This window comes from Ziziphus jujuba, chromosome 8, assembly GCF_031755915.1.
Source record: "Ziziphus jujuba cultivar Dongzao chromosome 8, ASM3175591v1".
NCBI lineage: Eukaryota > Viridiplantae > Streptophyta > Magnoliopsida > Rosales > Rhamnaceae > Ziziphus > Ziziphus jujuba.
Window position 1 is genome coordinate 14091811 of NC_083386.1, and position 70806 is coordinate 14162616.

At 31.4% G+C, this 70806-nt stretch overlaps 6 protein-coding genes across 21 annotated transcripts; 4 read left to right on the top strand and 2 right to left on the bottom strand.

Annotated features, from left to right (window-relative positions):
• The first annotated feature begins 3385 nt into the window (after positions 1-3385).
• On the top strand, positions 3386-9777 carry LOC107406983 (5'-3' exoribonuclease 3). Its single transcript, XM_048469861.2, has 23 exons — positions 3386-3805; positions 3921-4029; positions 4213-4289; positions 4412-4603; positions 4755-4874; positions 5034-5096; positions 5254-5346; positions 5432-5602; positions 5707-5778; positions 5877-6023; positions 6132-6242; positions 6335-6430; positions 6518-6613; positions 6874-6944; positions 7047-7175; positions 7362-7438; positions 7533-7573; positions 7711-7785; positions 7877-8004; positions 8455-8541; positions 8625-8700; positions 8834-8904; positions 8990-9777. Exons 1-23 carry the CDS (start codon positions 3596-3598, stop codon positions 9489-9491), a joined length of 2814 nt encoding a protein of 937 aa, XP_048325818.2. The 5' UTR covers positions 3386-3595; the 3' UTR covers positions 9492-9777.
• A 198-nt stretch (positions 9778-9975) lies between these two features.
• LOC107406982 (uncharacterized) lies at positions 9976-12591 on the bottom strand. The gene is made up of 2 exons (XM_060819638.1): positions 12020-12591; positions 9976-10531 (listed from the first exon to the last, which is right to left on the bottom strand). Exons 1-2 carry the CDS (start codon positions 12062-12064, stop codon positions 10073-10075), a joined length of 504 nt encoding a protein of 167 aa, XP_060675621.1. The 5' UTR covers positions 12065-12591; the 3' UTR covers positions 9976-10072.
• Positions 12592-30127: 17536 nt separating this feature from the next.
• Positions 30128-36390, top strand: LOC107404147 (5'-3' exoribonuclease 3). 3 transcript variants are annotated; one of them, XM_048469859.2, is made up of 24 exons: positions 30128-30285; positions 30391-30636; positions 30751-30859; positions 31050-31126; positions 31267-31458; positions 31618-31737; positions 31893-31955; positions 32100-32192; positions 32275-32445; positions 32576-32653; positions 32745-32891; positions 33000-33110; positions 33204-33299; positions 33386-33481; positions 33789-33859; positions 33962-34090; positions 34250-34326; positions 34421-34461; positions 34603-34677; positions 34768-34895; positions 34992-35078; positions 35149-35224; positions 35357-35427; positions 35522-36390. In XM_048469859.2, the coding sequence occupies exons 2-24, from the start codon at positions 30427-30429 to the stop codon at positions 36186-36188; spliced, it is 2985 nt and encodes a 994-aa protein (XP_048325816.2). In that variant the 5' UTR covers positions 30128-30285; positions 30391-30426; the 3' UTR covers positions 36189-36390. The 3 variants fall into 3 exon arrangements, with proteins under 3 accessions (XP_048325816.2, XP_048325817.2, XP_060675620.1); XM_048469860.2 differs by having other exon boundaries at positions 30141-30285; positions 30403-30636; XM_060819637.1 differs by having other exon boundaries at positions 30146-30636.
• A 193-nt stretch (positions 36391-36583) lies between these two features.
• LOC107404156 (uncharacterized) lies at positions 36584-41413 on the bottom strand. Of its 2 annotated transcripts, none has more exons than XM_016011108.4 (5): positions 41250-41413; positions 40186-40401; positions 39941-40063; positions 38714-38932; positions 36584-37145 (listed from the first exon to the last, which is right to left on the bottom strand). In XM_016011108.4, the coding sequence occupies exons 2-5, from the start codon at positions 40336-40338 to the stop codon at positions 36687-36689; spliced, it is 954 nt and encodes a 317-aa protein (XP_015866594.3). In that variant the 5' UTR covers positions 40339-40401; positions 41250-41413; the 3' UTR covers positions 36584-36686. The 2 variants fall into 2 exon arrangements, with proteins under 2 accessions (XP_015866594.3, XP_024924304.3); XM_025068536.3 differs by having other exon boundaries at positions 41146-41413.
• A 1943-nt stretch (positions 41414-43356) lies between these two features.
• LOC112490424 (uncharacterized) lies at positions 43357-47286 on the top strand. Of its 6 annotated transcripts, none has more exons than XM_048469384.2 (9): positions 43357-43685; positions 43777-44251; positions 44415-44532; positions 45278-45399; positions 45969-46054; positions 46512-46621; positions 46715-46744; positions 46955-47014; positions 47100-47286. In XM_048469384.2, the coding sequence occupies exons 1-8, from the start codon at positions 43589-43591 to the stop codon at positions 47009-47011; spliced, it is 1095 nt and encodes a 364-aa protein (XP_048325341.2). In that variant the 5' UTR covers positions 43357-43588; the 3' UTR covers positions 47012-47014; positions 47100-47286. The 6 variants fall into 6 exon arrangements, 5 of the variants coding, with proteins under 5 accessions (XP_048325341.2, XP_048325340.2, XP_048325339.2 ...); XM_048469382.2 differs by having other exon boundaries at positions 43359-43685; positions 46712-46744; XM_048469383.2 differs by having other exon boundaries at positions 43358-43685; positions 46955-47286.
• Positions 47287-49465: 2179 nt separating this feature from the next.
• Positions 49466-55722, top strand: LOC107413675 (nuclear transcription factor Y subunit B-1). Of its 8 annotated transcripts, XR_009640403.1 has the most exons (7): positions 49467-49672; positions 49924-50172; positions 50267-50961; positions 51128-51166; positions 52981-53047; positions 53154-53243; positions 55329-55722. XR_009640403.1 is itself a non-coding variant. In XM_060819713.1 (6 exons), exons 2-6 carry the CDS (start codon positions 49931-49933, stop codon positions 55368-55370), a joined length of 543 nt encoding a protein of 180 aa, XP_060675696.1. In that variant the 5' UTR covers positions 49466-49672; positions 49924-49930; the 3' UTR covers positions 55371-55722. The 8 variants fall into 8 exon arrangements, 1 of the variants encoding a protein (XP_060675696.1); XM_060819713.1 differs by lacking the exons at positions 52981-53047; positions 53154-53243 and having other exon boundaries at positions 49466-49672; positions 50267-50402; positions 50878-50961; XR_009640402.1 differs by lacking the exon at positions 53154-53243.
• The last annotated feature ends 15084 nt before the right edge of the window (positions 55723-70806 follow it).

The following is a 70806-nucleotide window of genomic DNA, read 5'->3' on the forward strand; positions in this document are numbered from 1 at the left end:
CATTTAACTTTTTCCCCATTAGCTATCACAACCTACATGTCTCTGCCTCGCTCTACTTGAAGTCCTAATCGTGACACTATACTCTAGTCACTGAAGTTATGAATACTGCCACCATCTATCAATATAGAAATGTTGTAGTTTTGAATCTTGCCTGACACTTGTATTGTTTGAGGTTGTGTTATTCCCGCAATGGCATTTAAAGAGATTTCTAGTAAAGATGTGTTCTTCTGTGGTTCCTGTTAAGTTGGCTCACCAACTTCTTCCAGTGTGATCTCCACTTTATCAATCATAAAGAGTTAGGGTCGACTACAATAATGTCCTGGCATAAATTTTTCATCACAATAATAGCATAGGCCTTTAACTTGCCGTTCACGTGCCTCCTGCCATATAATTTTCTTAAAGGTTAGCACTTGTTGAGGGTTCAATTTCACTAAAATAGGGGATGGCCCAAGGATTCAATGGTGGCTTCCACCACTGCTCATGTGTGTGTTTGTCGTGGAACAACTAAACTCTTTTTCTACAAGATGTTCCATTCCTCCACTAGTCATGCCACCCCAATGGGCTCTGTGAGAGATTGTGGTTGCTTAATTTTAACATCTACTCAAACCTGATCTCGCAATCCCATGATAAAACACCCCACCAGATGAGACTTAAGCAATCCATCTATACATTGAGACAACCTCTCAAACTCTAACTGGTATTAAGAAACCGATGTAACTTGTTTCAGCCGTGTGAATGCTTCAAATGGATCTTCGTACTCAGTAGGACCAAACCGTTAAAGCACTGCTTATATGTACTCTTTCCAAGAAAGTGGTCCCTTGAATTTACCTATCCACTAAAACCACTAAAGTGCCACTCCTTCTAAATGAAAGGAGGCCAATTGAACTTGTTGTGGTGGCTTTACTCCTTAGAATTTAAAGTACTATTCGCATTTAAAGATCCACCCAGTAGGACCTCTACATCAAATTTTGGAAAATGTAGTTTGAGACTAGTTTGATTCCGTCAATTTGCCCAAAAGTTTTGTTCTTCCTATGTGACATTATTGGTCGGCTCCATGTCGTCTCACCTAAAGCAAAGGGGTTCAAATCCCTTTCCACCATGTTCTGCCTTTATTGAAGTTGCAAGGCTTGAAGTTCCGTCAACACCGTCTACATGGAAGCATTCAATTGGTCGAAATTAGCTCCATGCCTGGCAAGGGTCCCTTGAACTTCATTGCAAAACTCAGCGTTAGTTTTTCCACAAATATCCATGGATTAAACGAGCTCTGATACCAAGTTGATGTTTTCCCTATTTTGAGAAATGAGAAACAAAGTAAAATAGAAGAGGAAAGAAGAAAAGTTAGAGAGAGCAAAGAAAATAGTTTTCTCATTCATATTTTCCCATTGCATCTTTTTGTTCATATATCCCATAATTGTCAATAACTTCTCCTACATTAAACGAAAAAATGGAATATGAGTATAAAGAAGGAAATAGTAGGTTCTAGTATACCCCACTCGGGTTTACTGTTAACCCATGCAGCATGTGAGTCTTCATGCAGCACGTGAACTGGTCTCATGCATGGGCAAATGGGGATGTACATGGCATGTAACTAATAAGTCCTCATTAGAGGAGAATCTCTATCTAGGGTGAGAGATGGGCTTTTGGGAAAGGTTTATTCACTGATTTTCACATTTGGAGAGATGGCTTACTTGTGTATGATTTAATGATTGATAGTGATCATCATAGTTGGAATCATGAGGTTTTGAGTGATATTTTTCCACTGCAGGCAAAAATTATGTGTATCTCTTATAAAGTTTAGGAGATGCTCCGGATATATACACTCATTTGGCCACGGAATAAAAATGGGGGAGATTTACAATTGAAATCATATTACCATCAGCTTAATTATGAAGGTATATATGGTGGACTAATGTGGTGACTGGTAATACATATGATGCAGACGCAAACTCTTATAGTAGTGTCTTAGTGAAATATGAAAGCATACATCCAAAAATTCAATCATAAATTTATATGGCAAATTGTGTTTGATATATTGCCGATCAAATGAAACTTAAAATCTAGACATATTTTCACTTGCTATTGATACAAAGTTGCTGACTACATAATGGAGTATCTTTTCAACAGTCAGTTTCTCGACATTTGGCACAAATATCACCAGTTATTGGGAAAATTCTAATCAATGTAATAGACCATGGAAAGAAGGCTGGTCTGGGATATGTGATTAGAAATTAGAATAGGCATTTAGAGTATCACCAAGTGATTCTTGAAAGTGCATATTTTCATTTATAAAAAGTATCTTCTCGGTAAACATTTATTTTTATACTTATATTTCAATTTTATTTTTACATAAGTTATCTTTTAAATATTACATATTGGCATCGAAACTTATATTGTATTGAATTAAGCTAATATAATAGTCAAATAAAAATGAATTTAGCTCTTCACATTTGGAGAATTAAAGCCACTTTTTATATCAAAAAATCAATATAAAAAACTTATTGAAGCTCTGTTTTAAAGATTAATTTTTTAAAATATAGATAATAAAACAAATAGAGAACCCTTTAGAGATATTCTTAGTTTATGGAAGAATGCATGCCTTTATACTTTTCTTGTTTATAGGTGATAGGGAGGAACAAATGGACTTAGGTCTCGTTATTTCACTTTTTTGGAAAAGATTACATAATATAAGCTTCTTATAAATTTCTTATGAAAAAGTTAAAGTTCAGAAATAAAAAATACAAATAAAAATAAAAACTGAAATGAAAATTAACCTAGCTGAACATCTATGCAAATAATTGTTTTGTGGGGACAATTTTAATGATAATATCCTTTTTTTTTTTTTTTTTCACATGTGTAGTCTTGGGTTGAGTAATAATAATAATAATAATAATAATAACATTATTTTTTATATCTGTAATTCTTTACTATTGTTTTAATTATGAAATTGAAAGCAATTCATTTAACACCGTGTCATTTTTTTCGAATTTGATATATACAAATAAATTTTAAAATAAATTTTAGGAAGGACCAAGACTTTTTGTTTTTTTGCGTTGACGAGGGACCGAGACTTAAAGTGCGACTTCTGATCTGGCTCTGCAGCTTTGGCATTGGATACCGCGCTAAAGCAGGTGTTTAACAATCAAAAATAATATAAACCAAAACCCAACTTTGTATTTGTATACATTTATTTATTTTTTTAGACATCAATTAAAATAATTTTTCAAAAAAAAAAAAAAAAAAGTAAAATTTTCAACAACTTCCAGGGGAAGTAAACTCTTCAACTCCGTATTCCTCTTTTAAAACTAATGGTACTAACTCCCTCTACTTAATTGACACGTAAAAAGTTATCAAACTCAAAAGGCCTTTGTTTTCCACATCAAGCATTTGAGCTCAAGCTCGAAGGTTTTTCCACAAAATGCAATCATTAAATCAAAGCAAGGAAAGGACAAACAGATAATTTTGGCCTTTGGAAATTTAGAATATAGCTATTTCGGGATTCGTGTCCAAAATACATTATGTATGCTTTTCTAAGCTAATATATAACATATATGTGTCCTAGTGGGTGAAAAAGGAAGGGAAACAGATCAGATTATAGATGGGCGTTTCATCATTCTATCGTTGGTTGGTGAACAAGTATCCTAAAGTAGTAGAGGACGCCATTGATGAAGCTAACGGAGACTACAGCATTGATTCAAGCTTGCCGAACCCTAATGGGATTGAGTTTGATAACCTTTATCTTGACATGAACTGCATCATCCACCCCTGCTTCCACCCAGATGATGACCATCATCCTAATCATGATGGAGTATGTACTCATTTTGAGTCATGGTGCTTCAAATATAGACGTAAATATGCGTGTGTGTGTGTGTGTATCTTTAAAGATGATGATCTTACTCTTGTTTTGTGTTTTGTGTTTTTAGCTCTCAGCAGCACCGACTACATTTGAAGATGTATTCAATAACATATTTGAATACATTGATCAGCTTTTCAGTATTGTAAGGCCAAGGAAGTTGCTTTACATGGCAATTGGTGTGTACTTTTTATAATCCTAATTTCATTTTTCATTAACATTGATATGTATATTTGTATATATGTAATGCAACTGCAAGCGCACATGATCGGGGGGGAAAAAAAAACACTTAGAGAGTACTATGAATGATATGTTGAATGGTACCTAGCTGGCAATATGAAATTGAACTTTTGTTTTAATAGATGGAGTTGCTCCAAGAGCAAAAATGAACCAACAACGTGCCAGGCGTTTCAGGACGGCCAAGGACAAGGAAATTTATGTTAGTTTTCTTTTCCTCTTTTAATTAATTACATGTATTAATATATATTTATTTATATGGTTATGTATTTACCTGCTTTTTTATTACATATGAATTTATGATTTATATATATATATATGTAGGAAGCAGAGGAAATGAAACTGAGAAAACAGGTTGAAATGGAAGGGAAACAAGTACTTCCAAAGCACGAATCAGAAGTCTCTGACTCTAACATTATCACACCAGGAACTGAGTTTATGCATGAATTATCAAAGGCTCTCCAAAGATTTATCAGTGTACGCCTAAGCACTGATTTGGGCTGGAAAGACATTAAGGTTCTCTTGATTAGTTATCCATATATATATGACACTACAACTTGTTCTTGTTCGATTTGATTTGATAATAGTTTTATTTAGATAAATATATATATATATATATATATATATTTTTTCATTGGGGTACTGAATTGCTTTTATAAATATTTAGGTAATTCTTTCTGATGCCAGTGTTCCTGGTGAAGGAGAGCACAAGATAATGTCTTTCATCCGTCATCAAAGAGAGCTTCCTACATATAACCCAAACACCCACCACTGCTTATATGGCTCGGTACTAGAAAACTCCTCTGGTTTGCATTGTCTTGGTTATTATACAAGATAAAGTTAAAATTCATGTAATATATGAAAATGCTGTATATTAAGATTGATTTAATTTCTTTTAGACCCACTCCTATGTTTTATCATGTTTCTCTTCATTTTTTGAATTCAGGATGCTGATCTTATAATGCTTGCTTTAGCAACTCATGAAATACATTTTTCTATATTGAGAGAGGTAATTAATTGTACAATGTCAATTCAATTTTTATGAAAATTGTTGAAGCTGTTATTAATGATATCAGCAGAGTTTACTGTTTCTTTTTTTTTTCCTTTTTTTTTTTTTTTTCGTTTAAAATCTCTTTTTGATAGATCTTTCTTGTCAAATCATACAGGATTTGCTCAATCATGATCAAATACATTACAGTTCCAAATCAGTTTCAAAAACAAGCTTTTCTTCTGTGGTGAAGTGTAAACAGCCCTATCAGGTATGTCTTAACTAACCCTCTATTGTAGAAGCTGGAAACTGATGTGTAAGTTTCTAACTTATTTTACCAATGAATTCTCTCTCAGTTTCTGCATATTTGGATTCTGAGGGAATATTTGGAGCTTGACATGCAAATCTGTGACCCTCCTAAAGATTTTAAATTGGATTTGGAGCGATTAATCGATGATTTTATCTTCATGTGCTTCTTTGTGGGAAATGATTTTCTTCCCCACATGCCAACTTTGGAAATCAATGAGGTCTATCCTAGCTAGCTTTTATTATATATTAAAGAGAAATTACAAAAGATTTAAATATGTTTGTTAAAACTGTTTTGATCCATATACTAACTACTTTTCTTCAGGGTGCTATTGACTTGTTGATGACTGTTTACAAAAAAGAATTCAAGAATTTTGGTGGATATCTGGTTGATATGGTACGGGTTTAATATAATGCCATAACTATAATTGCTACTTTTCTTTTTGATTAAGTTAGTATATAGATGAGCTCATGATAACTTTACAAAACCTGCAGCTCCTGGACAAAAAGGCAGGTTATATCAAACTATCAAAAGTAGAGAAATTTATACTCTTGGTTGGTGCATATGAGGAGAAAATTTTCATGAAAAGATCAGATTTACAAGAGCGCAAGCTCAGAAATCTTTGCAATAATTCTTATAATGTAAGTGTCCTGAAATTCATATGAGCGCACAAGGACACACACTCACACATATACAATACAATATATATTGAAATTATGTAAGTTGCTTTGAATTTTATGGTTCTCCAGCTTGGGGAAGAGGAGGACAACATTGGTAGTTTAATATCTGCTGCAATTGCATCAGTGGAAAGTGTTCCTTCTACAAACAGAACGCTAAACAATCAATGTTCTTATTCTGAAGTAAGTTTAATTCTTTTTTTTATTTTACAACAAAAGATGTTATGGTTGATTCGTCAGATACTTATTTTACTGCTTTTTAACTTCATTTGCAGATTTTGGATAATACAAAGGAGTTTAAAAGTAAATTAAAAGAAATCCTCAAAAGAAAATCTGATCTGTTTTACAATGGCAGTTTTGGGACTGACAGTGTATGTATATCGCTTCCTTTCTGGAGGATTTGTTTGTACCTTGTCATTGTTTCCTTTCGGAAAGTTCACTGATTCTTAAAAACACAGGTGAAATTGAGTTCTCCTGGATTCAAACAGAGATACTACAAAATAAAATTTTCAGCACAAAGCCCAGAAGAAGTTGAAAGCACAAGGAAAATTTTGGTATGTTTATGAGTTTATCTAATATTTGTATTTTCTAGCTTCCATCGGAATTGCCATTATTCTGATTCTTGAAGTTCTTAAAGGGTGTAAATTTATATGCAACTCTGCAGTAATTTTATGGAAAGTTTTTCAGTCCTTGTTTGGTATTATCTTTCAATATGTAATTATATATCTTAGGCCTTGACGCGAATAACTTAATCAATATATACTGTTTTTTTCTTCTCCTTTGGTATAACTTGCATTCCCTAATTATGTTGCAGGTTAAGAAGTACACAGAAGGTTTACTCTGGGTTCTTTTGTACTACTTCTCAAGTCCACCATCATGGACATGGTAAGCCATTTCCGGCATAAAGCAAAAAATTACCTTTATTGTTTTTTAATACCATCTTCCTAAAACTAATCATGAAGTACGTTTATTTGAACTTCATATCAGGTTCTACCCTTTCCATTATGGACCATTTACATCTGATCTGAAGGGCTTATCACAGGTTAAAATGAAATTTGAAAAAGGTTCACCCTTTAAACCATTTGATCAACTTATGGCTGTCTTACCTCCAAGAAGGTAATTAAGTTATTAATTTTTATGCAGTCTGTACTATCTAATGTAGATTTTAATTTTTATGCAGTCTGTACTATCTAATGTAGATTTTTATTTATTTATTTATTATTTTTTTGGTAAATGGTTATAATAAGTTTATTTTATTTGGTAAATGCTTATAACAAGATCAACGAATTTTCTTTTATGTAGTGCTAATGCATTACCAAAAGCTTATCAGCCACTTCTACTTGAGGACAGTTCCAGTATTATTGATTTCTATCCCAATGGTAATTAAGGTGCAATTATATCTATGTCTGGCTTCCCAATGAAATTCAACTTATGAAGGAATTAACCTAAAGTTTTCATTTGTTCTGCTTATAGATTTTGAAGTTGATGAGGATGGAAAACGTTTTTCATGGCAGGTAGTTGCTTCTTAATTTGGTTTCATTGATCCATTTTTCATTTGAAATTATGTTCCATATTCAATGATTTAAATCAGATTATTATATGTTTGTTGATGCATTTTAACTTTCTTTTTTTCACTTCTGTTGTTAACAAGGGAATATGTAAGCTTCCATTTATAGATGAGGAACGCCTTCTCTCAGAGACTAAAAAATTAGATAAAGAACTAAAGGTGTGGCAGTTCTATTTTTTTCGAAGATTTTGAGCATGAATTTTCTTTTAATGCCTTTTAGTTCATTTACAACTCTTGTTACTTATTTTAGGAAGAAGAAAAAGTGCGAAACACAGAACAATTCGATCGGCTGTTTGTGCGATGCACACATAGGTTGGCATCACAAATTTTGTCACTTCCTGAAAATAGTAGTGAGGGCAAGTTAGACTGCGATTTGAGGTATGTAAAATCAATTATTATATTTCAATGTGTTTTCTTTTTGGGCCTTTATGTGTTTTTTTTAAACTCTGAACTAATTCATTACTTAGAAGTTAAAAGTTCTCTGCCTATTGTCTTTCCTCTCTATCCAATTTGGCCTGGTATCATATATCATCAAAATTGTGATTTGGTAACCTCTTACATATGTTAATTCCATGTTTAAACCAAACAAAGAAGAGATTTAGTTGTTAACAATTTCATTTCATTCCTTAGCTTATTCCATGTACAACCAAATGAACCATTTACTCTTTACTTTCCATATTTGGCATGCAACATGGAATTAAGGGGCTCATTGATTCAGTTAGTTCAATGATAATTTCCCAATTTTGCTGGTTTTACCAAAGTATTCTAGTTTGGAAATCAGTTCTAAGCAGATTTTCTAAATTTTTTTTTTCCCCTTTCCCTTTTCAGGATGGAAATTGGTGGTTATATACATTCTCATCATATCATTATGGATGAGGAAGAGGCACATGATCCAAAACCAGAGCAGAATGTCTTGTAAGGCCCTGGATAAAATTCTCATTTTGGTAACCACTAATATTAATAACCCAAATTGATTCTCATGTTCATACATATTTCAGATGTGTGCTGTACAAGTTGCCTGATTGTGGTTCACATGTTCCTCATCTTCTAGAAGGTGTAAAAATTCCTAACAAGGTACATTTCAGCCATAGATTGAACTTGGAAGCACGCTGCCTAACTTAAAACAGTCTTTGTGCATGTAATATTAATTGGCTGATAGTATCGGTTTTAGTTTGAACAATCTTCATCACATGCATACGTATTGTAGATAATTACCAAAGAAGACCTCAATGACACCCAACTTTGGCATGAATATCAAGGATCTAATCCCCCCAACAGGTGTATACATTGTCTATTGCACCTTCATTTTCTGAGCTCTTTTGGTTCTCTTCGATTGACAAATGTAAGTGATTTATATGGACAGGTCTCTCAACCAGGAAAGGTTTGGAAAAGCTAATATCAATACGTCAAGCTCATCTCAGAATTATGAACTTGCTGGTTATGGATGGGCAAGTGCTGGTAGGGGAAAACCTATCAGCCGTCAAGGTATGTCCATGCACAAAGGCGACAGTTTGGGTCCTGAATGGGGTGCTGGAAGGGGAAGAGGAAAACCAACCCATTCTTCTAGGCAAATGGACTTTAAGGGGTTCAGGGAATTTACAATTTCAGGTCCAAGCCGAAGCTCCTCCAGGTCTGATATTAATGGAAGAGGTCATCCAGTGGATAGCTGTTTCAGGCCATCTAGAATTGGCGCAAATCAAGATGTTAATCATGCTTTGCAGCCGAGTTTTCAAGTCAGGGGAAGTCGGCCTGGTCCAGCCACTTGGAATCCACAAGCGGGCTTAATATGCACCCGGAAACACAGTTCCAGTTCAGAAGCAAACTGGCCTGGTCCTGTCTCTGGGAACCATCGAGCCGGTCGGTAGGGACCAGTGGGTTGGTTCAACATACGCATGGCAACATAGTTCTGGTGCGACAGCACACCATTCAATGGAAGCTAGCGGCAGAGACTGACCTTCTACTAATTGACACTTAGACCTGACCAACTGGTGCTTTGTAATAATTAATTTCTCACTAATCCAAGGTTTTAAAGAACTAACGCCTTGTCACTGACTTGTTTTTGGTAAAATCTTGTTTTTAAAGGATTTTGAGCAAATCAATCGGGTAGAACATAATGCATGCATAAAGTCAGAAACTAGTATTTCCATTTCCTGATGCCCTCTTTCATCATCTGTTTTTTCAATTTGTTGTAATCGTCATTATCTTTTACTAATATTGACACCATGGGCATAAGATTCTCATTAGAATGACCTTTGATGTCAACATTTGAAGCATTATATTAGTTCATGAGATTTTAGGAAACCTGCTTCAATAGCCTTCATCACCAGAACAAAATTTCATGGATGCACAGAGCCACAAGGAGATCACTTAGACTACGAGATAAAATAAAAAAGTACAGCACTAATTAGTTTTGAAAGCATTTAATGACATTCACATAGTAAAGCTTTTATTGTTTTTTTGCCCTCTTTCGTGCCAGGAAGCGTTCTTTTGCTGCAGCCACAGCATCTTCACTTCTTTTATGATGGTGAGTTTTCGGTTGTTCAGCTGGTGCCTGTCCAACTGAAGAATTCTCAGGCACTGTCATGTTTGAAGTTGGCTTCACTTCAGAGGACCCCGCTAGTGTTGTTTTTGAAACTGTCTTCACCTCAGAGGACTCACTTCTTTCAGAAATAGAAGTTTCACCTCGGTGTTCCTCTCTTACCCTTGAAGACTCTGATACTGAATTTGAGGCGTTTGATGACCCTTTCTTGTCTAATGTTGTCGCATGCGTTTCAACACCATGCTTTTCTGCCTTCCTTAACCCGTCCTGCTTTTCTTGTTTCCTTAGCTCAGCATCTCTTGCGCCAAAAGCAACATTTTTTCCAAGGCTGAAGTGAAAATCACTCAAGTCAGTCTTCTTGGTAACCTGTAAGATAATAAACAAAGATAAATTACATAAGCAATTGGGCTAGAGATGCACTACTTAGAAGAACACAGGCATAGCACATTTTTAGACTTTGTTGTATGGGATTCCATTTAATATAGTTGAGACTTTTATTAGTTTATTATTATTTGAACGCGAATTAGAAAATAGTGCATTTTTAGCCATCAAACCTACTGACCAGTACATTCTTAGTTTACGCAAATTTGGGTTGACCTGTCGAATAGAAGACCATCATCACTCAAAACAATATATATTTATCATATATTACGCAACACTAGAAATGACACAATATCTTCTAAGAATATATTTATCATATATCAGCATAAGAATAATATCCATCATTATTGGTTCTCTCAACAAAAAGACAATAACCTTGGACTATTTTCATTCTAGGGCAGCAGTTCTTAATAATTTTGGGGAAATTGAAATTATATAAATTTGGAACTCCCGGCTATATCATGATCAGGAAATGTATTTAAACATTTATCTAGCCATATAGAGAGTGTATTCTGCTCATAGTGATAATTAATCAGCCGTGACTCAAATTGTAGCCACTCTGATATATACCCACCCAATAACTTTTGCACTTCTATATCCCTGTAGACATAATTCCATGTAACATTCCTCTAATCTGAACGGTGCAAGACGGAAACAAGGAATTGATGGAAGACGGAAACAATCTTTGAAACTTATTAAAAAAGAGAAAAACCTGATTCTAAGGCCTAAACTTTGATATGGAATGATCTAGGATGAAAATGGGGTTATCTGAAACCTTTGAGGATCCAAGCAGTTTTAGTTTAGTTCAGTTTCTTTATTTAATTAGGGTTTTTTTTATTATTATTTTAGTTTTTTTATGTTCTTATACGAGGTTTTATTATTTAGTTTTTTATTTAATTAGGACCGCTTATTATTTAAATTTACTTATGTTATTAAGTGGTTTTATTATTAATAATAATTTTTAAAACCCTATGAGACAATGTAATAATAATAACAATATTTTTTTCTGAGAATTTCTTTTCTGGTCTCTTATGATGTAAATCAAAACTAAGTGTGATGTCTAAGAATTTTAGAAGTGATTACTAAATTGTTTAAATGTGATACTAGAATCCTATCTTTAATTTTTTCTGCTGTTTTTTTGTTCTTTCTGTCCTACATCACTGTAGAAGACCTTCCGTTGTGTATCACTAATTTCTTCAATATGATTTACTCAAAATGCAGCATGCCCTAGTTTTTTCCAGTAACATTAATACAATATACCAAAAAATTATATCAACCATAAAATTAGCAAATACATAAGACCATTTGAGTGTCAGGACCTAGCTTTTTAATTTCATTTTTATAAATTATGAACCAAGTGACTTCTACCGAAAAAGAAAACTAATTAGAAATTACAAGTGAAAAAGTTCATCATGGAAGGACCAAAAAAATGAAGAAATCAATAATTAGATATATGAAGACAATTATACATACATCCTCTTTTTCCTCTCGAATTTTGCGCAAACGTTCTTCCTCCATCCATTTTGCTTGCTCTGCAAATTCTTTTTGTAAGCACTTGTGACAAATTTGTCCTTGTCTGCATATAGGTGGTCGTCATTCTTTGTCTCTTTTTCAAGTTTTCTTTCATATATCATATCTTGCTCCCGCCTTCGTTCTTCTGTCGTTTTAAGTAGAGCCATAATATATTTTGGCTGCATCATAAAGAACAATTATACTCAGCAACAAAGCTTCAAAATTCCACTAATTTTTTCACCATGAAAGCTCATCAACACAGAAGACAATATGAAACTAAAAAATTTAAAAGATGAATCGACAAGAGAAGATGTTGATGAAGAAGAAGAAGGGGACGCCATTGGAGTGTGGAATGGTGAAGTGACAGTGAAATGGTGAGGGGTAGGGAGGGGGGTTTTGTTGGGGTTTGATGGGACGCTATTGGCGACGTTTTGAAGATAAAGAGTCTTTGTTTGGGAATGAAACGGGAAAATGTATCGAAAGGGTAAGGTTGTTGCAGAAAAAAAATATTAGGAAGAAAATTTTAATTAAAAATCAGCCCGGCCTCTTTTTTTTTTTTTTTTTTTTTTTCTTCTTCTTCTTCTTCTTAAGGGTTCTCTCTTAGTACTAAGATTTTTCAAATGCCAAGAGTCGGGAACGTTCATGTGACCGTGAGCACTGCCAGAACGACGCCGTAATAGTGTTGGGTCTCCTATAGCAAACTGGCGGGAACAGCCTTTTTTTTTTTTTTTTGAATTCGCCGGAATAGCCATTGGGAATGTTTTTTTTTCGACTTTTGAGGAGAATTTTTTATTTTTTATTTTTTATTTTTTTGGGCTCCATTGTTTGTTGGGCCTGGATTCACCTAAAAATTGGGCCTAAGAAGTTGGTCTTTAGGGCCCCACATTATGAAACGACATCGTAGGGGTGTTGGGTCAGAACTAAGAATGGGATTTCTTGAAACTTTAATCAAAGTGATCCTTTTATCCACTTGCATAGAATTTGTTTCTGCCCATCTAAAAAAAAAAAAAACTTTATAAATAATATTTTTTCATCCCAAAAAGGCTTTATGTCTTGAAAAATTAAATTTCCAAAAGCTTCAAAAATAATTTTAATTTCGTTTAATGGTGTGTGTGGGTAAGGGTGAGGTCAAGGTGTTCTAAGAAAGTCCATAGCATAATGCCCATTGTCTTTACTCAAAAAAAAAAAAAAAAAAAAAAACTCCCATTGTTTTTCTTTTTAATTCATATTTTTTTAGAAAATAATAATAATAATAAAAGAGATAGCATAAAATCGATAATGCTGCTTTTTCTATGTAAAATTTTAGGAAAAAAAAAATGTAGCATAATTTATTATAGCAAACACAAACATTGCTTAACAACAATTACTGGTCAGATGGTATATTAGAGAAGATGAAGCTTAAAATAGTAGATTTGCAAAGTAGTTACTTTAGAAGAGCAGGAAAGGAAATTTCAATTACATCGGTTGAACAAGCAGTTTCTAACTATACTATGTCTACTATTAATTTACCTATTGGTTTCTGTAAAGATACTGCTTCTTATATTAATCGATTTTGGTGGTTTAATGGAGAAAGGAAAGTGTGATGCTACATGGATTCAGAAATATCTACCCAATAAATATAAGCGTGGAAGTGGAATGGGTTTCAAAGATATTAAGATTTTTAATATAACAATGCTTGCAAAATAAGCTTGGCATTTAATAAAACAAAGCTTGCAAAACAATTCCTTCTCCATTAGACACCAAAACAATGCTTGCAAAACAAGCTTGGCCTTTAGAGAAGAATTGATCCTGATGCTGTCCAACATGTAATATTTTTGAATCCTAGATTACAAAGGTAAATTAAGTTCACTTTGTTGGAAAAGTATTTATAAAGCTGAATGGCAAGTGGATATAATAGGTATGAGAATATGGGGTGATAGATGAGTTTTGGGGGAAGGCACTGATTTTCGGATTTGGAAAGATGGCTACATTATGCATGATTTAATGATTAATAGTGATCATCATAGTTGGGATCATCAAGTTTTGAGTGACATTTTTCCACTATCGGTAAAAATAATGTCTATCTCTTCTAAGTTTAGGAGATGATCTAGATAGATAAACACAATTGGCCATGGAATAAAAATGGGGGAGATTTAAAATTGAAATTATATTGTCATCAGCATAATTATGAAGGTATTTGGAATGTGGTGACCGGTAGTACATGTGATGCATAGGCAAACTCTTTTATAATAATGTCTTTAGAAGAATGAAAACACACATCCAAAAATTTAATATAAATTTATGTAGCAAATTGTATTTGATATATTGCCTGTCAAATCAAACTTAAAATCTAAACATATTTTCACTTGCCATTGAGACATAGTTGCTCACTTACATAATAGATTATCCTTTCAGTAATCGGTGTCTTATCATTTGGCATAGATACCTAGGGATGGCAATTGGGTCGAATCAGGTTGGGTTTTTGAAAATTTTGATCCAATTGAGTTGGGTATGGATATTCTTAATCGGGTATCAGATTGAGATTAGGTTTTTAAATTTTATACCCTAATTAGGTTAGATCAGGTTCAAGGAAACCCATTGAGTACCCGAATATGTTTGTAAAAAATACAATAGATTTTTTTTGAGTTTTATGCACATTCAAACCGGATCGAGGTGGGTAACCTTCGGACCAAGTTGAGTAAAACTTGATTAGCAAAGGAACCAAGTTAGATATGATTAAGTTGGGTTTTTATTATGTCAGGTTGGATTTATCTGGGTTTACATACCGCCGAGTAAAACTTGATTAGCAAAGGAACCAAGTTAGATATAATTAAGTTGGGTTTTTATTATGTTGGGTCGGATTTATCTGGGTTTACATACCGCCCCAGTTGCCATTTCTTATCACCACTTGTTGGGAAAATTCAAATCAATGTTGTTGATCATGAAATGAAGGTTGGTTTAGATATGTGACTAGAAATTCGAATAGGCATTAAAGTGCATAATTTCAATTATAAAAAGCGTATTTTAAAATAAATAACAAATTTTAAAAATATGATCTCCAACAACAAACTACATTGAATTAAACTAATATAATATTCAAATAAAGAATCGATTAAACTTTCTATCTTTGAAGAGTCAAAGCCATTTTTTATATTAAAAAGTCAACATAAAAAGCTTACTGGAGCTCTTTTTTAAAAATTAATTTTTTAAAATAGAGAGAATGAGACAAATAGAAAGTCTATTGTAAGATACTCTTAGTTTATGCATAAGGTAGTTCCATGTGATTCAAATACTAAAGTTGAATGCATGCCTCTATATTTTTCTTGTTTATAGATGATGGAGCTAAGGAGGAAAAATGTTATTTTTGAAAATGGTAGTGTTACAGGTATAAAAAAGTTCACTAAATAATTTATCAAATGATGTGGCAAAGATGATGTGTCATAATTGTATTTGTTGGCAAATATAAATAATTTATATATGAATAAGTGAACTATTTAAAAGATAAATATAACTGAATATCAAAACAAACAAGGTAATATCACTTCATTTTGTCACACCATTTAATAAAGTATTTGATGAATTTTTTTATATCACTAGCATTATTATTTTGAAAATGATTTGAAAGAGTTTAGTTATGTTGGAGTATGCCAATTTATTTTGGATACTTGAATGTTGTCTTGGTTGATGTTGCAAAAAAATATAATATGAATATATATATATATATATATATGCAAATACATGTGGATACATCAAACAACATAAATAAAATTATATAAAAACAATTAAAATAAACTAGAACTTGTAGATCCTTGTTAATAGTCTGCTCTTTGTAAAATTGACCGAGGCCTATGTGATACCACAGTGTCTTTAAAATATTTTCACCCACCGGTGCAGGAGTTTTATGACGAACGTCTCCTAGGATACAACGGCTACAAAAGCTTTCAGATCTAGCACCTCCGAAACTTTTCTCTTCGAATTATCAGTGTACTTTTCTTTTACCACAGTCACTAGTTTCCTCTCTAGTTTTTCATGTTAATCTTAAAACCTTTTTTCTGTGTTTTTCTTTTCTCTGTAAAAACCCAACTGACAAGAACGTTGGAGACTATGTCAAAGCATCAACCTCTCAACCACAAAGTTGTATTTCCTCAAAACACTCAACCCCCACGTTCAAAATTATTATTATTTTATTTATTTAATAAAAAATTATTAAAAATCTCATCTTTTCCAACCAACCGTAAGATAGATATATAAAAAGCCCAAAGCCCAAAGAAGGTCCAAAACAAATCATTCACATTTTTAGGCCCAAAACTATAACAATCCCCCACATGAATGATTTGACTTCTAAAACAAAGCATGACTCTTATGGTAAAGCTCTGTAGTCGGAACCTGCATAGGATAAGTAGATGTTACTCTTTGAATCTTCCATTATAAGATTACATCTTCTTTACTAACTAATGGTATATGTGATATCTTTGAACCATTTCATCCTTTGTGCAAATGACAACATAGCTCACACATGATTCCTTCCTAATACACTTCAGTTCTCATTATTGTGTTGATTTTGGCCCTAAACACCTCCTTGATTCTGAGAGAGTTTCTAAAGAATTGCGCCCTTAGCAATTCTCCTTTGAAGCGGCCATTCTTCTCTCTCACATAGGTGATTCCTATTTCCAATATAATCAGCATTACTATGCATTGATTACCACACACAACTTATAGGAATCATTAAAAGCATACTTTATGTTTAACCTCTTTCTATCATTGTTTCATCATAGAAATGGGCAGAGGATTAACCCCCCACAATAATCCTACTAGTCTTTATAATTGTGTTGTCCCATTGAACCTAGATCTTGGGATCTGCAGTCAACTAGGTTGGGTTTCCATCATGTCGACTTTACTCACAGGCTTCAATCCCATTCCCCTCAATGACTTCAACTAATTCTCTATTTAATCTTTTGGTTAACGAATCCGCAATGTTATCTTTTGATTTTACATAGTCTATTGAGATAACTCCAGTTGAAATTAACTGTCTAATGGAATTGTGTCTACGACGAATGTGTCTATACTTTCCATTATGCATAATATTTTATGCCCTGCCAATCGCAGATTGACTATCACAATGTAAACTTATTGCTGAACATGTTTAGGTCACCTAGGAATATCCTCTAAAAATTGGCATAGCCATTCTGCCTATTCACCACATTTATCCAATGCGATAAACTCAAATTCTATTGTGTATCGAGCGATCACAGTTTGTTTTTAGGACTTCCACATCATGGCTATACCCACTAATGCGAACAGATAGTCATTAGTGGACGTTGAATCTTTGATATTTGATATCCAATTTGCATCACTGTATCTTTCTAATACATCTAGATATCTTGTATAATGCAGTCTATATTCACAAGTATACCGCAAGTACCTTAATACTCTAATGATTAATTTCCAATGATCTCATTTGGATTACTCATATATCTACTCAGTCTACTTATTGCATAGGTTAAGTCTGGTCTGATACAACTCATCAAGTACATTAGACTTCCAATCACCCTAGCGTATTCCATTTGAGATACACTTTCTCCTTTATTTTTGGATAAGTGTAAACTCATGTCTATGGGTGTTCTGGCTATACTAGTATCATCATTACTAAACTTATCATCATTACTAAACTTAGCCAGTATTTTATCTAAATAATCCATCTGACTAAGAATGATTTCATTCGAAGTCCTCGTGATTTTCATACCTAAAATCACATTTGCAAACCCCATATCTTTCATGTCAAATTTGAAATTTAATATGATTTTTGTAGTTCGGACCATATTATCATCACTACCTACTATGAATATGTCATCTACATACAAACATAGAATGACATATCCATTCTCTATATCTTTTACATAAATATATTTGTCACACATATTTATCTTAAATTTATCATTTAGTATGGCATTATCAAATTTTTGATGTCATTACTTTAGAGCTTGTTTAAGTCCATATAAGGACTTTACCAATCTAAAGATTTTCTTTTCTTGTCCTGAAGCGGTGAATTCCTCAAGTTGCTCAATGTAGATATTTTCATCTAGATCTCATTCAGAAAGGATGTTTCATATCCATTTGACGTACTTCAAGATCCTTCAATGCAACAATCACCAGTATCATCCTTATGGAATTTATCCTCGTTACTGGAGAATAAGTGTCAAAGAAATCAAGGCCTTCTTTTTGCTTATATCCCTTAATTACAAGTCTTGCCTTTTATTTATCTATTGTTAATCTGCTTTCATCTTCCTTTTAAAGATCCATTTGTAACCTAAAGGTTTATAACCTGGAGAAAGATCTACTAATTCCCAAATATGATTCTGCAAGATGGAATCAATCTCACTTTTTACAGCTTCTTTCCATAAATTCCTTTCAGAAGAATTTACAGCCTCTTAAAAGCTTTGATGTTCACTTTCTAGCATATAAGTAAGAAAATCCAGACCATAGGATTTTTTGGTTCTTACTCTTTTGCTACGTCTAATCTCAACCTCAGTCTCATCATCAAAGTCTTGTTCTCGATCACTATTATTATTATCATCACTAATAGCATCGTAAGTTCGTTTTGATGAACTCGGTCTTTCTTCCACTTTATATGGAAAAATATGCTCAAAAAATGATGCATTTCTCAATTCCATTATTGTGTTCTTGTGTATATCAGAAATTTCTTACCTATACACGAGAAACCGATACACACTACTATTTTGTGCATATCCTATGAAGATGCAATCAACAATTTTAAGACCTATCTTCACCTTCTTATATGTAAATACCACTACTTTGGCTAGACACCCCCGCACTTGTAAATATTTGTAGGAGGGTTATTTTCTCTTCCATAACTCATAGGGTGTCTTTACTTGATCTTTCTAGGGCACTTTATTTCAAAAGTCATTTATCAACAAAATGGCTTGCACCCACAAGTTCTGAGGTAATCCAGAACTTATCAGCATTTTATTCATCATTTATTTCAAAGTTCTATTTTTCCGTTGAGCCACACCACTTGATTGTGGTGAATATGGTAGAGTAACTTCATGTAGTATGCTATATTGAGCACAATACTCTCCAAATGGAGTCACGTACTCCCGACCATAATCACTTCTGATCACTTTAACTTTTCTATTGAGTTGATTCTTAACTTCCGTTTTATAGAGAATAAATTTCTCTATAGCCTTATTCTTGCTCTTAAACAAGTATACATACCAATATTTAGTGCTATCATCAATAAAAGTGATAAAATACTTATGACCACCTATAGTCGGTGCAAATTTTAAATTACATACATCACTATGTATTAAATCCAAAAGTTCATTACTTCTATCAATTATTTGTTATGATAACTTCATTGATTTTGCTTCCACACAAGTTTCACACTTATGATTGGAATCAATTTCAAATATGGAATATGATTTAAGTTAATTAACCTCCACAGAGAATTAAAATTAACATATCCTAGTTTACCATACCACAAAATGGAAGACTCAAGCAAGTAAACAAAAAAAGTACTAACTTTATTCATTTCTTTTAGCTTTATAGTCATTACATTGAGTTTAAATAAATCATTGACTACCTAGCACTTTCCCACAAACATCCCAAATTTGAACAAAATAACTTTATCTGATTCAAACACTAAGCAAAACCATGTTTGCTCAGTAGCAATCCAGATACCAGATTCTTGCGAATGTCTGGAACATACAGTATGTTATTCAGAGTCAGCTCTTTTTCCGAGGTCATCATCAAGATTGCTTTGCCCTCACCTTGGATTTCTGAGATAGCAGAGTTACCTATGAATAACTTCTCCGCATTCTTCTTTGGTTTGAAGGAAGTGAAACATGCTCCTATCCGTACACACATGACGGGTCGCATCAATATCTATCCACCACCCTCTAGGATTAGATCACACTAAGTTCACCTCAGTGATCACAGCATTAAGGCCAATGTCATTAACCTCTCAAGTGATGTCCTTCATCACTTGTGCCTGGTTCCTCTTTCTCTTTGGCAGCCTACATTCCGTAGCTCTATGACCCATCTTGTCACAGTTAAAGTACTTGCCTTGAAACTTGGCCTTCTTGGAGATTTCTCCTTTCCCAACTTGGAAGCTTTTCCAATTTTCTTCTTATTCTTGGAACTCTAGCCATACTCCACTACATTGGCCTTCAACACGGCCTTTGAAGCTCTTTTATCAAACTTCCTGTTATCATCTTCAATGTGAAGCTTGCCAATAAGAGCTTCCATATCCATCTCTTTTCTTTTATGCTTCAGAAAATTCCTAAAGTTACTCCAACTTGGAGGTAGCTTCTCAATCATACAAGCCACTTGTAAGGCTTCATTCATGATCATCCCTTTAGCAAGCATTTCTTGAATCAGTACTTGCAACTTATGTACTTGATTCATTAATGGCTTCGTATGCACCATCATATAGTCCAAGAATCGGTCTGTAATAAACTTTCCGGACCCAGCATTCTTAGTGTTGTACTTCCAGTCCAGTGTTTCCCACAACTCCTTAGCTGACTTCATGCCATAGTATACTTCATACTGGACATCAGAAAGGTCATTCAGGATATAGTGATAATGAGACATTCATGCCAGTGGATGCATGGAATAATTTTAATTACTTAATCGGAATTATTCCATGCATCCACCGCCATAAGTGTCTCTTTATCACTCTCTTCATTACTAGATGGTGTGGTCAAGTAAAATAACATCTTCTGCTGCCACCTCTTGAAGTTTGCTCCATTGAACTTCACAAGTTTTTTCTGCGTGACTAGTAGAAGGAGGCATCTAAATCCCAAAAGTCTGAGTAGGCACAATCTTATTGTCTCCACTTACCATTTCTATAGAATCACAAAAACAGAAATCATTTAGTTGTTATTTTATATCTCAATAAACTAATTATAAGAATTTCCAACAGGAAAACATAAAAAATGCTATTTTTAAGGCTTCTGTATATACCATAAAAATTACTATATACACCCACAAAAATTGTATATACATCTACAAAATTGCTTTATACACCCACCGACTGATATCATCAATTACACAATGATGACATCATTGCTGATGTTACTGCCATGTGTCACTATATTGACGTGGCACTCTACCACATCATCACCATGCTGATATGGCACACCACCATGTCATCATCACGATGACGTGCACCACCACGTGGCACACTACCACATCATCAACATGCTCACTTGGCATCAACACATGGCACCTACCGATGATGTGGCATAATGTCACATCATCACCACATGCCATCACTACTGAGGTGGCATCCACCGTATGGCACGTCACTTCCCACTATTATCCAACACGTGGCATATCTAGAAGGCGACATGTGGCGCTTACAGAGACTGACATGTGTCACCTGTAACAGGTCGACACATGTCTCCATACATTACGCAACACGTGGCTTCACGCCTAGTTGACACGTGGCCTCGTGACTGCCACGATACACCACTTGTCAGAGTTTTGTCTTAACACATGGCGCTGTCATTGCGACACATGGCGAGCCCATTTTCAATCGGGCTGTTTCTCCTAGGCCTGGGTCTAAATCGAGCATGGGTTTGGGATTGAACAGTAGCCTATTCTAACCATGGATTGGGCTTTGAAACTAGGTCAGGTCCAACAGAATTTTAAAATCAAACCCACTGACCTAGAAACCTACCCAAACCCCTTTTTTTGACTCATCTTCAACCTCTAACAGGTAGGAGTGGGCAAAAACCGACCTGACCCGACAAAACCGACCAAACCGAAGAATTTGGGTCGGTTTGGGTTGGTTTTTATTGTTTAGTCGGTTTGGATCGGGTTATACATATAAAAATGTTAGATTTTCGGTTCGGGTTACGGGTTGGAAGGAATTTTAACCCACCCAACCCGAACCGAACCGTTTCATACCCAAAGAGCCATTTTGCAAAAATTATTTTCATTAAATTATTTCTATGAAATTTTGTAAGCCATTGATCTCTCACCATCTAATTACCACCGTTGGATTTCAAGATGAAAACACAATACACAACAGTGACAGCACTCAACAGTCAACACAATCTCAGATTCTCACAAAACGAAATTGAAGCCCTAGCATTCGCGTCGCCAGTCGCCACTCGCAGGCAGCATCCTCCGGCCAGCCACCACCCGATTGAACTCCCAAGCAACGCCACCACTTGAACAACCGCCGGCACCGGACCCAGTCCACTCGTCGCCCTCTCGCCGATCGCCATTCGCCACCACTCGTCGCCCTCCCAAGTCCCAAGCTCTGCAGGTAAAAATCATTATATTTCTTATTATTATTATAGTGATTATTGATTGATTGAAATTGAAAGGAAATCTTTCATAATTTTATTTTATTTCGAGTTAGCAACTTCTATTTTATTTTATTTTTTCGTTCCTTTCTTCTTCCCTTCGGATTGGAAAATTAAATAGATCTTTGCATCTCACAATTCATGCTAAGGAGGCAATTCATAAAATCTTTTGTCCCAGTTAAAACTTAAAACTTGGTCTACACGATTTCACACATGGTCCCAGTTAAAAATCATGCTAAGGATCTTGTTTTTCTTTCATGATTTTAGCTTTTTGTGAATTAGCTATTTCAAGTCTGACTTCTCACTTTAAGTTTAAGATGCATGGACGTTCACCTACATCAGCAGGACAAATAATTTAGAAACCTTTTTTTATTTTTATTTTTTTGTTTCTTTTTCTTTCTTGTGTTGGTTAATCACTCAAAATCATTGCAAGCAAATACTGCAACCAAGCTAACCTAAGAGATGGGAATGTAAGTCTCCATTGGCCATGTACTCGTATATGAGCCCTGTATGAGGTCCATCATTGCAGTATCCAACCAGTTTTGTTAAGTTTACATGATGGACTCTCATCAAAACTTTTACCTGGATTTTAAAAAAATATATAGGATGTGTGACTCTAATTGCTATATGTAAAATTATGGGTGTTCCTGTTGAAAAATTATATTTATATGTATGTAGATAATTAATTTCCCAGGTGCGTGCTGCTTTGTGTGTGCATATATTTTTAAGAGTTAAACACATTTAGCCCCACTGAACTATTATAGGTTTTGCACTTTACCCTGCAAACTTCATTAAGTATTACACTGCCTCTGAACTTTTTTTTAAAAATATATATATATATATATATATATATATATATATATATATATATATTTTGTCACTTTCCAATTCTTCTATTTTGTCTAATAAATTTGGCAAAATTAGATATGCAAACCAATTCAAAAATGAAACAAAATAGAATAAAATAGTTTTCCAACAGTGTGACATTAGTTGTGTATGACAAATTTTATTAAATTCAACTGTTGAAAATGCATAATAGGATTAAAGTGACAAAAAACTATAGTTCAGGGGGCAATATGATACTTTTTGTAGTTTGAGGGTTAGAGTGGAAAATGGGTAATAGTTTAGGGGGGCTAAGTGTATTTAACCCTGTTTTTAACTGCCTAAGTATTTGGTGCTGGAATGCTTAGGAATGTTCCATTATTTAATAAAGTACTTAGGACCATGTTTTTGCTTACTTTGAAAACGATTTAGACTGGTGGTTTTTGAATTTTGAATGGTGTTTACTAGGAAGCAGTAACGAAGATTCTTTTTTATTAATATTAAAAGGATTAGCATCTTCCACCTGTAGTCTTTTAGCTAGTTCCTCTTATGTTTACATATATCAATAATTATCAATTGGTGGCATTTACCAGGAAAGCATATACAACTTTTTAAATGTTGTATTTATCCTATCTTTCAAATTAAGCAAAAAATATACATTAACCTGTAATGAAGCCTTTTTAAAGCTGACAAAAGGATGCTGGGGGTATTAATTATAACAGTTAAAAGGACATTTATCGCATTTGTAGACAGTGTACATTTGAACAACTCTGAATTCTCTCTATTGATTGCCAGAATTTGCAACAGCAACAGCTGTATGAGGTCCATCATTGCAGTATCCAACCAGTTTTGTTAAGTTTACATGATGGACTCTCATCAAAACTTTTACCTGGATTTTAAAAAAATATATAGGATGTGTGACTCTAATTGCTATATGTAAATAGATATTGTATGAATTACTTATAATTAATCGCATACCTCGGCAAGAAATTGTTGATGTCCTTGGGCGGTTTGAGTCTTACCTATTTGGCCATAGTAAACTTTTCCAAATCCCCCTTCACCAAGAATGGTTGCAAATTTGTTGGTTATTCTTTGTAACTCAGAGTGTTTATATTGTTGTTTGTTTGATTCAAATGGCTTATTTTGTTGAATGGTGGACTTGGCAGTATCTGTCCAATTATTATATAAATTCATCATAATAATGTTCATAATTATGTACAAGCTAAACTTAAAGTACAAGCTGCATATATATATATATATATATATATATTTATATAATTATATATGAGGTTCTTTTCCTCAAGTCACTCAAAATTATTTATGCATAACTAAAACTTTTTGTCTTGATAAATATGAATAAAAACCTTAACCTGCATTTTTTGTTCACAATCGCAGAATATATTGGAAGAAAGCTACTTCTTCAGTCACCTTCAAGGACCAAACAGCTTGCCTGAATCACCTGTTGGACAGGCTTCTCAAACTCTCAGCAGTCAGCACTAATTTGGGCAGTGAATCTAATTCCTCTCCAAATGGTAGAACAGATGTGGCAGGTTTGATAAGCTTCTAATTCTCTGGAATTTATTCTCTTTTAATTTCCTTTGGTGGTTGTTTCCCATTACTTAAAGAATCTATGCTATTTTAAATACATAAAATATTATACATGGAAACTATGGAATGCTGTTTTTTCTAATCAGTCTTAACACCAGGAGTTTGGATGGAAGAAGTGTATAGCAAACTTTTTTTTTTTCTATTTTTTCTAATTAGTATTGCAATTTTATTTTTTTTATTTTGCTTTGTGGTCTAATATATTTTTTTCCCCTGTTTTGTAGATAAAATCAAACAGCCTATCATGACTTGCATAAATCGAATAGCATTCCTTTTCTTCGTTTAATTCCAAGATCACAAACAATTGTGTGATTGTCTATTATTTGGAGGTAAGTTACTTAGCCTTTTTCTCGTTATTTTTGCATGTGGGAAGGCCAAAAATTGCTTTTGGAAAGTGTAGTGAAGCATAGGCTGTGAAATTGTTTGCTGTGAAGTTTGGAAATTGTGAAGTGATGTGTGACTTGATTGCTGTGAAGTTGTTAATATAACCTGGCCTGCTGATTTTGACAGCTATATGTATATATATTTGTATATATATATATAATACATATATTATATCTATAGCTTTGTATTTTAATGATAAAAAGCAAACTTAATTAAAAGATCCTGATGGGCATTTTCAGTAGGGCCCAACTCTACCAATTCCTGTCTGTTCAACCAATTTTTCCTTTCTTGTTTCTCTTTATATTAAATTAATCTAGGCAAGAACTAGCTGGTCACAAACCAACCAGCAAAATCTTCTTCCATGAAGTGCATCTATATGTTTGTTTCAAAAAATGAAACAGAATTATGAATTATTCTCAACAATTTTCTGTATATGAAAAAGGTAACACCATGATTTTTCACTCTTTTTTTGGACTGGATAAGCGAGACATTGAATCCGAGCTACAAAAGCTAGCTATTCCCAATACTCATTATTTATCAAAAATTCTCTTTATAAGCAAACTCTCAATGTTCATAATTTGTGGACCAAATTTCAACCAAATTTTTTTTTTCAACCATATACATGATAAAGATCTTTGCTATTATTGTCTGCTTAGTTGTCTAGAAAATAACATGGCCAAAAAACGTTTTATGGGGTCTCAAAATAATGGCAGAAGAAGAAAAGTTTCCATGAACATATCAGCTGCAATTGTTTCTTAGACTTTCCCTGTTTTGGGTACAAAATAAAAAAAAAAAAAAAGGACTAAAATTTTCTTTACTAGTACCATTAATGAATCCATTTTCATTACTACCAGTTCTGGGAAAATTTTCAATTGGTATTAAATATTTCTATCTGACTTTCTTCACTAGCGGTACTTCATTCATATTTCACAAATGGCATTGATTTCATCATATCCATTTTCTTCTAATTAGTATTGTTGACAAATAGGCATGGCCTACATTTTATTACTTATATATAATATACATATCCATTAAATATTCTCAGACAATTGTAGACATAGAAAATGGGTGAGAACTTGTTATGAAAATCTATTTGTGACATTTTCATAATTTTTATGTGGAATTGTGCATGAAATTTGATTATGCTGCTGTTTTTTTTTGTATATATGTTTTTCAATATGTTTATTTTGTTTTTAATATGTTCTAGATGGATGAGGGCCACAATGATTTGTATGATATTAATGAATTGGAAGAGTATTTAAATGAATCAGATAAAACTGAATCTCAACCTTCACAGTTGGATAAACCTTATAAAACGCAAAAGAGAAAACCTTCTAGGGCTCCATCTTGGGTTTGGGAACATTTTGAAAAAATTTCAGATAATGATCCAAATAATCCATGTGAGGATGTGGAGAGTGAGAAATTTGATATTTTGGCTTGGTGGAAAAATAATTGGACAAAATATCGAATTTTATCTCAAATTGCAAGAGATGTATACGCCATTCCAGTTTCTACAGTAGCATCCGAATCTGCTTTTAGTACCGGAGGGCGTATTCTTGATGCATTCCGAAGTTCATTGGGTCCAAAAATGGTGGAGGCTTTGATTTGTTCTCAAAATTGGTTGCAATCAAAGCCTATGACGTATGATTATAGAGTTGAAATACCAATAGAAGATGTCGCATATTATGATTCTATTGAATCGGGTAAGAATTTTTTTTATTATTATTATTTGTAATTTTATTTTTATTATCTATTTTAGAGTTTTTAGAATTTTTTAGTAATATTTACAACTTCTTTTAGCTTACTAATTAATCTAATATCATATTTTAATTTGTTTAGGAGCATCTTGGGTTACAAAACAAAGTTTACCTCCACCTAATTGATATATGATTACTTGGTAAGTTTGTTGTTAATTCCAAATCATCAATTATCTTTTAAGTTAGATAATATTTTAGTAATACACTTAATGTTTATTGATTGCTAATTCTTTACATTTAATGCTTAATGTTTAATGTTTATTTATAATTTTAATGTTTGTTGAAGGATGAATGGAATTTGGTTTATTGAGGTAGTGAGCTTGTGGTTGCTGCTGCTGGTGGCTTTTCATGCAATGGAGAATGTGGAAGAAAACAATATTTAAAATAATTTTTATTTTTATGGATTATTAGTTTATTTAATTATAAGTTTATTTTAAAATTTTAGATTTCAAATATGGGTTGTATTTTATTTTGTAGCTAATAATGGTTGTAGACTTGTTATATACTTTATTTGTTGATGTATGGTTTATAATTGGGTGGTGGTAGTTGTAGATTTGTATTATAGTTGTATGATTATGTGTTGTATTATTTAATATGTTTGATGCTTAATAATTAACTTATTTGGTATTTTTGTTTAGGTGGATGGATGTATGTTAAAATTATTTAATTTAAAGAATAATTTGAAAAGAATATCTAATTTAAAATATAGATTGATGATTAAAAAGGCCTAAAAAATTTTTTATACAATTTTGGTCCAAAAAATACCAAATTCGAAATATATATATATATATATACAATTTGGGCCGAGGCCCAACACAAAGCCCAGACCGGCCCAACCCGCAAACCCAACCCAAACCGATCAAATATGGTCGGTTCGGTCGGTTTCGGGTTGTATATTGGGTTCGGTTCGGTTCGGTTATGTAACCAACCCAAACCGAATTGGTCGGTTAGGTTTAAAAAAACCCCAAAAACCGAACCAATCCGCACCGAGCCCACCCCTACTAACAGGGTTGATTTTGCCCCGTTTTTCAGGTAAACGGGTCAGCCAACCCGATTTCAATTTTCCGATCAAATTCTACTGTTTCGACTACTAAAAAATTCCAAAAATTCACCAAAAAGTTTAGAAATTAATGGGCAATTCATTTTTGGGAAAAAATTTTTATTTAAAACAAAATTGAATTATTGCCCAAAATTTTCAAATCTCACGGGTTTGATGCAAAAATATTTTACTTTATTTTTTTTTTCCCAACCTAAACAAACAACGCTTAAAATTAAAACATATACAAACAAATAAAAACCTGTACATGTATCTGATTGGGTAAAACAAATTTTAATTAATAAAAAAAAATATTATCTAAATGCACAATCACAATACATTGTACAAGTATAAGGCAATTTTTTTTTTTTTTCCTTTCAAACAGGAAACACACAGTGAAGCACATATCTCAAAAAAATATATATATATATGTATATATATATATATATACAACAACCAATTAACATAATAAATAAATCAAATCTCCACATATATAAACAAAACCTTCGTAAGATTGTTGCAAACAAATATGATATGAATATATATATATAATACATATGGATAGATCAAACAACATAAATAAAATTATATAAAAATAATTAAAATAAACTGGAACCTATAGATCCTTGTTAATAGTTTGCTCTTTGTAAAATTGACCAAGACATATGTGATACCACAATATTCTTAAAACATTTTCGCCACCGGTGTAGGAGTTTTGTGACGAATGTTTTCTAGAATATAACGACTACAAAAACTTTCAAATCTAGCACCTTCAAAGCTTTTCTCTTTGAACTATTTATGTACTTTTCTTTTACCATAGTCACTATTTTCCTCTCTAGCTTTTCACATTAATCTCAAAACCTTTTTTTCTATGCTTTTCTTTTCCTTGTAAAAACCCTAAAACTTAAATAAATAAATAAAATAATAAAATAAAAAATAAATGTTGGAGATTATGTGAAAGCATCAACCTCTCAACCACAAAGTTGTATTTGCTCAAAACTCTTAACCCCCAAGTTCAAAATTATTTTTATTTTATTTATTTAATCAAAATTGATCAAAAATCTTATCTTTTTCAACCAAACGTAAGATAGATATATAAAAGTCCAAAGCCCAAAGAAGATCCAAAACAAATCATTCACATTTTTAGGCCCAAAACTATAACAGTTGATAATATACGATGATATTGGCATTAGTTTTGATTAAATGAATTTTCTTTTTGTTGCATGGGAAATAAATAAAGGTATGGTCAGTTCAAAATGTTAGAAATAAGATTTTGTTTCCAAGATGGAATATTAGATTTCCTTTTGATATTCTTCATGTTCTGAACAGTGATACAAGTTGATTTTTTTTTTTCATATAAATGTTTTCATTAACGAAGAGGGGAAAAAAAAAAAGAGCAAAAATCAAAAAGCAAATAGCACAATGACACAGCTTGTGTATGGACGTAGGTCTTGCTCTTTTAACTTTTTTGGAATAGATAAAGTAGCTTCTCATAAATCTTTTACGAAAAAGTTAAAGTTCAAAAATAAAAATAAAAACTGAAATGAAAATTAACGTAGGTGAATATCTATGCAAATATCTATACATATATATATATATATATATTTTCCCCATATATGAAGTCTTGATTGAGTAACCCTAATGATAAAAGAATAATAACGATAACAACATTATTTTTTATATCTATAATTCCTTACTATTGTTTATAATTATGAAATTGAAAACAATTCATTTAACACCGTGTCATTTTCTCGAATTTGATATGTACAAATAATTTTTAAAATAAATTTTAAGAGGGACCAAGACTTTCTTTTTTTTCTTCTTTTTTTATGTTGACGAGGGACTGAAACTTAAAGTGAGACTTCTGATCCGGCTCTGCGGCTTTGGCATTGGATACCGAGTTAAAGCAGGTGTTTAACAGTCAAAAATAATATAAACCAAAACCCAATTTTGTATTTGTATACATTTATTAAAAAAAATTACATTAATTAAAATAATTTTTTTTTTTTTTAAATAAGCTTTCAATTTCTTCAAGTGGAAGTAAACGCTTAACTCCGTACTCCTCTTTTAAAACTAGTGGTACTAATTTCCTCTAATTAATTGACACGTGAAAAGTTATCAAATTCAAAAGGCTTTTCATCATCAAGCATTTGGAGCTCAAGCACAATGGTTTTTCCACAAATTGCAACTATTAAATGAAAGGAAGGAAAGGAGACACACATAATTTTGGCGTTTGGAATTTAGAGGGAAGGCTATAGCTATTTTGCAATTCGTGCCAAATACATTATGCCTATTGGTGTTTCCCTGCAGGTGCAACCGCATATATTCCATTTATACTTTGTGTATTATTCACATTTCACTTTCTTGTGTGTATGTATGCTTCTCTAAGCTATATATAACATATATGTGTTCTAGTGGGTGAAAAAGGTAGGGAAAGAGATTAGATTATAGATGGGTGTTCCATCGTTCTATCGTTGGCTGGTGAAGAAGTATCCTAAAGTAGTAGTAGACGCCATTGATGAAGCTAAAGGAGACTACAGCATTGATTCAAGCTTACCAAACCCTAATGGGATTGAGTTTGATAACCTTTATCTTGACATGAACTGCATCATCCATCCCTGCTTCCACCCAGATGATGACCATCATCCTAATCATGATGGAGTATGTACTCATTTTGAGTAATGGTGTTTCAAATATTGATGTGTGTGTGTGTGTCTGTGTCTGTGTGTCTGTGTGTTTAAAGATGATGATCTTACTCTTGTTTTGTGTTTTTAGCTCTCAGCAGCACCTACTACATTTGAAGATGTATTCAATAACATATTTGAATACATTGATCAGCTTTTCAGTATTGTAAGGCCAAGGAAGTTGCTATACATGGCAATTGGTGTGTACTTTTCATAATCCTAATTTCATTTTTCATTAACTTTATATGTCTATTTGTATATATGTATGTACGAATCAATGCAACTGCAAGCGCACATGATCAGGGGGAAAAAAACGCTTAGAGAGTACTATGAATGATATGTTGAATGGTACCTAGCTGGCAATATGAAATTGAACTTTTGTTTTAATAGATGGAGTTGCTCCAAGAGCAAAAATGAACCAACAACGTGCCAGGCGTTTCAGGACGGCCAAGGACAAAGAAATTTATGTTAGTTTTCTTTTCCTCTTTTAATTAATCACATGTATTAATATATAGTTATTTTTATGGTTATGTATTTACCTGCTTTTGTATTACATATGAATTTATGATATATATATATATATATATATATATGTATATATATGTAGGAAGCAGAGGAAATGAAACTGAGAAAACAGTTTGAGATGGAAGGGAAACAAGTACTTCCAAAGCAGGAATCAGAGACTTCTGACTCTAACATAATCACACCAGGAACTGAGTTTATGCATGAATTATCAAAGGCTCTCCAAAGATATATCAGTTTACGACTAAGCACTGATTTGGGCTGGAAGGACATTAAGGTTCTTTTGATTAATTATCCATATATATGACACTACAACTTGTTCTTGTTTGATTTGGTTTGATATTATTTATATATATATATATATATATATATATATATATATATATATGTATATATATTTTGGGTGGGGTACTAAATTGCTTTTATAAATATTTAGGTAATACTTTCTGATGCCAATGTTCCTGGTGAAGGAGAGCACAAGATAATGTCTTTCATCCGCCGTCAGAGACAGCTTCCTACATATAACCCAAACACCCACCACTGCTTATATGGCTCGGTACTAGAAAACTCCTCTGCTTTGCATGTAATATATGTACAAGATAAAGTTAAAATTCATGTAATATATGAAAATGCAGTATATTAAGATTGATTTAATTTCTTGTAGACCCTTTCCTATATTTTATCATGTTTCTCTTCTTTTTTTGAGTTCAGGATGCTGATCTTATAATGCTTGCTTTAGCAACTCATGAAATACATTTTTCAATATTGCGAGAGGTAATTAAATATGCAATTTCAATTCAATTTTGATGCAAATTGTTGAAGCTTTTATTAGTGATATAGGCAGAGTTTACTGTTTCTTTTTAAAAATAAATAAATAAATAAATCTTTTTGATTGATTTTTCCTTTCAAATCATACAGGATTTGCTCAATCATGATCAAATACATCACAGTTCTAAATCAGTTTCAAAAGCAAGCATTTCTTCTGTGGTAAAGTGTAAACAGCCCCATCAGGTATGTCTTAACTAACTCTATTGTTGAAGCTAGAAATTGATATGTAAGTTTCTAACCTATTTTACCATGAATTCTCTTTCAGTTTCTGCATATTTGGATTCTGAGGGAATATTTGGAGCTTGACATGCAAATCTGTGACCCTCCTAAAGATTTGAAATTAGATGTGGAGCGATTAATCAATGATTTTATCTTCATGTGCTTCTTTGTGGGAAATGATTTTCTTCCCCACATGCCAACTTTGGAAATCCATGAGGTCCTATACTAGCTTAGCTTTTATTATACAGTAAAGCTAAATTACAAAAAATTTAAAAAATGTTTGTTAAAACTGTTTTGATCCATATACTAAAACTGTTTTGATCCATATACTAACTACTTTTCTTCAGGGTGCTATTGACTTGTTGATGACTGTTTACAAAAAAGAATTCAAGAGTTTTGGTGGATATCTGGTTGATATGGGCCGGGTAAAATATAATGCCATAACTATATTTGCTACTTTTATTTCGATCAAGTTGGTATATAGATGAGCTCATGATGACTTTACAAAACCTACAGATCCTGGACAAAAAGGCAGGTTATATCAAACTATCAAGAGTAGAGAAATTTATACTCTCGGTTGGTGCATATGAGGAGAAAATTTTCATGAAAAGATCAGATTTACGAGAACGCAAGCTCAGAAATCTTTGCAATAATTCTAATAATGTAAGTGTCTTGAAATTCATATGAGCGCACAAAGAGACACATACTTACATATACAATACAATGTATATTGAAATTATGTAAGTTGCTTTGAATTTTATGGTTCTCCAGCTGGAGGAAGAAGAGGACAGCATTGGAAGTTTATTGTCTGCTGCAATTGCATCAGTGGAAAATGTTCCTTCTACAAGCAGAACGCTAAACAATCAATGCTCTTATTCTGAAGTAAGTTTAATTTTTCTTTTTTATTTTACAAGAAAAGATGTTACGGTTGATTCGTCATATACTTGTTTTACTGCTTTTTACTTTCATTTGCAGGTTTTGGATAGTACAAAGGAGTTTAAAAGTAAAATAAAAGAAATCCTCAAAAGAAAATCTGACCTGTTTTACAATGGCAGTTTTGGGACTAACAGTGTATGTATATCTCTTCCTTTCTGGAGGATTTGTTAGTTCCTTGTCATTGTTTCCTTTTGGAAAGTTTACTGATTCTTAAAAAACAGGTGAAATTGAGTTCTCCTGGGTTCAAACAAAGATACTACAAAATGAAATTTTCAGCGCAAAGCCCAGAAGAAGTTGAACACACAAGGAAAATTTTGGTATGTTTATGAGTTTATCTAATGTTTGTATTTTCTAGCTTCCATCGGAATTGCCATTATTCTGAATCTTGAAGTTCTTATAGGGTGTAAATTTATATGCAACTCTGCAGTAATTTTATGGAAAATTTTTCTGTAAATTTATATGCAACTCTGCAGTAATTTTATGGAAAGTTTTTCTGTCCTTGTTTGTTATTATCTTTCAATATATAATTTATATATCTCAGGCCTTGATGCAAGTAACTTATTCAATATATACTGTTTTTTTCTTCTCCTTTGGTATAACTTGCATTCCCTAATTATGTTGTAGGTTAAGAAGTACACAGAAGGTCTACTCTGGGTTCTTTTGTACTATTTTTCAAGTCCACCATCATGGACATGGTAAGGCATTTCCGGCATAAAGCAAAAAATTACCTTTATTGTTGTTTAATACCATCTTCCTAAAACTAATCATGAAGCACGTTTATTTGAACTTCATATCAGGTTCTACCCTTTCCATTATGGACCATTTACATCTGATCTGAAGGGCTTATCACAGGTTAAAATGAAATTTGAAAAAGGTTCACCATTTAAACCATTTGATCAACTTATGGCTGTCTTACCTCCAAGAAGGTAATTAAGTTATTGATTTTTATGCAGTCTGTACTATCTAATGAACAATTTTTATTTATTTTTTTTTTTTTTTTTTTTTTTTTTTGGTAGATGGTTATAATAAGTTTGTTTTATTTGGTAAATGCTTATAACAAGATCAACAAATTTTCTTTTATGTAGTGCTAATGCATTACCAAAAGCTTATCAGCCACTTCTACTTGAGGACAGTTCCAGTATTATTGATTTCTATCCTAATGGTAATTAAGGTTCAATCATATTTATGTCTGGCTTCCAAATGAAATTCAACTTATGAGGGAATTAACCTAAAGTTTTCATTTGTTCTGCTTACAGATTTTGAAGTTGATGAGGATGGACAACGTTTTTCATGGCAGGTAGTTGCTTCTTAATTTGGTTTCATTGATCCATTTTTCATTTGAAATTATGTTCCATATTCAATGATTTAAATCAGATTATTATATGTTTGTAGATACATTTTAACTTTCTTTCTTTTTTTCACTTCTGTTGTTAACAAGGGAATATGTAAGCTTCCATTTATAGAAGAGGAACGCCTTCTCTCAGAGACTAAAAAATTAGATAAAGAACTAAAGGTGTGATAATTCTATTTTTTCGAAGATTTTGAGCATGAATTTTCTTTTAATGCCTTTTAGTTCATTTACAATTCTTGTTACTTATTTTAGGAAGAAGAAAAAGTGCGAAACACAGAACAATTCGATCGGCTGTTTGTGCGATGCACACATAGGTTGGCATCACAAACTTTGTCACTTCCTGAAAATAGTAGTGAGGGCAAGTTAGACTGCGATTTGAGGTGTGTAAAATCAATTATTATATTTCAATGTGTCTTCTTTTTGGTTTTGGGGCTAAGCAGATTTTCTAATTTCTTTTTTCCCCTTACCCTTTTCAGTCTGGAAATTGGTGGTTATATACATTCTCATCAAATCATTATGGATTTGGAAGAGCCACATGATCCAAAACCAGAACAGAATGTCTTGTAAGGCCCTGGATAAAATTCTCATTTTGTTAATAACCCAAATTGATTCTCATGTTCATACCTATTTCAGATGCGTGCTGTACAAGTTGCCTGATTGTGGTATTCAAGTTCCTCATCTTCTAGACGGTGTAAAAATTCCTGACAAGGTACATTTCAGCTATAGATTGAACTATGAAGCACGTTGCTCAACTTAAAACAATCTTTGTGCATGCAATATTAACTGGCTGATAGTATCGGTTTATTTTGTGCAATCTTAATCACATGCATACGTATTGTAGATCATTACCAAAGAAGACCTCAATGACACCCAACTTTGGCATGAATATCGAGGATCTAATCCCCCCCACAGGTGTGTACAATCAAATGCTTGTCCATTGCACCTTCATTTTCTGGGCTCTTTTGGTTCTCTTCGATTGACAAATGAAAGTGATTTGGATGGACAGGTCTCTGAACCAGGAAAGGTTTGGAAAAGCAAATATCAATGGAAACTCGAAGTTTAACAATACGCCAAGCTCATCTCAGAATTACGTACTTGCTGGTTCTGGATGGTCAAGTGCTAGTAGGGGAAAACCTATCAGCGGTCAAGATGTGTCCATGCACAAAGGTGCCAGTTTGGGTCCTGAATGGGGTGCTGGAAGGGGAAGAGGAAAACCAACCCATCCCTCTAGGCAGATGAATTTTACGGGGTTCAGGGAATTTACAGTTTCAGGTCCAAGCCCAAGGTCCTCCTCATCTGATATTAATGGAAGAGTTCATCCAGTGAACGGCAGTTTCTGGCCATCTAGAAATGGGGCAATTCAAGATATTAATCATGCTTGGCAGCCAAGTTTTCAAGCCAGGGGTATTCGGCCTGGTCCAGCCACTTGGAATCCACAAGCGGGCTCAATATACACCTGGAAACACACTTACAGTTCTGTAGCAAACTGGCCTAGTCCTGCCTCTGGGAGCCATCGAGCCAATTCAACAAATACTAGGCCACACAAATCAGGTTCAGCAGCAAACCAGTTTCGTCCAGTCAATTGGGACCAATGGGTTGGTTCAACATACGCATGGCAACGTCGTTCTGGTTCGACTGCACAACCTTCAACGGAAGGCAGCGGCAGAGACTGAGCTTCTACTAATTGACAGTTAGACCTGATCAACTGGTGCTTTGTAACAATTAATTTCTGACTAATCCAAGGTTCTAAAGACCTATCGACATTGTCAATGACTTGTTTTTGGTAAAATCTTGTTTTGAAAGGATTTTAAGCAAATCAATCGGGTGCTACATAATGCATGCATAAAGTCAGAAACAAGTAATTCCGTTTCCTAATGCCCTCTTTTATCATCCGTTTTTTCGTTCTGTTATAATAGTCATTATCTTTTACTAATGTTGACACGATGGGAACAAGTAACATTCTCACCACAATGACCTTTGATGCCAACATTTGAAGCATTATATTAGTTGATGAGATTTTAGGAAACCTGCTTCGGTAGCCTTCATCATCAGAACGAAATTTCATAGATGCACAGAACCACAAGGAGATCAATTAGACTACGGGATAAAATAAGAAAGTACAACACTAACTAGTTTTGAAAGCATTCGATGACAATCACATAGTAAAGCTTTTATTGTTCTTTTGCCCTCTTTCGTGCCAGAAAGCGCTCTTTAGCTGCAGCCACAGCATCTTCACTTCTTTTATGATGGTGAGTTTTTGGTTGTTCCACTGCTGGCTGTCCAACTGAAGAATTGTCAGGCACTGTCATATTTGTAGTTGGCTTCACTTCAGAGGACCCCGATAGTGTTGTCTTTGAAACTGTCTTCACCTCAGAGGACTCACTTCTTTCAGAAATAGAAGTTTCACCTCGGTGTTCTTCTCTCACCCTTGAAGACTCTGATACTGAATTTGAGGTGTTTGATGACCTATTCTTGTCCAAAGTTGTTGCATGCGTTTCAACACCATGCTTTTCTGCCTTCCTTAACTCATCCTGCTTCTCTTGTTTCCTTAGCTCAGCATCTCTTGCGCCAAAAGCAACATTTTTTCCAAGGTTGAAATAAAAATCACTCAAGTCAGTCTTCTTGGTAACCTGTAAGATAATAAACAAAGATAAATTATATAAGCAATTGAGCTAGAGATGCACAAGATGGAAGAACACAGGCATAGCACATTTTTAGACTTTGTTGAATAGGATTCCATTTAATATAGTTGAGACTTTTATTGGTTTATTATTAATTGAACGCGAATTAGAAAATAGTGCATTTTTAGCCATCAAACCTACTGACCAGTGCATTTTTAGTTTACCCAAATTTCAGCTGACATGTCGAATAGAAGACCATCATCACTCAAAACAATATATATATATAGATATATCAAAGAACTATTACAGAACTACTACCTTCAAAGTGATATTTATCATATATCAGGCAACAGAATATATTTATCACATATCAGCATAAGAATAATATCTATCATCTAGGGCAGCAGTTCTTAATAATTTTGGGGAAGTTGAAATTATATAAATTTGGAGCTCCCGGCTACATCATCGTCAGAAAATGTATTTAAACATTTATCTAGCCACATAGAGAGTGTACTCTGCTCATAGTGATAATTAATCAGCCGTGACTCAAATTGTAGTCGCTCTGATATATACCTTCTATCACACCACCCAATAACTTTTGCACTTCTATATCCCTGTAGACATATTTCCATGTAACATTCCTGTAATCTGAATGATGCAAGACGGAAACAAGGAATTGATGGAAGATGGAAACAATCTTTGAAAACTTATCAAGAGAGGGGAAACAAGATTCTAATGCCCAAACTTTGATTTGGAATGATCTAGGATGAAGATGGGACTTATCCGAAACCTTTAAGGATCCAAGTAGTTTTATTTTTTAATTTAATTTAGTTTTCTTATTTAATTAGAGTTTTTTTTTATTATTATTTTAGTTTCCTTATGTTTTTAAGAGGTTTTATTATTTACTTTCCTTATTTAATTAGGGTTGCTTATTATTTAAATTTCCTTATGTTGTTAAGAAGTTTTATTAAAAATAGGGATCTTTATAACCCTATGAAACAATGTAATAATAATACGAATATTTTTTCTGAGAATATTTTCTCTGGTCTTGTGTGATGCAGCCCAAAACTAGGTGTAATGCCAAGGGATTTTAGAAGTGATTTCTAAAATTGTTTAAGTTTGATACTAGAATTCTATCTTTAATTTTTCTGCTGCTTTTCTATTCTTTCTGTCCTACATCACTGTATAAGACCTTCTATTGTGTATCACTAATTTCTTCAATATGATTTACTCAAAATGCAGCATGACCTAGCTTTTTCCAGTAACATTAATACAATATACCAAAAAATTATATTTACCATAAAATTAGCAAATACTTAGGACCATCTGAGTGTCAGGACCTAGCTTTTTAAATTCATAATTATAAATTATAAACCAAGTGACTTTTACCAAAAAAGGAAGTCTAAACACCAAAAAGAAAACTAATTAGAAATTGGTGCAGCAATCAAGCTCTACAAGCCAAACTGAAAAGCAAACTGATCAAGTATTCAGTTAATTACAGGTAAAAAAATTCATCATGAAAGGACCAAAAAAATGAAGAAATCAATGATTAGATATATGGAGAAAATTATACATACATCCTCTTTTTCCTCCCTAATTTTGCGCAAACGTTCTTCCTCCATCCATTTTGCTTGCTCTGCAAGTTTCTTTTTGTAAGCACTTGTCACAAATTTGTCCTTTTCTGCATATAGGTGGTCCTCTTTCTTTCTCTCTTTTTCAAGTTTTCTCTCATATACTATATCTTGCTCCCGCTTTCGTTCTTCTGTCTTTTTAAGTAGAGCCGTAATATATTTTGGCTGCATCATAAAAAACAATTATACTCAGCAATAAATCTTCAAAATTCCACTAATTTTTTCAACATAAAAGCTCATCTACAGAGAAGACAATATGAAACTAAAAAATTTGAAAATAAAAATTGTAAATTAAATCTTCTGTACAGTACATTTATTATAATTGCATTTTTTTAAAATAAAATTGATTTTCATATGTAAAGGGTTTTTTCTGTTCTGTGTTATTGGTCCCCTTGAAAGATTTATCTTTATAGATTGCCTAATGATGGATTTGGACTAATGAACACGGGTATTTCAAAACCATAAGTATTCCATGATAAATCCAACGTACTTCAAGAAGTAGTGTCAGCAGGATAGTTCCCCCTCGAGCTGTGAGTTCTATGATGTTGGAAAACTTTTTTCGAGTGAATGCTCATGGAAGATAGTTTTTGGACAATGAGGTTAACATCTTAGTCTAAGGAGTATGAGATAATGAAGAATATGAGGAGAAAATACAGATCAACCACCATCTCACAACCAAAATACTTCCATAGCAGTAGCATACACTGTTTTCACTATTTCAGCCACCTCTGCTGGCCACCACCATTCCCATGATTCTGCAGTCACTAGCCTCACTGCTATTACTGCTCCCTAAACTAACTCCACCTCTTCATAGCATTGCCATTTCATTCAAGTAATAAAACAGCAGTATGTTCCTTTATAAACATTTTAGTAAAAACAAATGGTTCATATCAAAAGAATTAACAGGAGTAGTTAAGGAAATTAAATAGCAATCCAAGTTTAGAACCAATAAAAGAAGTCTTATGCTAAGCAGTCAGTACTTTTTTATTCACATTTAATGAAACTTATCAGATTCAGTTTTTCTTCACTGAAATCCACTCTGTTATCATCACCACCTAAAGATTAGTATACTAGTATTATTGAGTTAGCCTTAGAAGTATCAACCATTACCAAAACATATATTAATTTAGGGTACCATCTTGCCACATCCTTAGAAGGTAAAGTATGAAGTACCTTTCTCTCTTGACGTTCTTGTGCCCTAGGTTGGACAGCTTTATTTTTCATTTCATCATAAACTCCATCATAATCAAACACAGAGGGGTCCTCTTCCAAGGCTTTCCTTTGCTGCTCCTCAATCTTCAAAAAAAGACACCAAAAAAAAAAAAAAAAAAGGTAGAAAGCATTAAATCAACATGAACAACAGGAACTTGTGAAAAATACAACATTAATTTGAAAATAGGTGTTGGGCAAGTACTTACATCCTTAAGAGACTTGTTCTTGGAAGCATGGCGAGAAATTTCTCTCTCAACATCATTGTCATCATCATTTCCAAAACCAAAAGGAGTAGGAAGAGGTGGCTTTGAGGGCTGCTTGTTTTTGTTTGGCCTGAGGTTCAACCCATACTTACTCATTTTCTTTTAGAGCCTGTTTTGGAGTGCTGAAAAAATAGTGCTTTTGTTGTGGGCTCCAAACACCTGCGATTATGAGCAACTCATATAACTCAGTAATATGTTACATTATTACAAGAATTAATTAAACAGAACACTTTACTCTATTTGCCCTTGTAGGTGTCTACTAGAATGATTCAGTCTTAATTTTTTGCAATTTTTTCACTTGTTTATTCAATTTTACTCGCCACTTATTTGCAAGACTGAATAAGCTTATGAGAATAGTTCAGACAACAGGGCTGCCATTTATAGGGTTGGTTTGTTGGGTCAGATTATGGCATATGAAGTGAATAATGTGCTTTTCTATATGGTAAATTCCTGTAATGACAGCAAAGGAACATCCATTCTCACATAAAAATAGCTGATTAAAGTTATTGCATATAGCATTAGAAACTAAGAAATTGATAATTTTTTGTTAATGTCATTCTAACATCAGTTAAGTGAGACAAAAATCATAGATTTCAGCATTCCTATGAAGTATAGAAAGCAAAAAGCTTCTTTAAGTACTCAAAAACCTTGAAACCTGTACTGCTGGATCAAGCTGATTGGCTTGGTTTGGCTGATGAAAATTAAATTGAACTTTAAAACAAAAACAAAAAAGGGAAAACACAGATGTAGATTCAACAATCAAAACCCATATTTCTCGCCAAATCAAAAAAATAAAAAAATAAAAAACAAAACCCTAAAAGTTTCGAACCCTAGAACGAACCCTTAATTTACCAAGAGAAAATACAGAAACTAAACAAAATAAACGATCAGATAAAGTGGTACCGTTCTTTGGCTAATTCACAGCAAAACGAAAATATATATATATATATATATATATATATGTATATGATGATGATGATGATGATGAAAGTTAAAGCTATGTCCACCTGAGCAGAAGCCGACGATGGCTAAGGGATGCGTCGAAAGAGAGTGTCGAAATAAATTTTCTGATGGATTTGGGACCTGGGAATTGGAATTTTTATCCAAACCGAACAGGGAAAATGTCTTTTTTAATTTTTTTATTTTCATAAACATAACCTTCCGAAGTAGGTTTTAATGTTTTTTGAACACTTCACTTTATATTTTATTCATTTTTTTACGACTAAAATATAAAATTGAGTTAAAAATTTTAGATTGAAAATAGCATAATAAATAAAAACAATAAAACTTACTATTCACTAATATACTAAAATAATTAGATTTTATAATGATAAACCCGTAAATTATAAAGTTTATAGAAATTTAAATTTTAAGCCTCTAATATTACGTTTTTTTTAATTAATTTTCTCATTCCACTTATCATATTGTGTCAAATTTTCTATTTTATTTCTAATAGGCAAAAATTGCAAATAATAAAAATTTGAGAATAAATTTATGCTAAAGATGAAAATGTAAAGGTAAAAAGGTAAATATATAAAAAAAAAATCAAAATATAAGGAAATGTTATGCAAAAAAAAAATATGAAAATAGAATGGTAAGTTAGCAAAAATTTTAAACCAAGAGGGAGATTTATAAACATTTTTTCCAAAAACTTAATTTCATTATAGTTCCTCCTCTTTACAGTTTTTTTTTTTTTTTTTTGGGGGAAAATTTTCCTACTCATTCCTTACATTTAATTTTAGGGAAAATTTCATTTAATTATTTTTCAATTTTATCTTAATTATTTAAAATTCATCTATTAATTTTTTAATTAATTTTTATAATTAAAAATTATAAATATAATTATAACAAAATTGAAAATGTTTAAATAAAATTTACTTTTTATTTTTATTAACTTTATCCATTAGCCCTTTTCTAATAAGCTTTTTTATAACTTGAGCTTAATTTTATCTACATCTTTTAAAATTTGACATAAATACAATTTATTTCTCTTTGTTTAAAGATTTTTTTTTTAAAAAAAAAAATCCATCTTTATTTCCATTATTTATAGCCCTTCGAGATGTAATGTTATACATAACCCTGTAAAAATTGCAAATTGTAATTTTTAAATTTAAAGAATAATTATAATTGATGTAAGTCTAAATAAAATATTCTTTTATAATTTTTGTTTTTAAAAACAGTAATGATATAAATATTATTAAAATATTCTACAAATTTATTTATCAAAAAATAAATATTAAAATATTATTAACTGATATATTTATATAATTTAAATATAAAAAAATAAATTTTTAAATAGATATATAAATTAAAAAAATAAATCAATTATATACTATTGTATCACTTATCATATCATTTAATAAATAAATTTAATAAATATTTTAATAAATTTAAAAATATTATTTTCAAAAATAACTTCTCAATATTTGCTTTTCTTTTGAAAACTTTTTTTTTTCTTATTTGTCCAAACATTTTAGAAATTATGTTTGAACCTTAAAAGCATAAAAACAATGTTTGAGAAAATGTCAAATCAAAATATCATTTTCATCATTTTTATTTTACTTCAAAATAAAAAGCAAAAAAGCATAAAATCTCTCTGAAAACTAAGACAATTGTTTACCTAAATAATATGGCATGACCTTAATAAATTAACTTTTCATGATTTTAAAATACAATTTTTTGTCATTCACTAATATCATTTTGATGAATAAATTTTTATAAAAAATTTAAATATTTTTAACATTATTCTTTTAGAAAACAATAAAACTATTAAATTTATCTATGTAATAATATAATAGATAATATAGTAATTTTTTATTTATTCATAGTAATATTTTATTTATTTAATAATTTACTTATCTATATTTAAGTTATAAAAAAAAATAGAACCAATTGGATATTGTTTTCCTCGCCCATAATATCTTTGTAAATATTCTAGTGCCTTTAGTTTTACTGTTTAAAACAAAATTAAAAGTTTTTTGTCAACGATTAAATTTTTCAATCTTCTATTTGTTTAGTTAAAAAATCAACAACAAAAAAAAAAAAAATTGACACCTGGTCTGCAATAAAAGCAAAACTGAAATTAACATAAAATCTCAAATCAAAAATTAGAAAACGTAGGGGCAACTCTGACATTAGAGCCAAAATAGAAGGGTAAAACTATAATTTCAAACATTAACTGGTTCAAATAAAATATTTGACTGCAAGTCCATGCTCTGTATCTCCGATGAGCTCCCGAACCAGAATATCAATGGCGGATTCTCACAATTTCAAATAACCCAGAATCACCCACAAAAGGCTTCAGTCTTTTCTCAACTCTTTTTGGTTCCCTATCCAAAGAAGAGCTATGTCCACCTCCACTTCCAGATTCTTGTTCAGCAATGGCGTCGTCTTGCACTCCTCCGACACTCCTCCAGTCACCACCTTCCTCGAAGCCCATCCAGGTACATCCGAAAACATCATCCTTTGGTTCTTCTTCTTCTTCTTTTCCAACAATCGGAAAAATGAAAACCATTTTCGCTTTTTCTTAACCAGGTGCCTACACAACGACTCGTTCTCACGGAAACGCTTCCTACCTTTTGTTCTGGGAAAGACACTTGAAAAGACTCTGCCAGTCTATTCGAATCCTTTCTAATTCGAATCCTCAACTTCTATTCGGACCCAGAAAATTTTCACATCCATTCCCGTCTTTACCAACAAATTCCTTGACATGGGAATCGTCGATTCGGGATATGGTTCACGATTCGTTGAGCAAAGTATTGGAAATTGCACTGAAAGAGAGGAGCAACGGAGAGGAACTATCGGTTACAGCTATAGTTACTGGGAATTCGGAGAAGCTGAGTGAGAATGAGAATTTTGATGAAGAGCAAGTTTCTAAGTTTCTTGACGTGCATATCCATATCGGTGTTTATGTGCCTCCAGTGTTTGGTATTGGGGGAAAGGGTGAGCTTCTGGCTATGGTAGGTCGTGAGAGGGAGGTTGCCTCTGCAAAGCATTCGGATTGGGTAAGGTTGGTAATTCTTTATGCAAAGGATCCATGGACTTTTAACTCCCATTGGGTTTTTGTTATTTTGTTATTTCATCTTTGATATATGGTGCTTTTTCTATTGAAATGAAATTTTGGAGAATTTGGTTTTTTATTATTATTATTTTTTTTTTTTTCTCCTCAACAGGAAAAGGAAACCTCTGGAGAACTTGAGGCCTCCTTCAGCTACTGAGCTGTTATTGTCAAATGATGGTGATCATATTCTTGAAGGCAGCTTGTCGAATTTTTATGTAGTCTGTCGCAAGGTAAGAAGATAGACTTAAAAATTTTTGGACCATGCAAGCTTAACAAACCAGAAAACTTTTTACTACTTTTGTTAGCGTGTTAAATTGGATATGACCAACTAGCAAACATGTCTTAATAGGGAATTGTAATCACATTTTTTAATAGGAAATTTCGATCTCGAAGTTGTTGCATGATTCAAAACTTATTCGCGTTGTAGGGATTTCCAGGAATTTGGTTTAGCTAAATGAATTTCAGAAACACCGTAGGATGAGCATACACCTTGTTTATGTAAGGCAGTAGTTTTTATATCTAAATTGAATTATGTGATGGATTTACACTTTTAAGTTAACTATTTTTTTTATTTTTTTATTTTAAGCATATGGATTGTTAGGTGGGTAAGCATGAGACATGAACAATGTGCTAAACAAACAATTCCATTCAATACTATAGGTAGATCATGGTTCTTATCTTTCTAACACTTCGAAGTGCTCATCAAGCTATTTTAGTTAAATCTATTACTACATTTCTTGTCAGAAAAGTTTTTGAAAAATACCTGGAATAATAGTATGGTCGTCCCTGATTTTATTTCATATGGATGAAAGGCAATTTATGTATTCTAGAAGGTCTTCAAATCCTTTTTGCTTAGAATGGATGCTGATATTGAGGTTAAAACACAGTGACTAGGCTTCCTGGCATTTAAACCTGATTTTTTATTGTGTGTATGTATGACTCTCGCTATTTATTTGCTTGGTTTTATTATTTCAGAATAAATTTGAAGCTGATGGAAAATGCTTGGATGATCATGAAAGTATTCATTGTTTTGAAGTTCAAACAGCTCCTCTCAGCAATAGTGTTCTTCCAGGAACCATACGCCAACTAATCATTGAGTAAGTCCATTTATATTTTTGAACTAAAGATATTAATTTTAAATAATATATTGTATACTGTTTGTATTCAAGTTGTATGTTGCTGCTATTGCAACAAAGTGATGCTTCTCTTTCATCAATTGGGCTTCCCCCCCCCCCCCCCCCCCCCGCTTTCTTTCTTTCTTTTTTCTTCCTTTAGTCTCCTTGTACAGGAAAGTATTTATAGCTTTCTCCAGTTTCCACAAAGTTGTGTTAAATGGTTGAAGTAATTTTGTTGAACTTAAATGTAAAATCCATGACCTGATAGTCTCATTCATGTATAAAAGCTGTGAACCAGTTGAAGTTTTGCTAATTAGTTGTATTAACTGAACCTTTTAAGGATTATTTACAATATTGCATATTTGAGTAACTGTGGTCTAGTCGTTTGATGGTACTGAAATGCACGGTAGTTCACCTACTAAGATTTGACTCCTAATTGTTATTGCTAATCACAATAGATAAACTGTTTTTATGACATATTGCTAATCACTATAGATAAACTGTTTTTATGATATATTTAGGTGACCACACATCCCACTGTATATGTGCAGGGTATGCTTGTCCAAGGGAATCCCCGTTCGAGAAGTGGCACCATTGTGGTCAGATCGTGAGATTTGGGAAGAGGCATTCATCTCTAGTAAACCTATATTAATTTATTTTTACAGTTCAACCAATTAACCACTTCTACTTGTGTGAATACAACCTGTTTTGCCAGTTGCTTAAATTTTATTGGCAGATTTTGTCAGATGGTCAATGTTGGTTAAAAGTAGTAATTTGCTTTGCAATATATAAAACTATTTTAAGTCTGTTTACTGTTATCTACTTCTTTCTGCTGTTTATGGTATCTTACTTGAACATCATCGTCAGTCAACTGTGTATTGTTGAACTGTTATCTATCATCTCATCTTCATACTGACAAGTGCCAATTATGTTGTTCACCCTTTTGATTCATCAAAATTTCCATTCTAAATATTCTCATATTTTAGCTAATTTTTCTGTGCAATTTGATTCCACATTACATGTCTTGCAGAATGATTGTAGTCTGTAGACCGAGAAAAGGTTTCCTTTTTAAATTTAAATTATATGTATTGCAGATAGTCTGAGACTCCTGCAGCATGTTGAGACAATTTGTGCTCCAAGTTCATGGGATTCACTGCATTTGAAATCTTGGAAGGAGATATCATGGAATCATAAGCACTTTAAGGTTGTTTAATTTCTTTGTGTTTTACTTTAAATGCACAGTATCACGATTCTGCAATTGTACTTGTATTTTTATCTTTTTCATTGTTACCAGAAGGGTCCTGGGACAATCACGACAATGATCCAGGTAACATCATATTCTTATGGTGTCCGTTTAGAATGTGTTTATATGTCAAACTTTTTGTTGCATTTTTATAATAATATAGATATAAGATAGGAATAACTTTGGTTAACCCACCGCAAAATTGAAGTGTTCTTTGCTATTTTTTACCAAGCACATTAAGCACGAATGACCCTTTTTCTTCACAATCTTTTCATAATTTTGTCTTTTGAGCAGAAAGAGGTCATGGAGAGAGCAGCTCTGGAAGGGTACTCAATAAGTAACTTTATATAGAAGGTGAAAATCTGTGTGTTGTATAAACTTCTCGAGCTTCTGGCAAAGGATCAAATTCCTCCATGCTTTTTGTCTATTGTTGATGCAGGGACAGGTTTTGACCAGCCCCTACCATGTTTTTCAATTTTCCCCAACTAATTAGAAAGCTTTCCATGATCACAAAAACTCTCTCATTTTATATATTGAAGATGGTGTAAATTGGACTCTCATGGATTTTGTATATAAATTTTAATCTTTCATTTGTTTTCAGAAATAAAATGGAAGCTTGCCCTAAATATCATACTTCATATTTCTCCAAGAAAGACCAAATAAGTTCCTCCCAAAAGTTATAGTATTTCAAAGCTTGTTTTCTTGTTAACTTAAAACTCCAAGCTCCCGTAAGAAAAACCTTACTTTCTCCTGCTTGATCCATTCCCTTATGATGCACAAATCTTTTACCAGACCAATTGTAAATAATAGAGTAATTCTATAGTTATCAATTTTGTTAGTCCACATATTTTATCAAATGGTCTAACAATATATTATTGATGGTCGAAAGAGTAATATAATCTAAATATGAATTCCAAAGAATAATGTAATCTAAATGCGAATAGATAAACTATAAAATGGATGATTGAAACTCAATACAGGCTGATCCTAATCGTATCACTTGGTATTCAAAAGAAGCTAGTAAAAAAAGTTGATGGATGTACTATTAATATTAAAATAAATAAGCTAATAATAAGAGTAGTAATAAATAGGAATGAGAGAAATTCAGCAAAAGAATCGTTGTTGTATTTCCATTTTCAGGTTGTGAAATTTGTGGAAGGAGTTGGGTCTTGGCGCCCCCCAAAATGGTGATGCTCAGACACAGCTTTTAGAAAAAGCTAAAACCAGCACAAACCAAAAGCTGAGCCAAGCCTAGAGAAGTTTAGTATAATGGACTATATAGCCTAGACTAATTCTAGGGTTGCGCTTCATCACTGGGTTTATTTGTTTCCTTATATGGTGTTTTGTTATAAATAATACGCAATAATGAAAGGTTTTGTTGTTTTGGAGCACCATACACCATAAAACAATAGTCTGTGTGCGACCGAGTGATTTTCCTTCATATTTTCATTTATTAGGTGTCCATTGTCCAAGTCTCTTCCTAATTTGAGCTTCTTCTTTTTTTTTAAATTATTAAATTAAGGGTATCCACCCCTTTTCTTTTGGTTACAAGTTGTGCAAAGTGTGAAGAAGCTCATGGTTTGCTCTCAAAATAACCAGATTATAAGGTTCACCTAAGAAATATGTGGAAAAACATTCAAAAACTTAAAAATACTTTAAGGTTTAGCTCTATGCACAAAAAGTCCAATTCAAGCTCTTTCGTTTGAGAACAGTTTAGTGATAAATTTGGTTTTCTTTTTCCACGTAAAACAATAAGTTAGTGTCCCTTTTCACCCTGTCGTACAATTAATTTACTTACTTAGCATTGACCTGAAAAGTTGAAAATAAAATTTTAGTGTAATCTAATTGGTTAAATTTATTTATTTTAATCAAATGGCGCTTATTTAAGGACGTTGATGGTATTAAATTTTATAAAATTGATACCAATTTTTTTTTTTTTTTTTGGCTTGAAAATTTTGGTACCAATTGATTCAATATATCCATCACTATCACCTTTTAAATTTTGTACTCCAGTTCTAACTAATTTGATTTTTTTAAAATCAAATCAAATTAATTTGGATTGTACGGTCAATATTTATCCAATTGGCCATGTTACCTAGCATCCATCACATATGAAAAAGCAGACTTTTTGGTTACTTGTGTGAGATGTGAACAATACATCCATTTATTGAAAGTACAAAATAAGGGAAAATAAAATACAAATTTGGGTCTTTTTACTTAGACTTTTTGTTAACTATAAAAAAAAAAAAATAAAAATAAAAAAAAAAACCTGTTAGTTTAAGCAGTGTGAAAATGTTATGTGATAAATTTTCTATGTGACAAGTGACAACTTACATCAAGTAAACAATCACATATCATTTAATTATTTTTATTTTTTTATAAATAAAACCTAACCCGAAAAATATGTATTGGATCACAGATAATTATTGTTTGGTTTTTTAATCGACAATTGACATGACAAATATCTCCCAACAAGTTGCTTTATTAAAATTGGTTTGGTTAAAACATTATTACACTTCAAAACTATAGTAAATATAATAAAATAATAATTATAATAGATAAAAGTAAATTTCGGACCATAAAAAGTCAATACCGTGCAGAAGAAAAAAGGCTGTAAAAGTCAACAAATGTGAATGAAAAATATATTATTTTATAGATATATTTATTTCGGTAAAAAAAAAAAAAAAAAAAAAGGGTAAAATCCGATTCAATTGGAAGAGAATTGTATGTTTGTTATCGTGGGACAGAGCGCACTAAAAAGCTAACAACAACAAACAAGTCATGTGGCACTATAAATACGATGCAAACCTCAAAATCCAAACCACAACGAACGGTGTTGATAAGCATCAAGCCAAAAAGCTTCACCATTCTCTTCTCCAGCGTCAGATCTCTCTATCTCTCTCTAAAAACAATTCCCAAGTTTCCAACCAATCCCCTTTCTCTCTCTAGCGCGCGCCAAATACAAAACCACCTTGCCTCTCTCTCTCTCCTATTTTCTTTGTTTCCAAACAGGTACGCTCGCACAGTCTTTCCTCTTTGAAAATTTTCTCATCTATCTGTATCGAACTCCATTAATGGCGGGATAGCTAGGGAGTTTGGAAATTTTCAGTATTTTTTATATTCTTCTTGCTCTGCTTTTTTTTTTTTTCTTTAATATGTGCATTTTTGAACGGATTTTTGCTGCGTTTGAATTTCATTCCATATGTGTTGTTTCTTTCTGTGTGCGTGTCAAAGATTTGAAATCTAGGGTTTCCGGTGTGTAGAGTGATCATGGCCGAGGCTGCACCGACGAGTCCAGCCGGCGGGAGCCACGAGAGTGGAGGCGAGCAGAGTCCGCATGCTGGCGGTGGTGGTGGTGGTGGTGGTGTGCGAGAGCAGGACCGATACCTACCGATCGCAAACATCAGCCGCATCATGAAGAAGGCTTTGCCTGCCAACGGCAAGATTGCTAAGGACGCCAAAGACACCGTCCAGGAATGCGTCTCTGAATTCATCAGCTTCATCACCAGCGAGTACTATACGTTTTCTCATTGTTGGCTTTTTTTAATTTTTTTTTTTTTTTTAATATTTTCTGAAATGTGTTTTGGTATTTTACTGTGTGAGTAGGGCGAGCGATAAGTGCCAGAAGGAAAAGAGGAAGACTATAAATGGCGATGATTTGTTGTGGGCAATGGCAACACTAGGTTTCGAGGACTATATCGAACCGCTTAAGGTTTACCTGGCTAGGTATAGAGAGGTAATTGTGAATCTCTAATGCTTTGCATGAGCTCATAGTTTTATGCTTGGTCGTGTTCAGTTTGAGGGATGATATGCGATGCGGATCTATGTTAATTAAGTAATGTACAGACGAAAATTCTGCCTCTAACCTAATTACGCTAAATTTTTAGGATATTTTAGCCTTTTAGAATCTGAAACCTAAACATTGCCCTTTGCTTTCTTTCATTGTTAGTGTGAACCATACCTAGCATTACCCCTTTTGTCTTGTGTGTGTCATATTTTCTCTGAGCAAATTAACCTTGTCAATTTATCTAACAATTCTTGTCTTCTGTTTTTGGTCTTGCTTATATCTGTTGGCCTCAAATGCTATCACAGTTGGAGGTAACTTAACTCTCTTCTTCGATATTTTCAGTTACAAATTAATTTTGATATCCAGTCTCTTGCCTTTTCTATTTTGGGAACTAAGCAATACTTTGTTGGCAATCTCTGAACTTTGACAGGGTGACACCAAAGGATCTGCAAGAGGTGGAGATGGTTCTGTCAAAAGAGAACCTGTTGGAGCTGGGCCTGGTCAAAATTCGCAGGTTGTACCATCATTCTGCAGAATTCTCCTCTTTTTTTTTTTCTTTTTTTTTTTTTTTTTATAAAAAAAGACGTCTAAATACTACCATAATGCTTTTTCATACAATGAACTTAAATAGTTAATTTACTATGTTGTGTTCTATTTCTTGTTTGTGGTAAATATTGCAGTTTGTTCATCAGGGATCATTAAACTACATAAGCTCTCAAGTAACTCTCTCTCTCTCTCTCTCTCTCTCTCTCTCTCTCTCTCTCTCTCTCTCACACACACACACACACACACACACGCGCGCACACACACAACACACACACACATGCATAGACTTCATTGTCTATGAGTAAATAGTAATAACTTATTGGCTAGTCATTTTGAGCAGATTTGGTGAATACCCTAATGGTTTGATTTTCAGAACTTTAGGTGTTCTTAATAGAAAGTTACTTGATTGTTATTGTTATTCTGTATTGATTCTAATTATCTACCTATGTTTTCTAGTCCTTAGTAGTTAGTACAAACGAATTGAAGTATGTTTCAAATCTCTCTCTCTCTCTCTCTCTCTCTCTCTCTCTCTCTCTCTTCCCTCGCTCTCTGATTTGAGAATCTGAAATAGAATTGTTTTTTCATTAAATATTTAATTGCATATAGGTCACAAATTATAGCAATTTCTATCTCCATCCTTGACTTCCTATTTAACTAGGTACCAGGCTTACCCTTGTTTGAGAAATCCTATAAGATAATTTAGCATTTGTTTTACGGCTATGCTATTGTGTATTCCACACTAGTGTTTTCAGCAAAATGTTTGTATATGGAGTTAAAAATTTGTTTTTTATGTCATTTTATTTTCCACTCTCCTTCATCACAGTCAGAATTCTATATTCAGTCAGAATTTAATGAATAAGTCAGCTCCTACCGTGTAGATTTAAAGTTGATGCCCTTGGTTGCACCAGAAATTCCAAATTGAAGTTTTTTATTAAAGAGAAGGTGGATTCTGGGTTTACTGCATGAGGAATATCAATGGGGTCTTTACTTATTATTGTATTCGACTAGTGCTTTGAGAATCTTTGTTAATCTTTGGGGGATAATCTTCATGCTGTGGGTATAATAAACAGATCCATTTTCTCTTCATACCAGGTGGACACATTTTGAGTTCAATGAATAGCATGGCTTATGATCCATTTTTTCACATTGTTCCATCTGAGTTATGTCCATTATTATCCATAAATTATGTGGCTTTTTATTCCCTTAAAATTCATTTTAATTGATCGTAAGAAACTTATGTGGCTTTTTGTATTCCCTTAGAATTCATTTTGAATGATATTGAATCATTTTTAGTGGGTAGGATGGTTGTGTTTTGTGGAATCTCTCCAAGGTTCTTGGGCTAATTGAGGTCTTCAAATAGAGTAAGTAGGAGCAAGTGAGCCTTGTATTGGGGAATTCTCCTGAAGTATAAAAATTAGAGGAAAATTAGAGCTGTGTGAGTTCAATAACTTGATTTTTTTACCCATTTCTTTTTTAACAAAAATGAAAATCCTAACTGCAGCAAAAAAAATTCACAGATATGTGCTCATGATGTGTTCAATCAGTGAAGTTGAAAAGAATTTATTATGTGTTTGAAAATTTTTGTAGTTGTGCACAAGTGTGTTTATGTCTGTGTATATTTTAAAGTTTTTTATAACAAGTAATCCAAATTTACAAGAATTAAACACTCAAGGATGCATTTCATCCGCAAAGTTTAAGAGAATTTGTTGGAAGTGTATGAGAATATATGGTTGTTCATAAGTGTTTGTATGTGTATTTTTCAAGTTTTCTAGAACAATATATCAAAATTTATAAAAGTAACTCTTGTTACCCTGTTGGACTACTAAAAGAAGGATAACTACTAACTAAATATGGCTGACTCATGGAAACACATAGCTGTCAGATTTTGTGAATAATTGTTTCTGTATTGATTATAGGTTTAGTCTTTACTTAGCAGATGGGGAAGTCTTATTTTGAGGTTAATTTTAGATTGGTCAAAACCGTGCAGGACCAAGACTTTCTTCCGTATGGGTAACTGTTGCAGTTTCATTTCGATCCATTAAGCGGTTATTGAGGTAATTGGAGGTTATCCATTCATGAAGATTGAGGAATTTCAGTGCCAATTTAATATAATTTCTTTCTATTGTAACTTAAAGCTTACTTTATTTTCATGTATTTTAGATGTTTAGCGATCTAGTAACTTGTACAAGAGCACATCCAAGATGATGCCCATGTTAAGAAAGGTTCTCTGTGGTACAAAATGTCAAAGAGGTACCTGCTGCTGCTATTTCATTCTAGAACCATTTTGGTTTGGAGTCAGATTATTTTTCTAGGATGTCTATTTCTTTGTGTGATATGGGATTTGTAGACATTATGACATCAAGGATTAATATGAGAGCTTTGTGTTTCAGTCATTTGTCTTTTCCTTTGGGACAGTTTTCTTAAATTTGACTTGGGGCCCTCTAGTTGCTTTCTTAGTACCTTTTTCCTTTTCCTCGTCTTTTTGGAAAATTTTCATTGCTGTCAATCCTTAGAGTTGGAGAATGGATGCTGATCAAAGTTACTATGATTAGTTACCTGCATCCTGTAAATCTTTTGTCTTCAAAATGATGATGACATCGATGTTTTCTCCCAAATATTTTTCTGCTAAAACAGTGAAATTTAAGTTGTTCTATTTCTCTGAGCTTCTTCCAAATCTTATCTAATCTTTATGAAAGTTTTTCTGGAATTGAACTTAACGGAAATAGCCTTTAGCAACTAGTTAATTGGTTATCACTCATGTTTCCTTGTTGTCCCTTGAGTATTTTGGTATTCATTGTATATAAATCCAAGCATCAAAAGTTTGCAAGATTGGTCATCTGAGGATTAGGAACCTATAATCATGTAGAATTCGTTTAGCATTGATGCTGAATAAATATTATATATCTGGTCCGACCTCCTCATACGAAAGGGATGGCACAATGCTATACCCTGTTTTAAAACTGCTGAGTGTTCATTCAGTCTTGGCTGGCATTGCATTCTATTTGCTTGCGATACATCTGCCATTATTTCTTTTGCCCTGAAAAAAGATATCCTTGCCCCCTTGTCCCAAGAATTCCCTGCTGGAGAGTTATTATTTAAAGCTATTTGATAGAATTCTTGTATTAGAGAAAAGGAAGAAGCCATTTTTAGTAGCAAAGGCTGTCATATAGATTTAATTATGGATTTATATAACATGGTCCATATCATTATGCATATGTCATATTATCTTTATGCTTGGTATGACTTGAGGCAGGGAGGATAATGATTCCCAACTGCCCTAGGAGGTTCTAGTGTCTAGATTCTCTAATGAGACAACTCGTAGTCATACTAAAGAATGAGATGAAAAAGGTCACTCTTCATTTGGCAGGGCTTTTAATTTATGTTTTTTTTTTTTTTTTTAATAATAAATAAATTAATCTTAGATTTTAGCAGTGCATTGTCTCTTGAAGTTTCTTTATTAAAGGTATTAAACTTATGGCATTTTAGTCGGTTTGAGTTTAGTCAGTTTAAGCAGATTATTAGGCATTTAAATGGACTGGTTTTCTATTAGGCTTCAAAAAGACTCCTCTTGTCAATGGAATGATTGTTCAATGTTTTACCACTATTTCACTTGGATTTACTTTATGTACCAAAGAATTTTGGAAAATAGATTACATATCAATGTACAGTGTTCTTTAAAATCAAATCGAAGTGTCTTTTTTCACCCCAAAAAAAAGAAAAAGGAAATCGAAGTGTCTTCTTACATGAGCTTAAGATGCATGGAACAAAGCATGTTCTATCATGCTTTTACATTGTTTTTGCTAGAAGTGTGAAATCAAAGTGTCTTCTTACATGACCTTAAGATTCATGGGACAAAATATGTTATATCATTCTTTTACATAATTTTTGCTGTAAGTGTGTTTTGCAACATCAAAAAATCAAGAGGCGGCTTAAAAAGTTCATATGGATAGATGACTTGGCAAGGTCCATATAAGGTCATTGTTGTTGTCAAAAATCAACACCAAGCAGTAAAGTTATTCCATTTCACAGCTAAGCAGTAAAGTTCCATTTGACAGCTTTAACGATTCAAATTAGTATGGTTCATGATAAAATTTAGCAATTCAATTGACTTTGTTTCTTGCCACTCTATTTGGTAGCGACAATGTTCCATTCATGATTTCAATTGAATTTTGCTATTCTACTCTAGGAGGATAGAAATTTATATCTGAATAATATGGAAAGGAGAAATATGTTGTTAGTTTGCTTTGAGAGGAAATAAGCAAATGTCATTGTTCTAAGATTGTTATGTAGGTTTTTTGGGTTCTAATAATGTTAGTTCCTTATTTTATTTTGCAGGCACAGCATATGATTGTTCCTTCGGTGCATGGCAACGAATAGGTGTTTTTAGGTTTCTCCTTTTTTTTTTTTTTTTTTTTAAATATAAATATATTATTTTTACAAACTCTGAGGATGGCAAAATTGTTCAGAATTTCAACAACCAGTAGTATGTTTTGTATAAATCTTCTAATTATTTGCCTTGATTGTGTTTTAATTTGAAGGGTTTATGTGTTGTGAATTGGGTGGGGTGAGATTTGGACATGGTTGATACGCTCTCCTAGGCTTCAGCCATGTAAAGTTAGCCCTTTTTCTAGCATGTTTCTCACCATGAAAACAAAGATAGCGTTATTGTATATCCCTAAGGACACCATTTAAATAGAAACTGGAAAATATAGGGAAATTAGCATGTATATCTCTCTTTCTGGATTCTCCGATGCCATGATCTAACTTCATTTGTAAATGTAAAGCTGATTGATTTGTTGATTTCCTAACCGGTTAACAATTTTGAAATATACCACCGAGGAGTGCTTGGTCTTGTTGTTCAATGCTTAAGTTTCAATCATTACCGAAGGCAAGTAATGGTAATAAACCCAGGCACTATTGGTATGGTTATGGAATTTTTTGGGCATATGTTTAATTAGGGAGGGCGATTTTTCCACTTCCAGAGAATCACAATTATAGGCGGCAATAGTACCAGGTTGATTTCTATAAATTCCTGTAGAACATTGGAAGAATTGTTTCAATGGGGCTCTCTCTTTTTTTTTTTTTTTTTTTTTAATTAACGAATAAACCAGTAAGGCTGACGGGTCGTGATGTCATGTGTCTATTTTTATAAGATTATCTTAATCCTTTCAATTTAGTCCCAAATCTTTTCTTAATCCTTAGTTTGATAAATATTTAGGTGGGTGAATATATTGTCAAACTATAGTAGCTAATGATTCAAAATTTAATGATTGTGTTATGTGATGGTCATCACTTAAAATTTCTCCAAATTATGAAGAAAAATGGCATCATCATCAATGAGACTTCATAGTTTCTCTTACGTCACAGCTTGTGATGGACTGCAAAGCCCATATGTCCTTGTACATCTTGAGAGGAAGGGGGGAAAGCGTTAAAAGAGGATGGAAGTTAAATTGCATTAGATATTATTTATCGAATTTCTTAGATTTATTTTTCCATTCCATAAAATTAGAACGACAATTTCATCTGGAACTTCCATAAATGTAGGAAAACTTTGTTTTTCTAAAATATGTTTATGTAAATTTTATAGAATACATTGTCCACTAAGAAAGAAAAGGGAAATTATGAAAGTGTTATAGCTCTTGCCTCGTCGTGTGGCAGTTTTCATTTTTCTTTTTTTTTTTTCACTTTTTATTTTGTTTTTTTCTTAGGAATGACACTATCATTGTTATATATAAATATAGTTGAAATCGCCAATGCCTAAATCAGCTAACTTTTTTCTTCTGCTCTTTCTTCTTTTCTTTTTTTTTTTTTTGGGGTAAAAAAACAGAGTAATAGGAAAAAAAAAAAATTCTTTTGTTCATTATTATGTAAAATCGTCCAGCAGGGAAGTTTAACGAATAAGTTATTAATCAGCCAACCAAGCTGTTTCCAAGCCAAACCCAACCCCCACCCAGAACAAAAAAACGCCATCGTATTTTGTCTTGACATATCCATTAAGTCGGACGCCAAATTCATGTAGGCCACCAACGCCAATTTTATTAAATCCGCGGGGTACATGTAGCAGCACGTGATCTTCATTTGTGAGCAAAGCTTGGAGGGTTATATGTCTCGTTGCATGCACGTGAGTTTTGATAATAGAGGGAGAATAAATGAGCGTGGTCACATCATGTTTTGGTCTGTGTTTTGTCGCTCTAATTGAAAGAGTTCTAAATTAATCTCTCTAATAAAACTAATAAGGCATCCAAAATTAAATGCATAAATAAACATTTTTTCATTAAATAACAAAGTTTAAAAAGGTCGAAATTGGTATATTTTTACAATCACTTAAACGAAGGATCCATTTATGCTGATCAGATACATTTTATTTTTCTTTCATCAAAAAAAAAAAATTTTTTTTTTTTTTGCTTAAGTAAAAAGAAACATATATATATATATATATAAACTAAAAAAAAAATACTATTTTGTGGGTGTTGTATGTACCTAATGTTTTAAAATATGTTGTAGGACTTACAAATTAATTGAACTTTTACGAGACATTAGACACAGACGGGCAGCCATTGTAAAACTACTATATATGTATATACATTAATATGAAAATATATCTATATCTATATATATATATATATATATATATATATGTGTGTGTGTGTGTGTGTGTGTAGCAGCCAAGGTCTCATTCCCCCACTCCATTCCTCACCCACGACGTGACCATCATCACTTGTTGCCTGCACGAGTTATCCAGCTCACCCTTGACCTCAATTCCTTCCATTTGCTATACCTAATATATATTATCCCATCTCTCTATAACAAGATCATCTTCCACTTTTGCCCCAAAAAAGAAGAAAAATAATAATAATAATAATAATACTATCTTCTTCTGTTTTCACTTTTATAACCATAAATCTGTCACGTCTATTTTTCTGTGGGCCATTGTCAAATCATACTTCCTACGATTATCAACCAATTAAAGTGATTAGCAAGACAGAAAAGTGTTATTTATCCTATAACAAGTTAATCGATCGATACTAAAAGCTCATTCTCTCGTGTAAATCTTGGGTTATTAATGAAATTAAAAAAAAGAAGAAGATTTAAATGAAACTTTATTCAATTAGTTATGATATCATAATGGATTTCAAATAGCTTTGTTCAATAACATAATGAAACCAACATATTATCTCCACTTTGTTGTCCTTGTTTTCAGGTCAATTGTTGATTCACACAAAATTGGGTATTTTTTAAGAAAAATATATGTGAGCAATCAACATCATTATCATCGTCGTCGTCATCATCACCATTATTTAAAAAAATTAGAGATGTTTATTGATGGGATAAAATTAGATCACACTGTCAAATTTTCTAACCAAATAAAGGTGCGCCCATATGGATAAATTGGGCCACTTTTAAGTAGCAATAAATTAAATAAATAACAAATAATAAAGTGATTGACTCCAAATGTTGCATTTTTTGTTTGCAATGATTCAAATGGAGACAAGTGTCCTCTGTGGCCAACTCAACCCACAAGAGGGTCCAGCTCACACTGAGAAGAGCTTGGACCCCTTCCTGATGCCTCTGCTTCCTTCCTTTTTTTTGTTTTTTTTTTTTTAAATTAATTAATTATTAATTTATTTAATTTTGGGGGTTTTTGAGACAGAGGGGACCTCACCTTGTCCCAGTGGCAGCCAGAGATCCTCCTCCTCCTTTTCTGCTTTGCTTTGGTCAAAATCCATTCTTATTAATTTACGAAAATACCCCTATGCTGCAATACAGCTGGCCACGTTGTCTTCCAGACACAGACAGAGAGAGAGAGAAATAGAGAGATTCAGTAGTAACGTGTGGCAGTCCCCACGTGGGTTGTGTTCCCTCACCCCACTTAATTCCACCTCTTTTCTTCTTCTTTTTTACAGTTTTACTCTCTCATCCCTTCCCTCATACGCTGCTTCCTCTCTCGTTCATTGCACGCGCTTATGCTATGGTTTTATCGAATTAGCTTTTACGCCATTGATAAAATCAAGCTTTTTTTTTTTTTTCATCCGAAAAAAAAAAAAGCAATTTTTGATATTCTTAGAATAACTTCTAGACACAAAATTCATTTTTTCTTTCAAATTCTGAACATGAAATTTAATCATCAAGCATTGTTACTCTTCTCGTTCAACTGTTTACATTGCAAAAATAAAAAAATTATACCGTATTTAATGGCAATAAATGCCAATATCAAATCAATTTATTATGTTCCTACAATTTCACAGTCTAGTTCTTTAGAAAATGATGATGAATTTCAATTTTTTTTTTTTGAAAAATAAAAGTTATTTAAAACGATTGTATAACTACCATGATAGAAGGAACTATTTATTAATAGAAATTTCAATAATAATTTTATAAAACTTATATAGAATTCATATATTTTTATTTTGATACTATATAAATTTACAAATTACTGGATTTATGTTATATGCGACAAATAACCGTTATATGAGTACAGTAAAGTACATATAATATGTAAGTTTTTTAATTTTTTTTCTCTTTTCAATATAAAAATGGAAATTATATATGTATATATAATTTATTTTGGAAGTTCAATAATGAATAATTTTTAATCCAAATTTATTCTACAAATTATTGGTAATTACAAATAGTCTTTATCATTTGATTATTTATAAAAGAACTAGTAAATTAATTTGATAATTTGATAATATTATTGTTATTTTTTTAACTCTTGTATATCATTATCATTTGTCTGTTTCGAAGATTTTATTCTGTAAGATTAACATACTTCTACTTTATCAAAACTAAAATACCATTATTTAAAAAAGAAAATTACTAAAATACCACTTTATTCCAACACTGTACATGGCTTGACGCAATTCACGCGCTCGCATATTGACGAGAGTTAGTTGATGTGAGTGTGAATGTGTGTTCGTGTGGTTTGACTAAGAGTAAGACCTCCACTTCACAGCTGGAGTCTCCAGAAAACATTGATTTTTGAGTTGTTATGGGTTTTAGCCGATGACCACCCACCAAATTCTATTTCCTGATTACTTCTGAACCATAATTATATCACTACATTTTTTCATCCTTCATATAATATTATATATAATATATATTTTGTTAGTCTATTGTATTTTAAGAGACAAACGCATTTAGATTCATTAACATTGGTGATGGATGAATTTTTCTTAAGGATATTGTGTGAAACAAGATTTTGAACGTCTAATTCTCCATCCAATTTCATTGCTGATACCATGTTTCATATTAATATTTTTCTTATTATTTTATTTGTCCAGTTTATTTTATTTTTAAACTTTTTTGTTTGTTATCTTTTACAAGCTATTGTAAATTAAGCATATCAATATTTTGTAACTTATTTTTATATAGTTTTTCTAGCATTTGTTCTGTTATATAGAATTATGAAATTGTCAGTGCCGAGAGTTTGCTAATGCCCAAAAAAAGTTGGGCAATATCGCCCACTGTAGCAGATTTTATATATATGTATATACAGATAAAGTGCAGAAGACAATAATAGTTACCGTTATTTTATATGTGATTTTGAAACAGATAGTTTCCATCTTAAAACCTTTTTCAATGGCATATCATTTGCATGATGCCATTTTCATAATTTGGCAATGCCAAACCTAATCTCAAATTTAACATCAAATTTGTCATTACAATTTTATGGTGGTGAATCTCATTTTTTAAAATGATATCAAAGTAAATAGTAATTTTCTCGGATTGCATTTTATAATAGTGGCTTCATTATAGAAATAATATAATTTAAAACTCAGACATTACTATTTTTTAGTATTTATCTCTAGAATACTAATATTAAAATCCGACATTGGTGCAACTTTATGTCCTTTAAAAACATATATAATTGCTCCCTCAATTTTATTTTATTTTATTTTTTTTATGTTAAAAGGAATTGCTCCCTCATTTGATGGCTTCAATAAAGGATACTAAATATTTACAGTCATTAGCATTGGGTCGATTACCATTCCAACAACAATAAAATATACCGCAACCATAACATTTTATTGAGTTAAAAAATTATTATTTTATTTTTTTAGTTTTAGCATTATTATTTGAGTGAAAATTCTTAAAATTTGACATTAATATTAATATTTACTATTAGAGAATTCGTTCAAATGTCAAAATAGCTTTTTCTATTGGATATTTGCATTGGCATTTTGCATTTAAAGACTCATTTAAATGCCAAAATAACATTTGCCATTGAAAATGTCTTACACTTGACATCCATTGGTATAATAAAAATTAAAGATTATCAATTGTTCAATTAGATTTTTTATTGTAAATCATTAATTTAATTGTCAACATTATACAACTTATTATATGTGTATGTATTATGAGTAAGTCTCTTAATAGGGAATCATTTATTTAGCTGAATTAGGATTTTTATATGATAAAAGCTTGGTTATTAGATAAATTGATCATTATGTTTAAATTCAAATATAAAATCCTAAATGGAATGTGACAATATTTTGCACATACCACTTATCATCCTATACTTATTAAAGTCAAAATATCCCTGATTAAAGAACTATTCTATACACTACATCTTTATTACAAACTATAAACTATATTTTGTACATAGTCTAGCAAAATAAATAAATAAACTATATTTTGTGGTACAAACTTTTTTGATATAGATAATCAGATATATATATTTTGAATGCTATTAGTGTTGCATGATATACTTTTTCATTGGTTCAATTATGTCAAATGTTAGCTAAGACAATTCATTTTAAATAAATATGCTTGGAAATAAAATTGACATAATGTAACGTCTTCATGTAATTCATATCGTATTTAGATATTGTATTTTTTATGCCAGTTATATTATATTTTTTCAATCATATTTAGTGTTACTAATAGCAATTAATGCATAACCTAAACTAAAAAGTACTTAAAAATGCAAATTTATAAAACTACAGGATCTAAAATAAAACAAATTTGACCAAATTACATTTTAATATTGATAATAGTAAGATGGAATCAATAACCACTGTTAGTTAAAAATTAAATTGGATAAAAATGCAAGAAATTAAAACTTCAAGGATTAAATTGCAACGTTTCAATCTTAATCTTGATAATTCAAAATAAGATTCTCTCAAAGTAGATAAAATTAAATTTCAATTAATAAACAAAAAACTACAAAATGATATTTACTTCAAGTAAATTCCGGATATCAAACAATGAAAATTTAGTATCACTATTTTTTCCAAAGAAAAAAAACAAAGTATAACTATTAATACATAAGATACATGGCATAGTATATAACATTTTTAATACACAAAAAAAATATCAATAATACTAGAGCTATTGAAATATTGATCAAAATTATTTACCAAATAGTATGATAGATGATTTAGTAATATTTAAATGATTTATTTTTTCTAATTTATTTATCCAGTTAAGGTTTACTTATCCATATTTAGATTATGAATATATTAACTAATAAAATTTTAATACATGTCATTTAATAAATAAATTTAATAAAAAATTATATCATTAAAAAAATATTAATATTCATTACTAAAATTAGTACAAATTTTTTATTTCCTTTTTCTAATATTAGTTATGAGTCCTGACAACTCAAAAGATAGAATTATTATCTTCTCTTGACCCTAGTATGATACAAAACCGAACAAAAGAAAAATCCTTTTCTTGAAATAAATATTTGAAAGATGAATAAAAGAAGGAAAAGCAAAACAAATTAAAATCTGTATTCCACGTTTTTCTGAAAATCCTTTATCACGTGCAATAATATATAGACTTTTTTGTTGCAGCATCTTACAACTAGATAAAGATTGTAAAGCAAAAAATATATAAAAAATAAAAAATAAAATCAATGGAAAAAGTGTAGCTTATCACGCCGGACTAAATGTTCATCTTTATTTGGGAGATTTAATTTAATTTAATTTTTTAATATTTCTCTTTCGTGTTATTGTGCTATGTATGGTTGAAAATGGAAGGAAATTCGAAGGTTTCCTCCTTCATTCACGCCTTGAATATTTCTTTCAATTCCAACTTAATGATTTCATAAAAAAAATAAAAATAAAAATTTTGAGGATACATAATTCTTTTACTACTGTTAACAAGACGTGCATCCAATCATTCCAAAATTAATATTAAATATTAACCCAAAAAAAAAAAAGAATGCTTGGATTTTTTTTCTTTTTATTGTTCATTTAGGACAGTCCAGTAATGTATAACCTTAGTATTTAACTTATAGGTTTTAAGTTTCAACAAATATGGATCTGAAAAAATTGTCTATTTCCAATTTGACATGTGTAAATCCAATTAGCAAAGTTCATCTATATGACAATTAGGAAATCTCTTTTAGGCATATATGGAATGGTTACTCCTGATAAATATAACGGTGCAGACGGTCCGTATGTAGATGCACTCAAAGCTGACGTTTTTTGGATGAAAACGTCGACTTTGCTATACACTGTACACATCAAAATTAATATTTTAATCCAAAAAATATTGGTTTTGGATGCGATCTGCATACTAACCTTCCGCACTGTAGAATTCTCCTATATATATATATATATATATCTATTCATAGGAATTAAAGAATGAAAAATAAATAGTTATTTTTATTAATATGTTTGGTTATTATACTGAATTAAATTCAATGCTTAATGTGCATTTTGGATTCTCTTTTAATTGTAACCCTATTTTTGGATTATGGAAGATTTTCTCATTAATTGTAATGTTTGATAAACATATAGATTATAAATTCTTTAACAATATGCCTCTTCCAAAAGCTAAAATCTAAAAGTAATCAGGATTGCTTCTCAAATTCTCCTTCTAGCATCATTAAAATTTAAAATTAGAAATATTATTATATTGTTCAATTAAATAACAAAATTCCTTTTACCTAACTATAACTTTGGGGTTATTGGGTTTCATAAATAAAATAAAATAAAATTTTTGTATTAATAAATTAAGTACAATTTTTTTATATTTTTTCATTGTTGTTATAGTTGAGGTGAGAAAAAAAAGTATATGTGTTATTAATTTTATTATTAAAAGTACAATTATATGGTAATAATATATATATATATATATATATATATATATGTAATCATTAATGTTTATTTTGGTCATTTACACAATTACAACAGTTAAACTTAAAGGGGGTGTTTTACCAAATGCTGAAATTATATTTTTATAACTTTTAAGAATTTTGAAATAATAGTTTATCAAACACTTATCAGATTACCAAAAAAATTGATTATTGCTTTAAAAACTTTTGTTGGTTCTTTCAAAATTTGCAACAATTCTAAAGTAACCTTCAGTCTTTATAACTATTTGTTATTTCCAAAAATATCAAATATGATAAAAATTAATTAAAAATAAAAATTCATGGTTAATTATGTATTTCTAATATAGGATAATCAATCTAAATTTAAATATATTTTAAATATAGTAATAATATTTATCTCTAAAATGAAAAAATTGCTTAAACATTTTAAAAAGAATAGTTATTCTTTAAAATAGAAAAATAGTTAATCTTATGAAATAGTTATTTTATTGCTATATTTATTTTGCATATTAAATATAACCTTAACTTCCGTTATAACTAAAAATATATACAAAATGCAACAAATTTTGCCCATTAAAAAAGAGTAATGTCAAAGTCAAACCATTGGTGATTTTCTTTAGTATTTTATTTCTGAAGATATAAAATATGTGGGAATTGCAAAGGGAACGTAATTGGTAGTACTCAATCAGTTGAAGTTAAGAGCCTTTAGTTTTGCTCTTAGTTTTACTTAGGGTGTTTGTTTCACAGGAATTATCATTTTTTTCTTTTTTTCTTTTGAAAAACTCACTATTGGTAGATGAGTCATAAGGAATTTGCATTCCAATAAAAATAAGGATAGAAAATTGAAATCTCATCATGGTCTAAAGTGGAAATTTCATTTAGATATGCAAAACTATAAACATAAAATTGTCTTGTGGATGCAAAATGGATTTATCATTATTTATTTATTTATTTTTTGAAGAAGGATTTATCATTTAAAGTTGCAAAACTTATGCCAAGTTGCCAAACTTTTACCATTTCAATTTTTTTTTTTTTTTTTTGGAGAGTGCATGCATGAGCGATGAATCTTTTTAACATGTTTGAAGTGGGGTCCACAAAAGAGACACTGGCCATGCTAAAAGAGTGGTGGGTCCACGTGATCAAGCAGTAGGTTGCGTTGAAGTTGATGCACATCAAAACGTACCTTTGGTTTGACCGTTTCGTTACTTACAACAGTTTGCACTGGGAAACACCTCTCTGCTCCTTCCAAACGCTTGCCGTATACATCAGTTTTGTTCCCACCGTTCATGTTCATCATATACCACCATGCTGCCACCTCATCCATATTCATTGAAAAACGCTATTTATCATAGATGCAAAAAATAAAAAAAACTTATATAAAATGGTTTTACCACATTATTAATATATTACATTTTCAATTATTATAAGCAATATGGGAGTATTTTACTTTACCTCTTGATTTTGAAAGCTAGAATAATATCAATAGTTATTGTTATAATATAATATATATATATATATATAATGATTTTAACATTAACAAGTTTTTAATCAATAGCCAAATAAAATTAGTTCTTGTTTTTAAAAAGAAAATAATTGGTAGAAATGGTATCTTTTGTCTTTGTATTTTTGGTTAATGGAAGGACAGTGAGGTTTATAGTGTTACGTGGCAGGCTGTAAGTGGTAAAAGGAGTGGTGATGGAAATGAGGAGTGGTAGCAGGTGATTATTTTGAAGGTAAATGAATGATAAGGCGTGTGGGTTATCCATTATGGAACGAACGGGGGTTACGGTATTTGGTCGACTGCCATTTCTAGGATTCCACGTAGCATGTCGGAGTAGCAGTACGTTAAGATTTCGTTAAAATTTGTGGGACCCACTTTCTCCTCCCCTACTCTAAACGTACGGCATTTAGCTGTCCTTCCATACGGAATCTCCCCACTCGCACCGTGTCGTTCTTATACGCCACTACGATTGGGTTATTCATTTATTTTTTTATTTTTTTATTTTTTTTTTGTTTTCTTCCCCCTCATGAGAGAGAGAGAGAGAGAGAGAGAGAGAGAGAGAGAGAGAGAGAGAGAGAGAGGCCGTTTTATAATTGTTAATTACCAATGTAAATGACAAATAATGCAAAGGCATGTTATAAAGTACCAAAATATTTGAATGATTAAAATATTTATTAATTTTACTGTTATAATAACTCATTTTTATTTTTTATTTATTTATCATTTAAAATTGTATTTATTTGTATTTAAATTATATAAATATTTTATTTAATAATATCTTAATATATATTAATTTATAAATAATTTTAATAATTATTTTTATGTATGTAATATTACTGTATAACAGTAACTCTAAAGATATAAAAAAAAAAGTCATCAAATAATTTACCAAATAATTGGCATTATTTTATTGATTTAAATATGTAGTTATGCCATATGATTCACTCATCAAATTGATATATCATCTTTGCCACATTATTTGACAAATGTATTTGCTAAATTTTTTTATGTCTACAGTACTATTGATAGTATAAATAAACCTTAATATCAATTTTGCAATTAAAAAATTATTATAATAGTTTGTTAAGACAAAAATACTCTAATTTCTATAATATACATTATATTATACTACATAAATATTTTACATTAAATTGATAATATGTAAAATTATAAATAATATAATATTATAATTAATTAAAAGTAATATACTAGTAAAAATGAGAATACATAAATAAATTTTACAAATTCCCTACAAATCATATTATCCACATATTTTAAAAAAATAAATTAAAATAAGTATGAAAATAAAAAATAATATAAAATGAACAAGTTCAAAAGGTTTTTTTATGGTATTATTTTAGATGGTAATAATTTGATTAATATTCAATTTTTAGCAAAAATTATTATTCATATAAAATTTAAAGTTTACTTTACAAAAATATGCATGGTATTTTATTTTATAAGGATAATATGGAGATTTTAATCAATGTAGTTCTTATTTATAACTTTTCCGTAGTTTATGGGGTTATTTGTAAGTCAACTAATAATTTTAAAAGGTTTTGTGTATTTTACACCATAATTAATGCACTTTTGTCCATATTTATGTAGGATTTGGTACGGTGAAAAGTTGGTAGAGTGAATTAGAGTGAACATCTTATATAGAACAAGGCTTCTTATGTGATTTCACACAATCTACCTCATTTAAATAATCTCACAGTCATTTAAATATTTTTGGAGTTTTATTAAATAAAACATAAATAAAGAAGTAGGAGACTTTTTTTTTTCTTTTTTTGGTGAATAAAAGAAGTTGGAGACTTGTTATGATAGAGACTTCCTAAGAAATATATGGAGATTTTTTTTTTTATTCAAAGGTATTTTATTTATTTATTTATGGGGAGGTATTTTATGTGTCAACCACATCATCCAACAATGATACATCATTTAAATATTTTTTCGTTTTTTTTGGGACTAAATATTAGTTATTATTATTTGCTTGACTCAACTTTTTTAAAGTTTGATTGATTTTTTAAAAAAAAAAAATAGTAACCTCTAAGGTGTGTGCAACATCCACTGTTAGCAATTGATTGAATCTTTTTAAGGTTGATTGAAATTGTTTTTCCTTATTTGGCAGTTAACATGATAAGTTTCTCTTTACAGATTGTTGAATAAAAATAAAGTTTATTAGATTGAATTATTAATATTATACTAAAAGTAAAGTTTTTTTTTTTTTCAATTCTAAACTAGTTTTATAAAGTACCATAAAATTTAAGTTTATTAAAGTACCTTTATTTTTATTTTTTCATTTTGAATTAGATTAGGGATAGAATTGCATCGTAATGAATCATAGTATAGAAGAGTTTGAATAAACGAGTGCTTGAAAGTATCAAAATTTTATCCAATCATAAGCAACTATGAATCTTAAAAGCCAATATAAATCTAAAAGCCAACCCACCATGACCATAGAGAAATTAAAAATATATATATATATATATATATATTCATCATTCATCTACCATTTTACTTCTTCTACAGCTTTTGCATACCAAACTCAAAACTACCAATCTCTCTCTCTTTAGAATTTACTCTTTTTCTCTCTAGAATTCTTGTCCTTTTTCTTTTTTGCAAAATAAAGATCGACAATTTTTGTCTTCCAAAATCTGTAGATAAATTTTTGCTTCCATTTACAAACAAGATTGAAATTCTGAAATCTCAGTCTGATTTCTTAGCGTCCGCTTGAGCTTTGTGATTTGCACTATGTTTGAATTGATCGGAGGAAATAAAAAGAAAAAAAGGTATTTGTTTATAATTATTGTTTGGGTGATTGATGAATGAAAAGGAAAGGAAAGGATATGAAAGATTGCAAATGTTTTCAAACAATAATAATAAGGATAATTTTGAGATATTAAAAAAATAATTAAAAGTTTTTTTTCCTTTCCATTAATTTCCTATCAATTTTGGAAGAGAAACAAACTTGATTGAAATAAACGAACTAATTTATTCATTTCTTTTTCTTTCTATCTCATTTTAATCATCCAAACAAACTTTTTTTTTTCTCTCATTTTAACAATCCCAAAAGAAGATTTAAATAATTTCTTTCATATTCTCTTCTATTTCATCAATCCAAACATAGTGTCAAGGTTTTTATGAATTGATTTTTCCTTTTTTCAGTTGAAGGACTTTTGCTAATGAAAGAAAATATATTTTCAAGTAGTTTAAAATTAGAAAATTCTAAAAGAGTGATTTAGGAAATTAAAAAAATGAGGACTGTATTGAGTTCTTTTGATATTACAACTAGAACGTTATACTAAAAACTCAGTTGACCTAATAGAGTGTTAGAATAATATTAATTTTTTTAAAAAATAGGCGCAGCTAAACTAAACAAACTTATGCTAATCTAACAATTGTGATAAGAGATTTTAGTATAATATTATAAAATTGACCTAATAAAAAAATTTGTTGCATAATTTAATTTTTTTCCTCTTTTCAATTTTAGATGTGGGAGATTCGGATTCAAATTTTTGATTAATAAAATAGTGGTTTTCTTATTAGGTTGTCCTTTGAAAAACATTATTCTACCTATGTATATATTAAAATTATAAAGACAACCCTTGCATTTCATTTTTTTGTCATAATGTCGTCCCATTTATGTAAAACCCAGCTTTCTTTCGATTGATATTGTCTTCTTTTATCAATGGCACTTTAGACAGTATAAGGTTTTTTGTTCAGACTTTCTAGGAAGTCACCCATTATCAGATTGATTTTGCTAGAACATGTTTAATTGCATAGTTCTTTTGAATTTTGAAACCAACTATTTTGAAAATGCCTCGGTTGTTAAGAGAGTATATACTTTACATTTGAACCATCATTATTATACATCCAGACAATGTGGGATCGGATACCGAGTAGTTTTCGCCAATAAAGTAGCCTACCAATGCCTTGTACCTACCAATACTAACCCTGACAGAATTAAATTGATTTACCTCATGTCATCACAATCCACCCTAGTGTATTGTTCATTGATTTTGCCTTTCTTATCTTGATTCTTCAAAGCTCATAAATCTTACAATTTACAAAGCTCATAAATCTCATAAATCTTACAATTTAGAAAGCTTACAATTTATACAGAATTTTTCTTTTTTCTCAAATTTCACATGCAAATTGAGTGTTAATATATGCAAACAACAATTACAATTTAATTAATTGTACTTATAAGAAAATGCAACAATTTACAAGTGAAACAATTCAAAAATAATATGAAGAGTTATATTTCAAAAAAATTTAAATATCAGAAAGTTCTTTTTTATATAATTTATAATGATATTTACACAAGACTGGTAAAAAACAGAGGAGGTGATAATGTAATTTTCCTTAAATCTTTTGGTTGATTTTAGTTCATGTTAAGGTAACATATGGTACATATCTCTTATTTATTATATTTTATTTTTTCACCTGCTAATACTATATTGTATATGCAATTGTATGAATAAATATTATTTTTATATAAAACCGATCCATATGAAGTTGATGTACTGTGGTGCCAACAATCCATACCATAATGGTGTTTTATGTCATACAGTACAAATTAATGTCTTTATTGTATAACTTGTTTGTGTCATTTTGCCGATGGAAATAAACAACACGACTTATTAGGAAACAACAATTGTTGTCATGCATCTGGACAATAACATTAGCAATGATGACTTACTATCAGTGAAGAAAATATCGATGTCGATGAAAATGTTGAGGGTACGATTTTACGGAAATATTGATGGAAATGTCGATAGCGATGGAAATATCGATAAAATTACAGAAACTGTAAATTTTTAATTTAGAATATAAATTTTTATATATGAGATAACTAATATAATAAAATGATATAAAAATACAATAATTAGATTACAATAATCATAAAATACAATAAAATAATCATTCAATTATATTAAAATTTTATATATTATATAACAGAAAAACTAACAGTGTTATTTATTTATTTTTAAATAAATTAAAATCAAATTAAACACTAAGACAAAAAAATAAAAAAGATAAAAAGATGTGTATTGACATACTATAATATAAAAAGCCATGTATCATCTTTTATACAATATAATATTATCATATTATTATTTTATTTCTTTTTTTTTTTTCTTTCTTTTTCCCTTTTCCCCCATGTGGGAAGAAAGATTTCTTTCTTATCGTTTCTTCTTCTTCCTCTCTTCCCTTCATCTTCTTCCTCCATCTCTTCT

What these genes read in the sequence shown, in the direction of transcription:
- LOC107406983 (XM_048469861.2), top strand. Translation starts at nt 3,596, where the DNA reads ATGGGCGTTTCATCATTCTATCGTTGGTTGGTGAACAAGTATCCTAAA. An exon ending in TATTGATTTCTATCCCAATG is followed by an intron (nt 7,439 to 7,532) that starts GTAATTAAGGTG and finishes TTCTGCTTATAG; the next exon opens with ATTTTGAAGTTGATGAGGAT. An exon ending in GGATCTAATCCCCCCAACAG is followed by an intron (nt 8,905 to 8,989) that starts GTGTATACATTG and finishes TTATATGGACAG; the next exon opens with GTCTCTCAACCAGGAAAGGT.
- LOC107406982 (XM_060819638.1), bottom strand. Translation starts at nt 12,064, where the DNA reads ATGGAGGAAGAACGTTTGCGCAAAATTCGAGAGGAAAAAGAGGAT. An exon ending in TTCGAGAGGAAAAAGAGGAT is followed by an intron (nt 10,532 to 12,019) that starts GTATGTATAATT and finishes ATTATCTTACAG; the next exon opens with GTTACCAAGAAGACTGACTT.
- LOC107404147 (XM_048469859.2), top strand. Translation starts at nt 30,427, where the DNA reads ATGGGTGTTCCATCGTTCTATCGTTGGCTGGTGAAGAAGTATCCTAAA. An exon ending in ATCTGGTTGATATGGGCCGG is followed by an intron (nt 32,654 to 32,744) that starts GTAAAATATAAT and finishes CAAAACCTACAG; the next exon opens with ATCCTGGACAAAAAGGCAGG. An exon ending in GACAACGTTTTTCATGGCAG is followed by an intron (nt 34,462 to 34,602) that starts GTAGTTGCTTCT and finishes GTTGTTAACAAG; the next exon opens with GGAATATGTAAGCTTCCATT.
- LOC107404156 (XM_016011108.4), bottom strand. Translation starts at nt 40,338, where the DNA reads ATGAGTAAGTATGGGTTGAACCTCAGGCCAAACAAAAACAAGCAGCCC. An exon ending in AGAACAAGTCTCTTAAGGAT is followed by an intron (nt 40,064 to 40,185) that starts GTAAGTACTTGC and finishes CTTTTTTTGAAG; the next exon opens with ATTGAGGAGCAGCAAAGGAA. An exon ending in AAGAACGTCAAGAGAGAAAG is followed by an intron (nt 38,933 to 39,940) that starts GTACTTCATACT and finishes TTTATGATGCAG; the next exon opens with CCAAAATATATTACGGCTCT.
- LOC112490424 (XM_048469382.2), top strand. Translation starts at nt 43,589, where the DNA reads ATGTCCACCTCCACTTCCAGATTCTTGTTCAGCAATGGCGTCGTCTTG. An exon ending in AAGCATTCGGATTGGGTAAG is followed by an intron (nt 44,252 to 44,414) that starts GTTGGTAATTCT and finishes TCTCCTCAACAG; the next exon opens with GAAAAGGAAACCTCTGGAGA. An exon ending in ATACGCCAACTAATCATTGA is followed by an intron (nt 45,400 to 45,968) that starts GTAAGTCCATTT and finishes GTATATGTGCAG; the next exon opens with GGTATGCTTGTCCAAGGGAA.
- LOC107413675 (XM_060819713.1), top strand. Translation starts at nt 49,931, where the DNA reads ATGGCCGAGGCTGCACCGACGAGTCCAGCCGGCGGGAGCCACGAGAGT. An exon ending in ATCAGCTTCATCACCAGCGA is followed by an intron (nt 50,173 to 50,266) that starts GTACTATACGTT and finishes CTGTGTGAGTAG; the next exon opens with GGCGAGCGATAAGTGCCAGA. An exon ending in GGCCTGGTCAAAATTCGCAG is followed by an intron (nt 50,962 to 51,127) that starts GTTGTACCATCA and finishes TAAATATTGCAG; the next exon opens with TTTGTTCATCAGGGATCATT.